The sequence below is a fragment of the Cornus florida genome, unplaced genomic scaffold (genome assembly GCF_030987335.1).
Source record: "Cornus florida cultivar Cherokee Brave unplaced genomic scaffold, ASM3098733v1 CherokeeBrave_3.0.0_Hap2_Chr11, whole genome shotgun sequence".
In the NCBI taxonomy this organism is placed as follows: Eukaryota; Viridiplantae; Streptophyta; class Magnoliopsida; order Cornales; family Cornaceae; genus Cornus; species Cornus florida.
Genome location: NW_026775581.1, coordinates 42426838 through 42498926, shown reverse-complemented (window position 1 = coordinate 42498926; position 72089 = coordinate 42426838). Strand labels below are relative to the sequence as shown.

The 72089-nt window shown below is 36.3% G+C and overlaps 2 protein-coding genes across 3 annotated transcripts; one reads left to right on the top strand and one right to left on the bottom strand.

Annotated features, from left to right (window-relative positions):
- The first annotated feature begins 26867 nt into the window (after window positions 1-26867).
- LOC132284958 (probable UDP-arabinopyranose mutase 2) lies at window positions 26868-33447 on the top strand. The gene is made up of 4 exons (XM_059787103.1): window positions 26868-27454; window positions 32288-32538; window positions 32625-32793; window positions 32909-33447. The coding sequence occupies exons 1-4, from the start codon at window positions 27131-27133 to the stop codon at window positions 33239-33241; spliced, it is 1077 nt and encodes a 358-aa protein (XP_059643086.1). The 5' UTR covers window positions 26868-27130; the 3' UTR covers window positions 33242-33447.
- A 4097-nt stretch (window positions 33448-37544) lies between these two features.
- Window positions 37545-45839, bottom strand: LOC132283497 (putative disease resistance RPP13-like protein 1). 2 transcript variants are annotated; one of them, XM_059785443.1, is made up of 3 exons: window positions 39329-43471; window positions 38978-39088; window positions 37545-37913 (listed from the first exon to the last, which is right to left on the bottom strand). In XM_059785443.1, the coding sequence occupies exon 1, from the start codon at window positions 43424-43426 to the stop codon at window positions 39365-39367; it is 4062 nt and encodes a 1353-aa protein (XP_059641426.1). In that variant the 5' UTR covers window positions 43427-43471; the 3' UTR covers window positions 37545-37913; window positions 38978-39088; window positions 39329-39364. The 2 variants fall into 2 exon arrangements, 1 of the variants encoding a protein (XP_059641426.1); XR_009472050.1 differs by lacking the exon at window positions 39329-43471 and adding an exon at window positions 45584-45839 and having other exon boundaries at window positions 37596-37913.
- Between the last annotated feature and the right edge of the window lie 26250 nt (window positions 45840-72089).

Genomic DNA, 72089 nt, shown 5'->3' with positions numbered 1-72089 from the left:
GATTTGAAGGTTTTAAATGTTATTAATTTATTATTTTAAGTTGAGGATTTGTATTTTAGAATTTTTCCAGCGTTTTGTTATTTTAATCTTAATTCAATTTTTATTCCTGCTTGTTTACATATTAATTGTCTGATATCCATCGGATCTGTGCTCGGACTTGATCACCCATGGCTCTATAATCGAGGGGTATCACTGTTGGGATCAGGGCACTCCAGGTTCTAGTGTCCTTAGGAGTGTCTTTCGTTAGAAGTCTTCCGCGTTGCGTCTCTTAAAAACTTAGAGCCATATTAGGATTTGTTGTATTCTTTTACGGTTCGTTAAGAGGAGCTAATGTCAATTATATTCCATAATTATGGAATGGTTGACACTAGAAGAAGGATGGGGTCCAAGACGACAGTGAATCAGACCCGAAGGAGTAGAGGAGTACGTTATCAAGTTTTCTATCAGAAGCAGAACTTGGGATTGAAGGTTTAGTTTCGGTTGGCTTTACTTTTAAAAGTATAAGCCAAAGAGGGATATAGGAGTGCGTTTTTGGTCACCATATAAAGGGACCAACACGATTTCAGTTGTTCTCATAAATGAGACAACCGAAGAAAAGGAGTCCAAAGAGGATTCTAGTGGAGGAGATTTCAACATACCCAAGAAAGAGGGTATTGAATCTTGGAAATTAAGGATCACGCGAGAGTGATCTTATTCGCTAATAGTATAGTGAACGATACTTATAGAGTTGGTGTGGATTGACCTACATATAGTTAGACTTTCGTTTTACCTTTAAAAGAGGTAGATAAAAAAGAATTCTTCAGGAGCTTAGGATAGGATGGAGTTCTTCTCAGAACGAAGCAATGATTTGATGTCACGTTCCGGGAAGTATAGGAATTAGGTTGTGACGTTCTAAGTTGCCTTATAAAGCTACATTAGACGGTTTATATTCCACGTATAAGGAGGATGAAGGTTAAGCCTTTGGAATTTGCTGAGGCAAATGGATTTAGTTTGGAGCTATGGTTGGAGCTTATGTTTTGAGGTTGGTTGATTACCTCCGAAACTGGAAAATGAGATTGTGAACCAATCAGGCACAGTTGATTTCTAAAAGAGATTTTCTTTGCAAGGAGGAATGATGTTTTACGTAGATTTTATTGTGTTTTATTGTGTATGCATTATGTGTTTCCTTTTTGTTAAATGTTCAGGATGGGGAATGTGGTTAAGTTGGGGACACGAGTATGTGATCAACCAACTATCATTTTGGAGGAATAGCGATAACTATACTAGGATTTTGGGCATGGGGTCCAAGGATTTGGTAGTATACCTACCCTTAGCCAAGTTAGTGAACTTAGATATAGGTAGTTATAGTACGTTTTCAGGATGGAATAGGTAAACCAGCAGTTCGAGTCAAATGATATGAATTCATTTGATAAAATGTAACGCCATGATGTTTTACCGGAGGAACTGACTTAGCTGGATATCTTCTTGGAGATTTTAGAAGAGGTAGTCCCAAGTCAGCAGGAGGATTTTGGTACTGCTTTAAGTACTTGTTGGAATGACACCGACTGAGGATAATAGACGGATTTACTAGTCATCAGTCAATTCTTAATCAAGAATTTTATTTTCATCAAGGAGTGTCATTAGGAAGAGGTGCTGGAGTTGCATATCAAAGAGGAGGCAGAGTCACTCATTTGCACAAATAATATGGAAATTTTTTTAGGTTACTGTTCGCAACAAGTAGTTGTTGCTCGGAAATTGTTGACTATTTGGAGGATGAAAAGATTTCCATATGCGGTTACAGTTAGACAGGATGTCTAATAGACACTTACTTATGTTAGAAAAGTAAGATGTCAAAGACTTGAAAATGAGACCGAACATCTAATATCTGTCTCAAAGTCTGATATCTGGTAAATAACCTAAATGAACCGTCAAAGATCATTAGATTCTTGCGGCCACTTCTCATGCTAGAGCGGGATTGACAGAGTAGTTTCCACAGATCTAGATGAGAGATTACAGATTCTACACAAGAGTCAGGATTCTGGTTGGGATATCATTGAACTGATAAAATTAAATCAGTTTCACTTTGTCTATTTTGGAACTGGTAAGATATCAGTTCCTACAAATAGCACGGATCACGAGACGGCTTAGATGGATAGATGTGGTGATTCACACTTTGCATTAAGCTTCGTCTGGTGAAAATAACAAGGAGGAGGATGATCTTATTAATCGATATGGTAATTGAACCTTCGGTGGTTATTGCGCAATCCGTTGTGGTTTAGCATGTGGAAATAATACCACTTGCTATTACCAGGGAAATAGAAGTGGTCAGCTTAGAATATTTGAGCTGATTCCACATGAGGTAGTACCTTACTCAGATGAGTTTAGGGTACTGAAGGAGGATTGGTAGTTGTCTTACTAATTCCAGGAAGGTCGAAGTGACTGAGATGTAAATTAGTAAAATTTTACCGTGAGTCAAATAGTTATGAGTTGCATCACGACATACAATGTTAGTTTTGGTGCGGTACGGATAGGGACATGTACATAACTGTCTCCAAGAATATCATCTGTTGGTAGGGTGAAAAATTGATACTTGGATATCACTGGAGGTTTTAGCCCTTTCCTATATCGAAATGGGAGTAGGACTAATCAGGAGGGGATGGTTGGTAGAAATTACTGACATTGGTTGGAAGTTTACATCTCTCTGGATTAAGAGTCGTGGTTATGGAAGTTCGAGGGTGGACATCACTATTAGTGGTGTTTGTTTTGGCGTGTTGTGTCAGTTTTACATAGCACTGATAACGAAGTTATAGTATGTGGTTATCTCTTATAGGAGGTAAACACTGCTATTTCAACGGAGTTTTCGAAGATGTGGGAACAACAACTGTGCTTCACATCTCTAGACGGGACATTTGGTCGAAATATAATATTTGATCATGGCAAATATGCTTAGGATATACCTCCTAGGTGGGCATGGGTAATTAAAAGCATTATTTAGCTTTTCCGATATTATCTGTGCTATTGTTGGCACAAGGAGGTTCGTGCAACAATGTTTGGGATTTTGGATAGTAGGTTGTGCCGATCTCTCACTAGTTGGTCTGGCATGGAAGCAAGGTTATCTAATAAAATCTTGACTTTATGTAAGGATACATCGGAGAAACATACTCTCTTTTGGTAATGAGTGCGCATAGTTTGGAGACGACAGTTGGATTTTGTGGATAATTGAACTCGTACATAGGAGTTCTCTATCAGGAAACTGTTGTTTTGGAGGAAGGTCAGTTTTCTGTATTACACTGCCTTTTCACGGATTTTGTTAATCAAGTTAGGCAGTTGTTTATATTATAGCTTTACCAACTTGTTAAGCGCTGGATGCATCGGAATTTTATGCGTGTGTTCAATGGAACTAGAAGGAATAGGGATTGTTACCCTTCGCTAAATATGGGTATGATTGGATCGTTGATAGATACTACCTAGGAGATGTATATTTATGCTATTTTTTTCTTTTCCATAGAAACTTAGTGTGTTGTTGGTTATGTTGGGAATTTGGTGAAGCTCATATAAACGGTTGTGCCACACGAAACGGAAATGAATTTTGCAAAGTCATTGATTCAGAGTTTTCGAGAATTCCGAGGACGGAATTCCTTTTGTTAGGGGGGAAGAATGTAATACCCCTAGTTTTCAAAAGGATAAAATAGGAATTTAAATTTTAGATTTTGATTTTGATTTCATTTGTATTTAATTATATGACTTAGTTGTTTAAAATAATTCTTTTAATTGGTGAAATTATTTTATGTGTATTTGCTTAATTGCTTAATTATAATTTAATTGTTGAATTGAAATTGTTTTAATTTAAATTATCTGATTAGTTTGTGGTTTTAACTGTAATTGTTTTATTTGTGAGTTAATTTAATTATTTGATTAATTTATGGTTTAAATGGATTATTTGTTTTATTTGGATTTATATATAGTGTAAATTTAGGGTTTTCTTTTGTGAGTTTTAGCCGTCACATGTTAGGATTGGAATTAGGGTTAGGGTTTTATAGACGGCTATATATATTTATGTTCTTTTACGTCTGTTAGGAAAAAAACCCTATTCACGAAATAGTATTTTTAGAGGAAAATAGAGAGAGTCTCGGAATAAAATCTGTGAGGCTAAAGGAGGAAGATTAGAGGAAGAATAGAGGGGTTGCTTCTGGATGGAACCAAGAAGCAATAGAGGAAGGGAACTGTGAGCAGAGCAGAGGAGAAACAGACTTAGAGAATTCTGAAACTTAAATTTAGAGACGACGCTTAAGGTTTCACACCGAAATCTAAAGGCAAGTTTCTTTCTCTCCATCCAGTAAACTTGTGTTCTGTGCATTCTATATAGTCTCCAGGGTTAATTCAACTTTAAAACTGATGGTTGATGCATGTGTAACAGACTGTAACTTGTTGTGTTTAAAGAACTGGAATCGGTTTCCTGCATACTGTGTTTGTTTATGAATTGAGATTTTTTGTAAATTAATTCATAGTGGAAGGTGAAGAGTTTCTAGGACTCTAGGAACTTAGACGGAACCCTAGGAATGTAATTAAACTTTAAAACGAATATTTATGCATAATGAACCAAGCTGAAATCTGTTTTTACGTTTTGTGTTTCTGAAATTTTTCTTTGTTTCAACTGTTTCGACTAAGATTTAAGCTTCTGTAAATCAAATCCTAAGAGGATGTGAGGAGGTTCTAGGACTGTGTGGATGTAAATTGAACTCTAGGAAGTTTAAAAATCTGTATCAAAGGTGGGACAGATGGCTGGAATGGCGTCGGAAGCAAAGACGAAGGTCAGAGATGAAGGAGCAGGCTCTCAGGGAGAGAGAGCCGGCTCCCTAAGTGAGGGAGCCGGCTCTGGAAGATAAAGAGCTGGCTCCCATGGGGGGGAGCCAGCTCCCTTGAACAGATACCCCTTCGGGGGTATTTTCGGCATTTTTCTGCCTTTGGGGCCTTAAACGAAGTTTCTGGAAAATAAAGGGGGTTCTAAATAATTAAAAATTTACCTATTAGAACCTTTAAACAGTGGGTTTATGTTAGGGTTTGATTCTAAGAGACATCATGAACATAAACAATAGTAATGTGTATGCTGTCCGGAAGAAAGGAAGGGAGATTGACAGGCGAGTTGTTTTAGCAAAATTCAATAAACTGTTATAACGGATATTTCTGGGACTTTATATCAACAATGTCTAAGATATATTTAAGTTCCAAGAGGGTTGGTTAGGTTGTGGTTGTGGACATCGTGTAATTTAAATACATGGCTGTGTGCTGACAGGAGTGAAAGAGATTTTATTTGCTGGTTTGTTTTAACCAGTTTACATGAGTAGGTATAAAGTACCATTAGGGTTTTACACAATGTGTAGTGAGACTTCTCAGTGTCATATGATATCAGGCACAGGTTTTAGGATGCAGGATTAAAAAGGGACGTCATGTGTTATAAATGTTAACTTTCATGCCGTCAGGGATTAAGGAGGATTTCATTACTAGTCTCGGTTGTAATAATTTGAATGAACTAGTATGAGAGGATGGTTTGGGATTTCTAGCATAATGTACTCAGTTTATAATTCTGATAATCATTACACCATGCTATGGATGTTAGTTGATGAACCGTTGAATTTCTGTTTTATCAATTGTATAGATGTGAATAATGTAAATTGTTTGTCATTACTTTAACAATTTATTTGGAGGATTTATGATTATAATCATATACTTGATGCATGATAGGATCTTAAAAATATCTGATTTCTATTATGCTGGTTTCTGGATATATTTGATGTTCTAATGAATGTGCATCGTTTGTGGATCATTTGCATTATATGTACCGGTATGGGACGGTGACATATCAGGGATGGATTAGATCAAAAAGCTAAGTCCTACCCCTTCATACATACGGAATGGACTAACTAAAATAGTTAACTCCTACATGGATACATGTCCTGTCAACTAAAACGATTGAATGACATAACGGATGTTTGTTTTATCTTTCTGCATTAGGAATGAATTTATATATATATACTTATGGTACCGTGATACGAGCTTGAGTCTCCTGATCACGGTTAGGGTGCGTATATCGCAAAGGTTGGGTAGCTGGATATAGCCGATGTTCCCTGGTAGGTCTAGGTACTTGGCCGCTGGAAAGCGTGTTGTTATGTCACCTTCTACCCCGGTTGAACTATGTTATAGGCTAGTGAGCATCCTATAGTGTGTATACATATATATGGACTATTTTAGTTATTGCCGAGCTATCTAGGATGTATCTGCGTATCGGGTTTATGTACGGATTGTAGTAGGATGGAACTTGCATGTGGGCCTGACCTACCTTTATTTTTCAGGTGTTCGTGAGTACCAGGCTTAGGGTTTGATCGTGGTGATGCAGATACAGTCACCCACTCTTCCGACTACATAGGATTTTCTTTCTTATTTTGGTTTTAGATTTTAATTCTGTAAACGTTTTACCAGTTAGAATTATTAGGGGTCCACTAGATGGATTCCCGAGTTATACAAATTTGAAGGTTTTAAATGTTATTAATTTATTATTTTAAGTTGAGGATTTGTATTTTAGAATTTTTCCAGCGTTTTGTTATTTTAATCTTAATTCAATTTTTATTCCTGCTTGTTTACATATTAATTGTCTGATATCCCTCGGATCTGTGCTCGGACTTGATCACCCGTGGCTCTAGAATCGAGAGGTATCACATGTACTGAGCTCAATTTGGACATTTGCTACTGCCTAGATACCGGTCGACATGTGTGAGCTTCAACTTGGAATTTTGTCACTACCTAGATACCGGTCGACATGTTGTACCAAACCGGTCGACATGTGCTGCTTGACTTTTGAGCTTTAGGCTCTTTTCTTTTGAAGATGATCAAGAGCAAATATTGACTCTTTGAATTTCATTTGACATACTTTGACTGTACATTTATAGTGAGATGATCATATAGAAGAGCATATGCAACCTCTTGATGCTTTGGGAGACCACATGATGACTTGAAGCCCCTTCCACTCTTCCTAAAACAGGATCTCCATTTCCTTGCATTAAAACTCATTTAAACCATTAGAAAAACACATCATTATTGATTTGTTATCATCAAAATCAAAGGATTAGGGATGTTGATCAACAATCTCCCCCTTTTTGATGATGACAAATCAATTATGTGATCTAAAGAAAATAGGGTTGTATAAAGATACTCCCTCTGTCATTTTGCCCATAGAATATATTAATTGACATGCTTTAAAGAGTTGAAATTTTAAGTATTTGTGACAAAATATTTTTGTAGGGACATGTTCAATTTTGGAGATGTTATCTCCCCCTGTTTACATGTTTCAAGAATTTTTATGACATTGATACTTATTGAAGTAAAAAGATAGTTAATGCTTTTCATGAAGATCATAAATGACTAATTATAACTAGCATGCAATATTTCAAGCATTCATCTAAACCAACTATCCATGACTCACTGAGATCAACTGCATAAATCATCAAGAAACCATTTTACAAATATTATAACAAACAACCATAACGATCACAGCAAAATGTCATGGATAAGCTTTTAACAAAAAATCACAGCATTATTAAGTCAAAATATTCCCAAAAAAAAATCCAAATGTTTTCCCAAGTCCTAGAAAATCACCCTAGATCACATCTAAATCACCCTAGATCACATATTCTCCCCCTTTGTTACATCAAAAAGATGGGAGGGTCAAACAACTAGTGAGGAGGCTGAGCAAGATTAGTGCACAAATCTTGAAGATTATCCTTCATGCTCCGTAATTCTTCTCATAGCATTATGACTTCCTCTTGAGTTTGACGAGAGACAGCCAATTTGCTGAAGAATTAGGTCACGAATAGATTGGTCTGCGGAGGAGCCAGCCTGCACAGTGTCAAGAGAAATCTCAGTGTCGGTATTAGCTGGAGAGATATCATGGACTGGAGGTTGTTCATTGTCACTTTGGTTGCCCCCGTGTTCTTCCGCTTCCGAGTCTTCAGATTCGCTTTTGGTTTGTGCACCACCCACAAGTTTGGGATCAAACCAATTTCCATCATCATCTCTTCTTAATCTCATTTGTAGAAATGCCGACTTGTCAAAACGATGTTGAGATAGCAACTTCATTTTAGGTTGTCCAACAAATGATACCCCTTTGGCTTGAAAAATCTTAGTGAGAGGCATAGCGTAGTAAAGATGGCATTTTTCGCGATTGATACAATCCATCATATGATGGTATATTAAATGAGGCACATCAATGCTGCGACCCTTAAGCATACACCAAGTCAAAAGAGCTTCCATGTAAGAAACGTTGGAATAACCGCCGGATTTGGGAATGATGGAATGGACAATGACTCGATAGATAAGGCGAGCTTCAATGGTAAGATCATCGGATTTGATGTCATCAATTTCCTTGGTAGTTTTGTCATGACAAATATCACGAACAGCGGTGAGAGGATCAAAATCATCACTCTCATACCAAGAATGGGTTTCATTGTGACGGAGACCACCCTCGGGAAGGTTTAAGAGCACTCTTAGATCACTTTTGCGAAAGGAGATTTCAACACCCTGGACATATTACTGAAGGGAGTTGGTCGCATTAATTTTCTTGAGATGGGTGTAAAAGAGGCGAACTAACTTAGGATAGAATGGAATTTCCATGGAAACGAAATCAACTAAGCCTACGGCTTCAAAAAGATCATAGGTATTTAGATTGTTGTTAATACAATCAGTGCTTTTGAGAGTTTTTCCATAAGCAACTTTCTTTTGAAGGAAAATGGTTTCAAATCTTACCTTGTATTCAGGAGATTGAAATATCATTAGGTTGTGAGGAGGAGGAGGAACAGAGGCACTAGCTTCATGATCATGTAGGGTTTTGCTTTTTTTCTCTTTGTTATGAGTCAAACGGGGTGGGTTTCTCTTAGGACTCATTGATGATGATAGTTTGAGTCAGGGAAGGCAAAGATAACAGGTTAATATATGGAGCCAATAATGATGAAGAGGAATAAAATAGCAAAACCCTAAACTGACTAAGAAGAATCGATGCTAGGAGAACACAACAATTTTTAATGAATCATATTTATCATTAATCAAGGAGGAATTTAGGATTTATGATTCGAAATATTAGGGAGAATGTATCTTTGAACCTTAATTTAAGTTCTACCAACAAGGATTATTAGAGAACCGTTAAAAAAAATATGAACACATAATGTATGAGACAGGTTGAAACAAGATGAAGATGACTTGGTAGATCTTACCTTGAATGATGTGAGAAGGAATGAAGCTTGATAAACCCTAAATCGCGTTGAGGAGAGAAGAGAATGAGACTGAGAGAAGAAAGTACGAAGTGAGAAGTGAAACCCACAAAAAATATAACACGGATGTGGTTCAAAAATAACCCGAAAAAAAAAAATTGGATTGACCCATCTCAGGAACCGGTCGACTGGTTTGCAACAGATGTCGACCAGTTTGATCAAGTGAGCTGAATCAAGCCCGTTGTCAAGATTAAACCACTTCATTTTCACAGGCCATACCTAAGTTCCTTCTAAGTGAACAAAAATGATCTTCTTGAATAGGTTTAGTGAAGATGTCCGCTAGTTGATTTTCAGTGCTTATATATGTGAGTACGATATCGCCTTTTGACACATGATCCCTTAGAAAATGATATCTAATTTCGATATGCTTTGTTCTTGAATGCTGAATAGGATTTTTGGAAATACATATGGCATTTGTATTATCGCACATAATAGGGATATGATCAAAGAAAAGTCTAAAGTCTTCAAGTTGTTGCTTAATATAAAGAGTTTGAGCACAACAATTTCCGGCTGCAATATATTCGGATTCGGCCGTTGATAGAGCCACGGAATTTTGTTTCTTACAAGACCAAGACACTAGGGATTGTCCAAGAAAGTGACATGTCCCACTAGTGCTTTTTCTATCAATTTTACATCCGCCAAAATCAACATCCGAGTAACCAACAAGATCAAATGAGGTGTGTCGAGGATACCAAAGACCTAAATTTATGGTATTGCTCAAGTAACGAAAAATTCGTTTAACGGCACTTAGGTGAGATTCTTTAGGACAAGATTGGAAGCGGGCACATAAGCAAACACTAAACATGATGTCCGGTCTACTTGCAGTTAAATACAAGAGACTACCAATCATGCCTCGATACTTTTTAATATCTACATTAACTCCTTTTTCATCTTTATCAAGTTTCAAGGATGAGCTCATGGGAGTGTGAGCATGTTTGACTTCCTCCGAGCCAAATTTCTTTAGCAAATTTTTAACATACTTTGATTGGCAAATAAAAATGCCATCAAATGTTTGTTTAATTTACAATCCTAGAAAGAAAGTTAGTTCACCCATCATGCTCATTTCAAACTCACTTTGCATGCAAGAAGCAAATTTTTCACATAATACATCATTTGATGATCCAAAGATAATATCATCGACATAAATTTGAACAATTAATAGGCTGCAATCAATAGTTTTGGTGAAAAGGGTATTGTCAATTTTTCTTCTAGAAAAATCATTTTCAAGTAAGAAACCACTTAGTCTTTCATACCAAGCTCTTGGAGCTTGTTTCAAACCGTATAAGGCTTTTGATAATTTAAAAACGTGATTTGGACAATCATAACTTTCAAAACCCGGTGGTTGTTCAACAAACACTTCTTCATCAATGAAGCCATTTAAGAAGGCACTTTTTACATCCATTTGATACAATTTAAAATTCTTATGGGATGCAAAAGTAAGGAGCATTCGTATAGCTTCACGTCGAGCGATGGGAGCAAATGTTTCCTCATAATTAATTCCTTCTTCTTGATTATAACCTTGAGCGATAAGTCTTGCCTTGTTTCTTATAATCGATCCCGACTCATCCCTTTTGTTTCTAAATACCCACTTTGTGCCAATGATGGTCTTGTTTCTAGGTCTTGGAACTAATTGCCAAACCTTATTTCTTTCAAATTGGATGAGTTCTTCTTGCATTGCCAATAACCAAGACTCATCATTTTCAGCTTCATGAATATTTTTAGGTTCAAGTTGTGAGACAAAGGCAACAAAATTGCATATATTGCTCATTTGAGATCTAGTCCTTACTCCTTTGGATGGGTCGCCAATAATTTGATTAATTGGATGATGAGGCACATACTTCCAAGTCTTAAGAAGAGTGTCCTCATGAGATTGACTTTCTTTTGGATCATCTTTGGTGAGATCTTTTAGAGATGAATCATTTAACTCAAGATTCTCAAGATCCTTTTCGATCTCAATTACATCCTCATTTTCATCCGAAGAACATTTAAGAGGAGGTAGAGGAGCTTCATCAAAAACAACATGTATAGATTCAACAACAACAAGTGTTCTTTTGTTAAAAACTCTAAATGCTTTGCTACGAGATGAATACCCTAAGAATATCCCTTCATCCGATTTAGGTTCAAATTTCCCTAAGTTATCTTTATCATTTAACACAAAGCATTTGCACCCAAACACCTTAAAATAACCAATGTTTGGCTTTCTTTTGTTCCAAAGTTCATAAGGAGTTTTGTTGAGAAGTTTTCTAATAATGACTCTATTTATGACATAGCATGCGGTACTAACGGCTTCGGCCCATAGAGTTCTAGGAGATTTATGTTCATTTAACATAGTCCTAGCCATTTCTTGGAGAGACCTATTTTTCCTTTCAACAATTCCGTTTTGTTAAGGAGATCTAGGAGCCGAAAGATTATGATAATACCCATTATTATCACAAAAACTTTCAATATCTTGGTTTTCAAACTCTCTTCCTCTATCACTTCTAATGGTCTTAATCTTACACTCTTGTTCGTTCTCAAATCTTTTGCAAAATTTAGCAAAAAATGAATGAGTTTCATTTTTGTGTACAAGGAAAAACACCCAAGTGAATCTAGAGTAATTATCAACAATGACAAATGCATAGAGTTTTCCACCAAGACTTGCAATTCTCTCTGGACCAAATAGATCCATATGAATCAACTCAAGTGGTTTTGAAGTAGTTAAGTCCTTTTTCCTTTTAAATGATGATTTAATTTGCTTCCCTATTTGGCACGCACTACAAATTTTATCCTTCAAAAAATTAGTCTTTGGGAGGCCTTTGACTAATTCATTTTTAGATAATTTTGAGATCAAATCCATGCTAGCATAACCGAACCTTTTATTCCATAACCAACTGTTTTCATTTGAAGAAACAAAGCACTTAACATCTTGATCATGTAATTCACACAAAAGCAAAGTATACACATTACCATTTCTAAGAGCATGAAATACTTCATCATAATTCCTTTTAACAATGCATTTATCCGATTGAAACAACACATCATATCCTTTATCATATAGTTGGCTAATACTAAACAAATTATGTTTTAAGCCTTTAAAAAGTAAGACATCATCAATAGATAAGGAAGAGGATATACCAATAGATCCGATCCCTATAACCTTGCCTTTTGAATTATCTCCAAATGTAACGCTTCCTCCTTTGTGAGACTTGATAGAGAAAAATTTTGATCGATCTCCCGTCATGTGTCTTGAGCAACCATTATCAAGGAACCATTTGTCCTTGGATGAGTATGGAGACTTCAAGCAAACCTACAAAAGGAATTTGAGTAATCTTCTTTTGGTACCCATAATTTCTTGGGTCCATGAGAGTTAGGAAAAAACTTATATGAACCTTTAATAACCCAAGTTTCTTTTGTCATACATGGCCTAATAGGACAATGGTTGGTCTTATGTCCTAACTTCTTACAATAGTTACATTTTGGACTAAAAGGGGAATTTTTAACAAAGTAATTGTTCAAATGTTTTCTCTTTTTCAATAAACAAGAATCTTTGTTGTGAGGATCAAAGCCAAGCTCATCTTTAGCATAAGCATTTCTTTGCTTTCCAAGTAAGAGGTTCAAATTTTCTCTACCTTTTGTGAATTTAGCTAAGGTTTCAACTTGATCCTCAATAATGACTTTCAATGATTCATTTTCAGCAATTAACTCAATGGAGGCCTTTTCTTTAGCAAGTTCTTTTTCCTTTTTCAAAGTTTCATTTTCAAGTTGAGATTTTTCAAAGTTTTGAGAAATGATGAGTTTTTCTCTTCTAAGGCTAGCACATTTTTGAACCATTTTATCTAATTCATCATGTAATTCTTTAAAAGTATCTAGCAAATAGTTATGTGCATCAACCAATTCATCATAAGTAGTTTCTAAGTCAAATGAGTCATGATTAGAGTTTACCTCATCTTCATCGGCCATGAGACAAAGATTGACCAATTCGTTGAATTCATCGTCACTTTCGGATCCATTTGAATCATCATCCTCCAATGTAGCTCTCATGGCTTTGCCTTTCTTTTTTCTTTCCTTCTCATTTTTGTAGGCATATCAATCGGATTTGAAATGCCCCGATTTTCCACAATGAAAGCATGTAGGTGCTTCTCTTTTTCCTTGTTCATTAGATGAACCACTTCTTTTAAAATTGTTGCTCTTTTGAAACTTCTTCATTTGAAGGACTTTTCTCACGGTTTTGGTAATGAGGGCAATTTCTTCTTCTTCTTCATCATTAGGAGCCTTATCAATTGTGACTTCTTTGGTAGAAGCTTGAAGAGCAATGTCCTTCTCTTGAGTCTCCTTTTCTTCATCTCTATCGTTCATTTCAAGTTCATATGTCATCAATGAACCAATGAGTTCATCTATAGGAAGTGTGTTGAGATTCTTAGCTTCTTGAATAGCGGTCTTCTTTGCTTCCCAATTCTTAGGCAATGACCTAAGAATTTTTCTCACATTCTCGGATGATGTGTATGACTTTCCAAGAGCCTTCAAAGGATTCACAATGTTAGTAAAACGAGAATACATTTCACTAATAGTTTCTTTGCCATTCATGGTAAAAAGTTCATATTTATGTACAAGCATATTGATTTTGGATTCCTTAACATGACTAGTACCTACATAGGTAACTTCAAGTTTATCCTAAATTTCTTTAGCCATTTCGCAATCCGAAATTCTATTGAATTCGTCTTTGCTTAAGGCACAATAAAGATTTGTAATGGCTTTGACATTGTATTGTACAAGTCTACGGTCATTAAGGATCCATTCAATATCGGGTGTTGGAACATTTTCAACATTTACTACTTTGGTTGGAACATGGTCTCCTTGTTCGGTGGCTTTCCAAACATCTATGTCTATGCCTCTTAGGAATGCTCTCATTTTGATTTTCCAATAATTGTAGTCACTTCCATCAAACCATGGAGGTCTTTTGTTAGATTGACCTTCTTGGTGAAACATTGTATTTGCCATGATCTTTCTCTAAGATAGTTAAATCTTTTTCTAGAGATTAGGCTCTAATACCAATTGTTAGTCACTAATTGACTCTAGAGGGGGGGGGGGTGAATAGAGTCAATGGCCAATGTTTATAATAAATAAAAAAATTTATCTTCAACAACTTAGAATGCAATACACAATAAAAATATTCGAACAAAATAGATGCAATTAAAGAGGATAGAGATAGAGAAATACAAACAGTGACTCGGCGATTAAGCGAGGTTTGGAAGCTCCTACTCCTCGGCTCAAGGTCTTCCCTTGAGACTTTCCAAAATCACTCAAGCTCCTCCTTAATGGTGGAGAGCAAACCGTCAATTAAAGCACAACTATGCTTCACTTCCTTGCTTGGAGAACACCTTTTTCCTAAGCTTTGGTTTTGGGTCACACCAACCCTTACAAGATAGTAGAGATATGAAAATGAAGATTACAATAATGTTTCTTTCTTTCTCTCTCTCTTTCTGGAAGATATTACAAGGATAATTCTCACACTAAGGTGAGTATATGAAATAAATGAAGCTCTAGTCTCTGAACTGATATGAGAGAGAAAATGAGAAGTAAAAGCTCAGATCTGAATTTCAGGCTCTTTGAATGCTCTTGAATGATCACCTTGAGTATTCTCACTTGTGTGTTCTATTTCTTTGAGCTCCAACCTTTTCTATTTGTAGATATCTCGAGTTCAATAGAGCTGTTGTAGGTAGATGGGAGCATTAAATGAAGATATAGCCATTACAAATTTGAATCTGCAGACCTGCGACCAAACCGGTCGACATGTAGAATAAACCGGTCGACATGTGCTGCAAATCGGTCGACATGTGCTGCAAACCGGTCGACGTGTTCTTCATGATTCGGTTGATGTGTACGCTGAACCAGTCGATGTGTACTGATCTCAATTTGGACATTTACTACTGCCTAGATACCGGTCGATATGTGTGTCAAACCGGTCGACAGGTGTGAGTTTTAACTTGGAATTTTGTCACTGCCTAGATACCGGTCGACATGTTGTACCAAACCGGTCGACATGTGCCGCTTGACTTTTGAGTTTTAGGCTCTTTTCTTTTGAAGATGATTAAGAGCAAATATTGACTCTTTGAATTTCATTTGACATACTTTGACTGTACATTTATAATGAGATGATCATATAGAAGAGCATATGCAACCTCTTGATGCTTTGGGAGACCACATGATGACTTGAAGTCCCTTCCACTCTTTCTAAAACATGATCTCCATTTCCTTGCATTAAAACTCATTTAAACCATTAGAAAAACACGTCATTATTGATTTGTTATCATCAAAATCAAAGGATTAGGGATTTTGATCCCTGAAACGCAATTCCGGCCACTTTTCGGCCGACCTCATTGTAGATTTACAAAACTACCCATCGTAATTAAGAAAGAAAAAAAACGAAAATAAATAATAAGCATGAAATACCCTCAATGCCCCTCATGTGATATACACTCAGTTTTCAAGTAACAGTGGCAGACTCTCATACGTCAACACAGTAATCCAATCACTGCCGCCATCGACGACTCCTTTACCGGTAACAGTGGTCACCACGGACGTCCTAAATCACCTCATAGTGCTTTAGATCGTCGTCACTACCAGCGTAGGGACAACCTCTGCCACATCGATTTACTTCTTCCCTCATCAGTCACCGTCGCCGCTAACTTCACCGGTATCAAGGTAACTTTTCGACATTACCTTCAACCGTAGCCACATGTTCTGCCACGTGCCTCCAACATCTACTTCCACATAGTCACCGCAGGCGATGCCTCTCACGCAAGCACAACCTCACCGATGAGATGGTAGATCTGCAACCATACCCAACTAAATTATACATAGCACCAACGAGAAAAAGCAGCCCATAAAAGCAAAAACCCAACACAAACTACCAGCCCAACATGTCTCTATGGTCCTTAGCCACACCCAACCTCGCAATTTGCCTCTGATTGTAGCTGAGAGAGCTTTTTATTGTCGACAATATACTCCCAAAGAGATACCCAATCCCTGTACACGATTATATTCACATTGCGGCCACGATTTTTATCAACTATGCTCCGGTACAGTTTTGGAGTATTATCCATAATTGCCGCTGTCTCTCTCTCTCTCTACAAGCTTAAATAGATATTCCTCTCTCCTTCTCTAGTACACACGTATATATATATGATAATATATATATATATATATATATATATATATATATATATATATAATACAGAAAAACACACACACACACATATATATATGTATATCTTACCTTAAACTTTGTTTTTTAAATTTGTCTTAGTGTTTGGTGCAAAGGTGGAGCAGATTAGAGGCCAGATGGAAGAAGAAAAATGAACAAATGGGTTCATTTACAGGCAAAGGGTTACAACTGTAATTTTTCAGGGTAATTTCGAAATTAAAAGAAAATGACAATCACGTGTTGATCTTGTGGGCCGAAAAGTAACCAGAATTGAATTGAGTTTCAAGAGTTAATTTGCACGATTTGTAATAGTTATGGTACTAACTTGTTCAATTTTATAATACAAAAGGTAAAATACTGATTTGTGATAGTTCAGGAATCATTTACACTTTTGCCTAAATGAATCAAACATAACAGTGATAAACAAAGTCACCAATAAAGATGTAGATGACACACTTAAGAAAAGTAAAAAGGTGGGCCCAGACGACATATCCAAAGAAGCTTGGCGAATGTTGGGAATCGAAAGTACGAGTTGATTGGCGCACAAAATTATTTAACAATAGTCTTAAAGAAGTTATAATGCCAAATGAGGGGAGGAAAATTATAATAATATCAATTTACAAAAATAAAAAAGATATACAAAATTGTGGAGATTATAAAAGAATTAAATTAATGAACCATGTAATGAAACTATGGGAATAGAAATGAGTCTATGGTATCTGAAAATCAATCCGTATTCATGCTGGGAGATAAAAAATGGAAATTATATGCTTACTTAGACAATTAATTAATGATGACTGCAGGAATAAGCTAAAAGATCTACATATGGTTTTTAGAATACCACGAATTATAATTTGGTAGGCTCTACAAAAGAAAACAAGCTCCAATGCAAATAGTTAAGATTATCTATATAAACACCAAAATTAAAGTTTGCACTATGTGTGGTGAAATTAGTGAGTTGTTTTATAGATGTATGATTGTATCAAGGATCAGATGAAAAAACAAAAGAACTCCAAGAAGACATTTTATGATGCATCATGTTTGTCCATGACAATGTGTTATTTGATACTTCCAAATAAAACTAAGATTTAGAGAAATGCTTTAGAATAAAAATGAATGAAAATTAGTTGAAATAAAATTGAATAAATACTTTTCGAAAAGAAAAAAACGTAATATATGGAATGGGAATATAATAAAAAAAACCTATTCTTGATAATATAATGCTAACAATTGATAACCAGAAGATTACTTAAAATAACCAATTTTGATATTGGTTAAAATCATAAAATCCCATTCTACTTTAAAAAATATGCACAAGACCCGGTAGAATTTATAAAAATAAGAATAATAATAATAATCCTAAATTATAAAAAGTTATCATGATACTCTCATATTCGTGTCCGATCCATTAACTAAATTGTAAAATGTTAAAATTAATCTTATTATTTTATATTAAATTAAAAGCTGAAAATTCATCCATTCTCCTGCTCTATAAAACTCCCACCTTTTTTTTCTAAAACCAAACCCATCAATGGATATTTTTATAATTTTAAAATAACAATTTTTAGTTTCTAATTCAACATTTAATAATAAGATCAGTTTTCTCATTTCATAACCCACTTAAATGGCTGACACAAATATGGGGTGATTTGATAACTTTTTGTTTAGTTAAGAGTTGGTTTTTTTTTTTTCTACAGGGAGTTTTGTGCATATTTTTAAAATTATAAGAGGGCTTGATGATTTTAAATAGAAAAAGAAATAAAATATAAAAAATAAAAATAAAAACCTGGAATAACGAGTTATACTGTAGCTGTCTTAGCAGATCAAACCTGTTTTGTAGTGACCACCCATTCCTAGACTGATACTCCGTATCATCGTCCCACAAGCCAAATATTTTTGTTCAGTGTTTTGGGTTTGGTTATCAACACGCACGTACCACACGCGCCAATCACACAGTGATGAAATATACTCATATACGCACACCACACGCCCTCAAAAGAACAGCGCGTGCTGTATACTACTACAAAGGAGATCCTGAGGTGAGGTTTGTTTATATCGTATCAATTTGACCATAAAGACAAACACAGTACACAGAAATCTCCTACAAAAGTTTTCGAATCAAAAGCCTACACAGTTCTGACCTATCAGGGCATATCACTATTATAAGTAGTCCCTGTGTCCCATTCTTACCCCATTTTAAATCCCATTTTAAATGTCATAAATCACAGATCCAAAATCGACATTTAAAATGGAACGGAGGTGTATATTTAAAAGCACCGGAACGAACAGAGAGGAGTGGCTTGGCCGTCACGCTCTCATGCGAGTAGATTTAACTCTTCTTCTTAGGGCGCTTGTTTGGGTGGTCGTCGATCGAGAAGCAAGGCTAAACCCACGGGACGGCGACAATTGTTCTCAACGACGGCGACAATTGATCAGGTTTTGATGAAATCTATAGGTAGTGAAACGAAATGGGTTGTGGCTTCTCAGTCTGATTTCCGAGAAGAACAGATAAAACACTGCTCTCTTTCTGATTCTCTCCACCAAAAAGCATGGCCAACCCTTGTTACTCAAGTTTCTAGTGCAGTCTTGGTGGGCATACTCCGGCCACCGTGATATTGGTTGGCGAGGAGTTGAGGGAACTGAGAAATCGGGAATGGTGAGACGAGAGAACGAGGCTGTCGCAAGTCATGAAGATATAGGCCTCAGCTTGTCTAAGTCAACAAGACCATCCGGTTCCAAAAACAGAGGCAGAAGGAAGCAAGCGCCCCACTCCGCCGGAGGAGTGATGAAGGCACCAGGTAGTCCCCAATCCATTACTGCTCTCCTCGCCATTGTAGATCTTGAATTCAATAATAAAAAAAGATGGGCATTGCTATATTCTCATTATTATACCATACAATGCTCTTGGTTGGTGATGAAAAAATGGAGGTAAAAAATGTACCACCTCTGTCCAAGATAATTGGGTATTTTAAAACTCACAAAATTGTAAATCACAATTTTCAAATCCCCAACTATTTCTAAAATATCCAACCATTTTGAAATGTTAAAAATTATAAAAAAATTTCCAAATATAAATCAAACATTAATTGGGCTACAGTTTTTTTCTTTTCAAAACAAATAAATAAAAGAAAAAAGAAGAAAATCCGAAGGGGGAATATGTGCACTTGAATCGGCCTATTTTGCATAGTTGAGGTTTACTTTTCATTTTGAAGAAAATAATAAATTGTAGGTTTAAACTTATAGTTTCCATTCTTTTCTTCTCAAAATTTTCTGATGCCTAATGTAGATCTAAGATTTGTTTCAAAAGAAAGATCTGCAGAAAGTAGAACATGACAAGAGGCGTAGAGGCTGGGTTAAAAAACTCACACACACACACGCACACACACAAACACACATATATATAGAGTTGTTTTCAACAACACGTTAAACTGTCCAATATCAATCCCCCAACAATGTTTTCTAATACATGAAAAATATGAAAAATATAGTTCATACTTCATTTTTTTATTTTAAAGGATTTTGGCCAACAGATCTACTAAAAAAATAAAATGTGTATGTATGTATGTGTGTTTGAGTGTGTGTAAAAGAGATGTTGAAGCTGAATGAGAAAAGAGGGAGAACACCGAAAACCATGAGAATAAGTGGAGTAGGGGAGCAAACAGTTACAACATATATGTATATATGTGTATATAATGCTTCCCTGCCCACCAATTCTCATAGATTTTCGAAAAATCTCATCCCCCATTTCAGATCTGCTCTTAGTTACGCTGCCTAAGAATGAGAGAGAGAGAGAGAGAGATGATGAGTTACTCCAAAGAAACCGTAATGCCCTTTTTATAGACTTTACGTACGCCAGCATGTTGAAAGACCATGCTACCCTTGTTCAAAGGGACACGGTTTCAAACTTCATATGTATTCGAACAAATCGAGGGTTTTTCATGTTACCCTTGTTCAAAACTTTTTGTTCCATTCGGATTCTGGCAGACTTTCGGTCAAACTGTGTCATTTTGAAAAGGATAAGATGGTCTTTCAATTTTTCTTTCTGCTACCAAAATCTGTTTTGGTAGGGTAAAATGCAACAAACACATAATTTTGAAGTTTTTCTCCAGGAAAAAAGTAATAAGGACTCGGGTTGGCATTTACTTGGCCAATATTCAATTCTTACTAAACATTTTAATTTCTTTGATTTCTTTGACTTAACTGGTGCTGTAGTTGAGAGATCAGTTACAGTACCCTAGGTTTGTTACCTAGGGTGGGTCACTCAGGACCTGTCCAGGGGAGTTTCGGTTTCAAAAAAAAAAAAAAAAAGTAATAAGAATTTTCTCTTTCTAAGCAAATTAGTCTCTTCCTTTCTAACTAACTGCAAAATTGTCAGCAACACAAACCCAAACCCACCATCTCAGACTGATAAACACAGACCCAACATCTCAAATGCTAACCGACCATCTCAAATATGTGTATATATGTGTATATATATATACATACAAGCCACCCACCATCTGAAATGCAACCCACAAACCTACCATCTCAAATATATATATATATATATATACACACACACACACAAACCCACTATCTCAATGTACGATCAGGTGAAGAATTAGGTCCATGTATAGGCCCATTATCTCAAATTCGTTTGAATTTTCAACTACAAAAGTCTGGATCTCAAGTCGGGAACCAATATAGTTTGGAATTGACAACTACACAAATCCATCATCTGAAATCAGTTTACGCCCATTTGGTCGCTGGAAGATATGAAAAGCATAAGCCCACAAACCAAATGCACAGTGCTCCCCAATTTCTCTACTTTCTATCTCTCTGCACTCCACAAACACCCTATCTCTCTGTTTCTATCTCCACTGCCCCTAATTCATATCCCAGAATCCCAACCCTAATTGTAGTTTACATGCGCGGTTTCCCAGATTTTGATGCGATTCCAGTGGCTGTGGTGGGGGATTGTGGTGATTTTTGGTGGGAAAAATTGTGGGTTTACCGAATCTCTCTTCTACTACATCATCTTCAGAATTAGTGAATAGGTGTTTGGGCAATAATGGTCACAATAAGGGCATTAAAGGCTTTTCATGCATATAAAGGCATTTGGTCACGTGACAACCCGTTAAGTTTTGTCCGGAAGTAAGCCAGAGTGATCTACAACCAAAAAAAAAAAAAAAAAAAATTAGTTTTTTTATTTTATTTTTATTTTTGTAGTTAAGGTTTCTTGCTAATTGGTCAATAGTTCAAGAATTTTTATTTTTATTATTATTTTTTACCCTATATATATATGTGTGTGTATATATATATATATATATATAGAGTGAACTACATCAAACACACATTTTGTATTTGCATTTTGCACTAAATTCCCCTTTCAAATTTTTTTGCCAAAAAACTCCCTTAATTATCTAAGGGAGTGACTTAACAAAATAACCTTAGCCGGAAGGAACTGAAATAGAAATGGACTTCAATAGCCATTAAGCCTATTTAAAAATTTACTTTGTGGTTACAGTCTTTATTTATTTATTAAATAACCTAAACGTTCATAGAATTAACACTTCAATTTTTTATTTATTTCTTTAATACGTTAACATTTTACTAGACTGTCGAGGTGATAAGGTTTTGAAAACACTCTTTTATTTAATTAAAAAAATTCTATTTTATTTGTAAAAGTATGAATTAAATAATTCCATAATAATGTCATGATGATCATCAAGTTCACACTAGTCACGTGGAAGGAATATATTTTTTATAGAAAAAATTATTTATAAAAAAAAAAACAAAGAAAAAAAAAACATGTAGGCATGAATAATAATAATAAAAATAGACATTATTTCTCATAGTGGTAGAAGATGAATCCTTTTAACAAATCTGTATAAAATAAAAATTAATAAAAACCAAAGAATTTAATGCACAATATGATTCTAAAATAAAAAATAAAAAAAAATTAACGATAAAAATAACCAAAAGGCATATCCTTTTGTGAAGCTACGCAGAGGGCAGTAACATGTAACGGTTTGAAATATATAGGGAAAAAATCTGCAAAGAAAAATAAATAAATAAAAAAGAGAGAGAAAAGAATCCATATACAAGATGGATTCTGAGATTTAAATTACAAATTAGTTATATATATATACAGATACACACACACACACATATATATATATATATATATATATTTCTTTTTACAACTATCCGTGGTGAATGAATTCTTTTTTTTTTTTTTAAAAAAAAATCCATTTATACAAGGATAGTTGTAAAAATAAATAATAAAAACAAAAATAAACATATATATGTGTGTGTGTGTATGAAAAAACAAAAATGAAAAAAAAAAAGGGGGAAATAATTCATTCACTCAATGATAGGTATAAGAAGAAAGATATATATATATATATATATATATATATATATATATATAATTATTAAAAGTGTGAAGAGTTTTAGTGTTTTAATATTTATTTATTAATATAAAAAATATTTGTTTATTGATATAAAATAAATTAAAATAAACTAAAAATACTTTAATTGTTATATATATATATATAATTTACATAATGTATCTTCGAAAAATTAACATTCTTTTTACATTTTAAATTTATGACAACTCTATTGATAACGTTAGAAACAAGGGAACGGAAAAGTCATATTGTATTTGCATAAACACGTCCAATAGTACAGCTTATAAGTGAGTGGTGAGTAGCTTATAGACTTGTAACCATAAATGATAATGGCTAGTGTGCAAGAAATCTAAAAGTGAGTGGTGAGTAGCTTATAGACTTGTAACCATAAATGATAATGCCTAGTGTGCAAGAAATCTAAGTGACATGCAAAGGATTAAACTTATAACCTAACATAAAAACACTTTTTTTCATTATCATGCATGTTCGGAAAAAAAAAGTGAATTTATTTTAATAATTTTTATATTAATTTTATGACAATTCTATTGATAATGTTAGAAACAAGGGAACGAAAAAGTATTATATTTTATTGCATAAACACGTACAGTAGCATAGGTTATAAGTAGGTGAGTGGTGAGTAGCTTATAGATTATAATTTGGTACCTGTAACCATAAATGATAATTTGTAGTGTGCAAGAAATCTAAGTGATATACAAACGATTAAATTTGTAATCTAACGGATAAAAATACTTTTTTTTTCACTATTATGTCCAAAAAGAAAGAAAGAAAAAAATTACTAATCTATTATTAAAAAAAAAAGTGAATTTATTTTGATAATTTTTATATTAATTTTTTAATCAATATTATAAAAATAACTTTTCATCACGTGTTAAAAGTGTAAAGAGTTTCAGTATTTATTTATAAAAAGAGAAAAAAATTAATTATTTATTTTTTGTAAAAGAGTTATTACAAAACTCTACTTGTGTTTCAGTATTTATTTATAAATCTCTATCTATACTATTATCAAAAGTGTAAATTTTTTTAGTATTTTAGTATTTATTTATAAACAGAAATAAAATTTAATTATTTATTTTTTATAAAAGAATTATTGCGAAACTCTACTAGTATTTATTTATATCTATATCTATATTATTATAAAAAGTGTAAAAAGTTTCCGTATTTATTTATAAAAAGAGATAAAATGTAATTATTTATTTTCTAATTATTTATTTTTTGTAAACGAGTTATTACAAAACTCTATCAGTATTTATTTATAAAAAGAGAAAAAAAAATTATTTATTTATTTCCCTTCTTACATATATATATATTTTAATTCTCAACTGCGTGATATAATTAACATGTTGTAGCAGGATGTAAAAGAGAGAGGCGCAGGCAATGATGACATGACATCCATTACAATTTAAAGTTATTTTTGACTAAGTTACACAATTTTTCGTGTTGCTTAAGCACGTTTTTATTTTTATACTTTCCCGTGTGCTTTTTGACAAATTTTTATTATTTATAATTTAATTCTGTTGCTCTTATACTTTCACTCTGAAATTTAATTCTTTTGCTCTTATATTTTCACTCTGAAATTCACTTTCATTCATGTGACTTAAAATTTTCACCTATACCAATTTCTTACCTACCTTTTCAAATTTTTTTTTTTTTTTTTTTCTTTTCTTTTCTTGACTATCCGAAATGCAATTTCATGGGAAAGGCATAAACTTCAATGATTCTGAGTGAAGGCTGCAAGCATGTATGAGACTGTTATCTAGTACTCCTACTAAATGACATACACGGGCGGTTGAACAACTTCACCTTTTTATTACTCCGTATTCACCAGCTTACTAACACTGTGAAGAAACGGCGTTTGTTTGCTTTCTCTCTCTCCAACTTTAACGGCTTTTTCTCTATCTTTGGGTCTGAGCAGTTGCTTATTCATCATATTCTCGAATTACTCAAAATAATTTTAAGACATCAAATAATTTTAGTATTATTTTATTATTTTATCTATAAAATTATTTTATTATTTTATCTATAAAATTATTTTATTATTTTATCTATAAATTTTATTACTGAAATACTTATTTCAGTTTTTAGTATTTCATATTTATTTATTAATATAAAAAAAATATTTATTAACTAATATAAAAAAAATTAAAAAAAATATCTATAAAATTCTAACACAAATTACCTATTTATCTATTTATTATGATTTTTTAATAAAAAAAATCTATTTAGCAAGAATTATTAATATATAAAAAATATATTAATTGATAGAAAAAGAGTTTTCAAAAGAGTTCTTATAAAAGTGTAACACAAATTATCTATTTATCTATTTATTATGAATTTTTTAGTAAAAAAAAATCTAATTAGACAAGAATTATTAATATAAAAAATAAAATAATTTTCCTAAAACTCTACCACAAATAGCTATTTTATTTGTTGAAAAAAAAATAACTATTTTATTTTCTATAAAACCCAATGACATATAACATGTATTTATCTATTTATTCTGAATATATTTAAAGAATATAAAATAATTTTTATAAAACTCTACCACAAATTACCTATTTTATTTTATTTAAAATTCTATCACATATAACATGTATTTATCTATTTATTATGAATTTTTTAATAAAAGAAAATCTAATTAGACAATGGTATATTATTTTAAAAAAATTATTTACAAAAAAAACGTAGAAAAAAAAAACATATAGGCGTGAATAATAATAATAAAAAATAGACATTATTTCTCATAGTGGTAGAAGATGAATCCTTTTAACAAATCTGTATAAAATAAAAATTAATAAAAACCAAAGAATTTAATGCACAATATGATTCTAAAAAAAAAAAAAATTAACGATAAAAATAACCAAAAGGCATATCCTATTGCGAAGCTATGCAGAGGGCAGTAACATGTAACGGTTTGAAGTATATAGGGAAAAAATCTGCAAAGAAAAATAAATAAATAAAAAAGAGAGAGAAAAGAATCCATATACAAGATGGATTCTGAGATTTAAATTACAAAATTAGTTTTATATATATACAGATACACACACATATATATATTTCTTTTTACAACTATTTGTGGTGAATGAATTCTTTTCTTTTTTTAAAAAAAAAAAAATCCATTTATACAAGGATAGTTGTAAAAATAAATAATAAAAACAAAAATAAACATATATGTGTGTGTGTGTGTGAAAAAACAAAAATGAAAAAAAAAGGAGGAAATAATTCATTCACTCAATGATAGGTGTAAGAAGAAACACACACACACACATATATATATATATATATAAAATTATTAAAAGTGTAAAGAGTTTTAGTGTTTCAGTATTTATTTATTAATATAAAAAATATTTGTTAATTGATATAAAATAAATTAAAATAAAAGAGTTTTTATAAATAAACTAAAAATACTTTAATTGTAATATATATATATATATATATATATATATATATATATATATATATAATGTATCTTCGAACAATTAACATTCTTTTTACATTTTAAATTTATGACAACTCTATTGATAACGTTAGAAACAAGGGAACGGAAAAGTCTTATACTGTATTTGCATAAACACGTCCAATAGTACAGCTTATAAGTGATATATATATAAATAATGTATCTTTGAACAATTAAAATTCTTTTTACATTTTAAATTTATGACAACTCTATTGATAACGTTAGAAACAAGGGAACGGAAAAGTCTTATATTGTATTTGCATAAACACGTCGAATAGTACAGCTGGTGAGTAGCTTATAGACTTGTAACCATAAATGATAATGCCTAGTGTGCAAGAAATCCAAGTGATATGCAAAGGATTAAACTTATAACCTGTGGATATTTGATCAAAAACTTATTCGTGAAATTTGATCTTATTATTATACCCTTTTATAATTAAGATGAGATTCAAGTGTTATAACTTATTTATTTATAAGGTAATTTTAGAATTATGGAAGTATTACTTCATTACTTCTCACTAATTTTTTATTATTATTTTTGGATAGAAAGGATTTTCAGGAATAATTATCCCACTAATAAGAGGCAACCCAAACGTACTTCACACTAATAACAATTCCAATTCCAATTTTCAAATCCAAATCTTTTTGATTTGGTTCCAAACGGAGCGTAATTGCTTCACATACAAACGCCTGCTCTAGTGCGCTCTCACAATTCATTCCTCTCCTTCTCTGTCTCTCTCTACCCTGCAATCAATCTACGATCTGATCTCTCTCACTCGATTCAATGGCTGAAGCATCGGTTGCTCCGACGCCGCTTCTGAAAGATGAGCTTGACATAGTGATACCCACTATCCGAAACCTGGATTTCTTGGAGATGTGGAGGCCATTCTTTCAGCCGTACCATCTGATCATCGTCCAAGACGGTGACCCTTCGAGGATCATCAAGGTGCCGGATGGATTCGACTACGAACTCTACAATCGCAATGACATCGACCGAATTCTGGGTTCTAAGGCTTCCTGCATCTCATTCAAGGACTCTGCTTGCCGATGCTTCGGCTACATGATCTCTAAGAAGAAGTACATTTTCACAATTGACGACGATTGCTTTGTATGCAACTCTTCTTTTTCTCCTTCCTTAATTTCGTTTTTGCAAATTGTTTTGTGTGTGATCTGAATGTGTTATTTGATTTATTTATTTATTTATTTTGAAAGTTGATGTGGGCGTTGCTTGAAAGTTTGATTATTGATGTGTTTTGTTGCTGTGAAGTAGTGGGATCTGGTGAATTTCTCCAATATATATATATATATATATATATATATATATATATCTTGAGGGAATTTGAATTTTTGTGCGATGGAGTTGTGGGTTTTGATTTTTTGTAAGATTGGTTTATATTTGCTTCAAAAATTAAAGATTTTGCTTTTGATTTGGTTCAAACAATTGATTTGCTGATCTAGGACTGCCTTTTTTGTGGGGTTCATGAATTTAGATCTGGATTTGTTACTTGTATTTCGCTTCTCTTTAATTTTGTTTTTATAATCTCATATGATGTTTTTGAATTTTGCTTATTTAATGTGTTTGATCTGCATTGGCCTTTCTTTCTTTGAATTTCATATTGAGATTCGATCATCTTGGTAGCTTGGAGAAGTTCTGATTATGTTGGAAGGGAAGGGGAGGGGGGAGAGCTTTTGAATTTTGCATCAATGTATTTTTCAAGAAGCCATCATTTTAGAATTTCATTGTCATCATAGCATGTATGCTAGATTTGTCTACAACAAACTGAATTTTGATGAACTGGAGATGTTTTTTAGTTGATGTCTTGGATCTTGCCCATATTATATATGTTTAATTATTATCTGATACCCAATTCATATATATAAATTGGTTTTTCCTTGATATCTTTAAGTGTGTAGCATATGGATCTGATATGCACTCCTCCGGTACATACACTTGTGGATACGTGTCCAATACTTCCTAAATGTATTCATTATGAAAATATATTGTCTCTTATTTCAAACACGTTTCAGATACTTCAGGGTAGATGTTTGACATAATATAATTGATAGAAAAACCTTACAATTTCTTCAGAAGGAAATATTGAAAACATATCATGGCTAATTTAGTTTAGCATTTATAATAATGCAATATTAGTCTCAGCTTGTTTGTAATAATTAAAGTAACTAGTTCTAACATGACAAGCTCTTTGGAGGCACGATAGAAGAATAGGAAGACGTACGTTGGATTCAATCAAACGGGGACTAATCGTCGTGGCGTGGTCTCCATAGCTCCAAAGACTGACAAACGGATCAAACAATTTTTGTTTAAAATTTTTACGTAGGTATGTAGTATTTTTTTTTTTTTTTTTTTGTAGTGTATAATATTAGCATAGATTTTTTTTTTTTTTTTTTCCTTAGTTGGTACTCACACACACATGCCTCCACTAAGGTTCGAACCCCTGACCTCCCTTTGGGAAGTAGGAACCTGGTACCGCTAGGCTACTGCTGGTTATATTAGCGTAGTTTATAACTATATATAAATATCTATTTATATGCCCTTGCCGTATCTGTTTTCTATTAGAATAAAATGCAAAAAACATCTTTACAGTATTGATATAGTGCATACTCCCATCTGATGGTTGAAAAACAACCCTACAGTTTTCAAATCGTTTAAATAAGTGCATGATGTCAGATTGCTGTTAAAGGAGTAATAAAAAGATTAAAATACCTCTATTTGAATAGATAAGATAATAAATAAAAAATCAAAGGTTATGAAAAGACAAAAAAGAAAGAAATAAATGGCTTCATTTTGGTATAAGATATAACCCTAAGCAGCTAAACCTCAACCCTCAGCTTGCACGCATTACTTTCAAACTTAAGTTCATGATTAGTTCTCTCTCAACCTTACTCTCTCTTTCTCTCTCTCAACCCAACCTAAGTTCACGATCGGTTTTCTCTCAACCTTACTTTCTCTTTCTCAACCCACTCTCTTTGCTTGCACTCATTTCTCTCGACCCTAAGTTCACGATCAGTTTTTTCTCAACCTTTCTCTCTCTCTCTCAACCCACCCTCTTTGCTTGCACTCATTTCTCTCAACCCTAAGTTCACAGTTAGTTTTCTCTCAACCCACTCTCTTCGATCACCCTTATCTGCATGTCATATAATATCACTGCTATATTACAAGTAGTTATTTTATCCATCTTATCACTATAGTGGGCCACTGAGACAAGCAACTGTGAATTGTGTGACTCGTGCCTTTGGTCATTTTCCTTCCACCATTATTTGTAAGTGAAAGTGACCATAGCTTGTTATGGCTATGGGCCTATGGTGCTCTCCAGAAGAAGTGTGGAGCTCTCACGTTCCTTTTTTCTCGATTTGAGGCAATTGAATGAAGGATGAGTCTTTTGGATTCTTCTCTTTGTTTTTGACTGCACACATTTGGGCTGAAGTAGCATAGGCAATCTATATTGACAATAGTCTAACATTACCCCTCTGCATTTATTGAAAATTCTCCACACTCCTAGCCATCGACCCCTCCAAATGGCCATAATATCATAAAGCAACAGAAAGAAGTTGTAGCACCCTGCCAAAGGACAAAGCAAAAAGTTCCTTAATGCTTTAAAAGACGTGTTTAAAAGATGAGTCGTTCATAAATATAATATGGCAGTGCAAAAGAATACATGCATGTGTGTGTGTGAGAGAGAGAGAGAGATGCAAAAGGGTGCATTTACTGGGCCGATCTTAGTTTCTTTTTTGATATATATATATATATATATATAGAGAGAGAGAGAGAGAGAGAGAGAGAGAGATAAAAAAAGAGTGCAAGCTGTAGTTGAGAGAGTTGTAGAGGTAAAGAGAGTTGACAGAGTTGGAGAGAGTTGTGAAAACGACCTTGTTATGTGCTAATAGTGAATTTGTCCTAAAGTTTGGAAAGCACCCCTTACTGTCACAGCTGGTGCAAATGAGGGCCTAACGTTAGTTTGCCATTAACAGAGAATTTAAGACTTAAATGCTGTTATTAAAGAGAAAAATATATAGAGATATAAAAAAAGACAAAAATGGACAAACCAAAACCTTGTCATTTTGGTTTGCCTAAAATACCCCATCTCATGACTACGCACTCGATCACATATTTAACCATTCTCTCTCTCTCTTTCTCACATATGGCTTGCTTCACAATTTTTCTGCAACAGACCATTTAAACCCAACTCATCTCAATAGCCTTCATCATTGCAGCCACCGACACCGGAACTGCCCGACGGCCTCCATCTCCACCATTGTCGGAACCATTTTTGTATCAGCATCTCCTCCATCAGGTTTTGGCTCCCTCCTGATGGGTTCTTGTAGGGCATAACCACTCAGAGTTGTTGCGGGGAACGTGCTGCTATAAAAAATTATTTTTCTGAACCAGGTTTGATTGCACCAACTGGCTAATACCTTGGTGGCACGAAGTATACGGTGATCCAAGGGGAACTGAGGGCCATCATATGAGGAAATAAGGGCCCCAGTGGTGTTACTATTAAGAAGATGAATCAAACTTTGATCATTGGAATAGATGATGAGCCTATAACTCCTGGTCAATGCAACGTGATTGTTAAAAGGCCATTTGATAGTATATTTATGTAACTGGAAGTGATGTTGGATAACTGTGAGCAAATTGTTACCAACGAAAGATATAGTCTCTTGTATGAACTATTTGGCATCTTACTCTCTTGTGTTGGGATGGATTATGTTAATGCACTAGAATATTATCAAACATGGATATTTGGGCTTTTCTATTTTTGGTAAAAAAATTCTATATATATTTATATGAAAAATATATAAAGGGAATTTTTGAAAGAGGGAGAGGGTATTTTAGGGATTTTGTTTCTCATATATCACATCATGCTACTCACCTAGACTTCACTAATCGTGAATTCCTAACTGCTTCCTAACGGTAGGTTTTTTTTTCGCAAACAATTTATGCAACAATTTTATTTACTCAAAACGTAGTACATGGGTGTTATATGATATGAATACAATGAGGGCTTTTTTTTTTTTTTTTTAACATTTTTTGTGTGTGTGTGTGTGTGTAAGGGCAAGCCCAGTGCACGAGGCTCCTGCCATTGCGGGGTCTAGGGAGGGTTATATGTACACTAACCTTACCTCCTCATGCAGAGAGGTTCTTTCATTATTTTAAACCCGTGACCTCTAGGTCACAATGGAGTAACCTTACCATTGCGCCAAGGCTCACCTTAAATGTGTGTGTGTGTGTGATGTGTAAAGGGTCCTTTTTGTCATCTTAAAAGGGTAGCTTTGGGATTTCACGTTTACTTTATGTCACACATGGCTAACATTCATTTTTGACGGATATTGGACAAAAGGGGTGACTTTGCAACATTTTTAAAACAATAGGGGATTAGTAACACAAATTGAATTTTAGGGGGTCATTTTGCACATAAACTGCAGGGTTGATTTTTGCACTTTACCTTTTTTATTATTTAAGAATTTATCGTAGGTGTCATAACCGTTGTATTCAGTATCCATGTTATGGTTCATAGATTGGACATCATTAAATTATCTCGTCTCTTTCATCCTAGTTTGAGTTTAATTGAAGTTTTTATGGATCTTATGTGCCATGTGTTTTGATTTGAGATGGTTGGCTTAGGTTTCAATTTCATTACTGGAGTTTGTAAGAGCCATCTGTCTATTGCATCTAGATAGTACTTTGGGCTTTATTTCATGCACAAACATTGTCTTTTGAAGATGTTATATAAATTTACATCTAGAAATGTGTGTTTTTTATGTTCCTGAAAATTTTCCTTGTTAGTTGATTTGATCAAAATTATCAAATAGTCAAGGCACTCTATTTGCTTTACCATTTTTATTTATAATGTTGTCAACGGCTTTGAATAGTGGGCCATTCTTTGTTGTTCTAATGTTGAGGTTCCTTTTTTCAATAAAGGTTGCTAAAGATCCGTCCGGCAAAGAAATTAATGCACTTCAACAGCATATAAAGAATCTTCTATGCCCATCAACTCCCTTTTTCTATAACACCCTGTATGATCCGTATCGAGATGGTGCTGACTTCGTTCGTGGATACCCATTTAGTCTACGTGAGGGTGTCCCTACCGCAGTTTCTCATGGCCTCTGGCTTAACATCCCAGATTATGATGCCCCTACCCAGCTTGTCAAGCCACTTGAGAGAAACACTAGGTACAAATATCATTCTTGCACAAGAATTTACTACATACAATCTAAAGTGTATTTTCTTACTCATATGACCCTTTTTTTTTTTTCAGGTATGTAGATTTAGTCATGACAATTCCAAAGGGAACCCTCTTCCCCATGTGTGGGATGAATCTGGCATTTAACCGAGAACTGATCGGCCCTGCAATGTACTTTGGACTCATGGGTGATGGCCAACCTATTGGACGCTATGATGACATGTGGGCTGGCTGGTGTACCAAGGTACGTTTCATTTCATTAATTATTGCCTCATTGCTTCTTATTTCTGCAAATCTGCATTAAGTCTTGTGAAAAGATGTAGAATTGCTTACAGCTTTCGATTTATTGGTTCGTGTAGGTGATATGTGACCACTTGGGATTAGGAATCAAGACGGGTCTGCCCTACATCTGGCACAGCAAGGCAAGCAACCCATTTGTAAACCTGAAGAAGGAATACAAAGGAATCTACTGGCAAGAGGAGCTGATCCCATTTTTCCAGGCCGCTACCCTTCCGAAGGACTGCACCACTGTTCAGAAATGCTACATCGAACTCTCCAAGCAAGTCAAGGAAAAGCTTGGAAAGGTCGATGAATACTTCCTCAAGCTAGCCGATGCCATGGTCACGTGGATTGAAGCATGGGACGAACTCAACTCTTCGTCGTCTGAAGTACCCAACGGCACTGGAAAATAGGAAATTTCATCCATAGTTATTCTCTTCTTTTGATAGACATAGTCATTTATCCTGATCGGTTCAAAAGGACCTTAAATTAAGAACTTGAGTATTTATTTTGCAGGTTGGAGGTTATTATTATTAGTTCGTTTGTTCTTCTGTTAGTGTAGAACAATAAAATATTTAGCATTCTATTGAATTTAGATCTGAGCATTGTTTCCGGAAAATGAGTGACAAATTTCGATGGGTGTGTTTGTTGGACTTCTTTTGTTGTCTCTTTCAGTATTTTAAATTGAAACTGAGAAGGCCCAAGATCTAACTTTTTGACCAACAACAGGTCAATGTAAAATGAGAAATACTTGAAGCAGAATTCAAATTTAAGCTCTTTATACTCTTGAATGGTTTCTGAAGTGCCCAAGAGGCCAAACATGGTCAAGAGGAGCTGTAATACTTCTTGTTCTTTTTAAGACGATTTTGGCATACATGTTAAAAAAAAAATTTCCGGAAAAAACTTTTCTTTTTAAGGTAAAATATTATATTTATTTTTGCTTTTTCAGTGTTTGGCAAAGGCTAAGTCAGTGAAAGTGGAGGTATGCTATTCACAAAAAAAATGTATTTGAGTTACAAGTAACCTTATTTCTTCTATGTTAATAGATACATAATATTATTTGTTCGTTTGTTCTTCTATTAGAGGAGAATAATAAAATATTTTGCATTCTATTGAATTTAGATCTGAGCATTGTTTCCGGAAAATGAGTGACAAATTTTGATGGGTGTGTTTGTTGGACTTCTTTTGTTGTCTCTTTCAGCATTTTCAATTGAAACTGAGAAGGCCCGAGATCTAACTTTTTGACCAACAACAGGTCAATGTAAAATGAGAAATACTTGAAGCAGAGTTCAAATTTAAGCTCTCTATACTCTTGAATGGTTTCTGAAGTGCCCAAGAGGCCAAACATGGTCTAGTGGAGCTGTAATACTCCTTGTTCTTTTTAAGGCGATTTTGGCATACATGTTAAAAAAAAATTTTCCGGAAAAAACTTTCCTTTTTCAGGTAAAATATTATATTTATTTTTACTTTTTCAGTATTTGGCTAAGGCTAAGTCAGTGAAAGTGGATACGAAAGAGGGAGCGCCTCCCTCCACTTGTACATTGGTATGCTATTCACAAAAAAATGTATTTGAGTTACAAGTAACCTTATTTCTTCTAGCTTAATAGATACATAATATTAATAACAACTAAGATGTACAAAAATTATAGCATATTTTTTAATTTGTAACGAAACCTCGGAAATCTATATATTTATTTTAGATTGTTTAAGACATACGGTTTAAATATATATGTGTACACTCACTGTACACACACTTGATCTTTCTATCCTTAAACAACGGAACAAAAGTGATGAATGTACAGCCAACAACAATACGACAAGGATTGTTATTCTTTTTTCATATTGTAGGTTTTTCTTAGTTGTACACATTCCTAATTATTTTTATTCAGTATTTGGAATATTTTGAAAAATTGCCTTCAATAATAAATGTCATATAATAACCAATGAGAAATCATTATAAATTTGAGAATTTACAAATTGAATTCGTGAATTGACATTTTGGAAGAATTTGCTCTCAGAGTATCAATTTGCGCGGCGGAGTATGAGAGCGACATTTCCTTAGAAGAATTGTGTGAACTTAGGACAAATGTGTAGGTCGAGGTCGGGTGCGTAAAATAACTGGTCGAAAATTAATTGGTAAATTATTTTTGCTAAGTTTTAATATATTTTTTTTTTCGTAAATATTTTATACACAACCACACCAAAAACTAAAAATAATTTTGAAAAATATTTTACATGCAAACAAACGGAGCCAAGTGTCATCCAATTGAACCACTATTTTTCCATAGAGTTCTCTTAATAAATACAGTTTCAAGACCGGTTAGTTGTTCATAGAAACTCTTAAGAACTCGAGTCAGCAGAAGTACCAAATTTCCATAAGCACAACAATTTGTGTTTTCTTTTTTGTTCCATGTTGTAAAATAGACATTATTGTAAACAAGGGCGGAGCCAGTGTGTGCCCGGGAGAACATGCCCCCTTGCCTGGCCCCCTATATATATATGGTTTTTATTTTATTTTTTACATGTATATATATAGAAATTTGTATATTACATCCAAACAAACAGAGCCAAATGTCATCCAATTGAACCACTATTTTTTTCCACAGAGTTCTCTTGATAAATACAGATTCAAGACTGGTTAGTTGTTCATAGAAGCTCTCAAGAACTTGAGTTAGTAGAAGTACTAAATTTCCATAAGCACAACAACGGTGTTTTTTTTTGTTCCATGTTGTAAAATAGGCATTACTATCAACGCTCCCAAAGGAAGGTCAAATAGGGTTCAAGTCTCAGAAGAAACATGTATGTGTAAGTACCAACTAGGAAAAAAAAAAAATTAGACATTACTGTAAACAAGAGCGGAGCTGGCTGCCCCCTTATATATATATATATATATGGTTTTTATTTTATTTTATTTTATTTTTTACATGTATATATAAAATTTGTATATCATGCCCCCTAAAATTATTAGTTTTCAATTTTTTTAAAACTTTTTATATTTTTCCTCTTTTAATCTTTAAATTTCTTTAATTAACTTTTTTAAAAGGTTAAATTTTCCTTATTTAATCACGCTTTAATTGTTTTCTTCCAAATTCATTTTTCTTTCTCTTTTCTTTAGCTTATTCTTATTTTTTTTTTTAATAAAAAAATTCCCACTATGCCCCCCTGGAATTCAATCATTGGCTCCGCCCCTAGTGTAAATCCATGTTTTAAAAAGCTTTTACCGTGCATGGCAAAAGGGCTTTTTCCATTCCAGTCTTGTTTCAAGGGGGTATGCCTTCATTCTGATTTTGTATCTTATTTTTTAGGGTAAAGTACAGCAACACTTTCTGAGGTTTGTTAAAAGGACATTCAGATACAATTTAAGTCTATTTTGAGACAATGACACCCCCTCATGAGATTTGCAAGTCAAACATAGCCTTAAAACATGTAAAAAGTCAATTTTGCCCTTCACTATTTTATTAATTTTAATTATAAAATATCAAAATAATTAAAAGACCAAATTACCCTTGCCTCTTTCTCTCAATTACCCTCTACCCCCTCTTTCTGTTGCCTTAATTTCATCGACTTCAATTGCCTCAAGAATCAGGAATTCGAGGAAGTGACCAGCCCCCTAGCATTTCATAGGGTTCATCTTTCATCGCTGGTCTTATCTCATCCTTTCTAAGGTTTTTCTGAGGTTGAAGCCTCAATTCCTAGGATTCAAATGCTTCAATTGTTGAATCTTTCGCGATTGAAACAAGGGGTGTATATATATACATCTTCCATTGCGCAGCCGCCACTGCCCGTCCTCTGCATTGCCGCCACTGCCAAGCTGGTTAGTACCGTCACCATTCCTCTCCGATGCCAGTTAGTACCGTCACCGCCACGCCAGATCTCCTTGTCGTCTGTCCAAGTCCCTCTGGTTTAAGCTCAGATCTCGCTGGATCTCTTCCACTGCGCAGCTGCTGGCACCCGTCCACTATGGCAGTGGTTATGGTGGTGGGTGTTGTTGCGGCGGTGGTTGCAGTGGGTGTTGTTGCTGTGGCGCGCGGTTGTGGCAGTGGCGTTGGTGGTATGGATTTCTTAGTGGTGTGTTGGCGGTGGTTGTGGTGTGGTGGTTGTGGTGGGCTGTGAGGTCGGAGTTCTTAATTGGTGGTTTGGCGATGCGTGTGGCTGTGTTCTAGAAAGGGGTATTTAAGTCAATAAAAAGTGTTATATTTGTCAATTTTATATCAAAGGGTAATATAGTCAATTCATCATTGTAAGGATGTCTTTGTCCATTTTATCAAGTGTGAAGGGGTGTTTTTGTTCCAAAATGGGCTAAGTTTCTTTCGTGTTCTTTTATCAAACCTCAGTTACCTTATTTTTTAATGTATATAAAATCATCCGATTCATGGAAAAAGAAAAAAAAGAATGACACACTAGTTTTTCAAAAACATTATGCTACCATATACCATTTTGCTTACGCTGCGTTTGATTATATAAAATTTGAATTAATTTTTTTTTAATTCCGATTTCTTTCAAAAATCTAATCTATTTTTAGCTCATTTATTTTGCAAGTCAATATTTAACCAGTTTCAATCCAAAGCAGATTTTGTTTGAGCTTGAGTAGTTCAATTTATTTTATTTCATTTTCTTTACTGTACATACTTTTTTTAATATTATAAATGAAAGGGCATAGTGGTAAAGTGGATCCTTACAGTCATGCTCATCCCTTATTAGTCAACATGATCCAACTTCAGAAATGCAAAGGAGGTTTTAACACTAAGATGCAAATTACACCACATATGATCAATCAAGTCAATATCAACTCTTATAAAGCATACAGCTCCTAAGTTCACAAGCAACACATACAACTCCCAAATTCACAAGAAACAAATACAACTCCATAATTCCTCCTTCAAACATCCATAAAGTGTACACAGTCAGCCTTCCTGGACACGACTAAATCACAGAATTCCACCACCTCCATGACATGGACACCATTTTTACAACGTTACAGATTTGCAGGAAGTTATTCACCACGGAAATGGAAACGCGAAGGTTGATGAAGAGAAGGTTACTCTTGGATTTTGCAGTCTGAGAAATGCAAGCCCCAATGCCAATCTATAAACAAGTAGAGAATTCTCTTAGTCAATATAACTACTTTTTACAAGCCAATAAACGTGACTCAATAACAATAATAAACTACTAATGATAACAGATAGCAAAAACAACTATAATCTCACCTAGCAAATACAATTTTACCTGCTTGATGAGATTATAACTGACAATAATCTCACCTTTTTTGAATTGACTTAATAAGAAAAATATTATAACTGGTAAAATTTATATATGCTTCCTGGGAAGATAAAGCATCACAAAATTTCATACGATATCTAGACATCACAAAAGAGTCAACAAGACTATCTCATTGCAAAATTGTGTTAACAATGCTGTATTCTACCTTCAATTTGGTTCAGGTTTGATGGACAATGGAGATTTATTATAATGTATATGTGTGATTTAGTCATTGTGATTTAGTGGTTTTCAAGGAAAAAAAAGAACAGGGTTATTCATGTCAATTATAGAAGCAACATATAAGAGGGATATTAGGAAGCATTAAAAAAAAAAAAGAATTGCATCTATGCTTGGTACAATATATCTACATATAATTAGGTTAAATTTTATTTATTATTTATCATTTAAAGAAGAACTCCTACTCTTCCAAGATGGGTCAATGCTCAGTGTGATACTTGATAAACAGGAATGTTGAAGTTAATATAGCTAAATAGGGAGGGAAGAATAATTCAACACTTCCAATTAAGGACAACTTTGATGGTTTGATTGAGCAGATTTTTAATGTCTACAGCAACCAATATTAAAAAATTGTCTTGTGAAATAGATAGAATTGTTTTTCTCAATCCTTTTCACATCAAAGTCATTGTAATGATCATGTTTTAACCATGCTGTAATCCTGTCCAACAAGGAAAAACTGCATATATTTAGGAGCCAATAGCAGTTTCAAGAAGTACAATTTTATGGGAACAACGTGAGAAATAAATTTCACCTCTCGAATTCAATTAAACAACCATTTAAGTAATTGTGAAAAAGAAAACAAGACAAAAACAATTGTCACCCTGAATAACAAGAACAGAAAACATCAATTTGCCTGATGCTGAAGAAAATACCTCAAGATGAACAGCTAAACCATCCTAGATTGGCACACATTTTGACATTTCATCATGTATAAGAACTGTTCTCGGGTTTGGCCATTCTGTAGGACTTTAACATCTTGAATCCTGTAATACAACAATTTAATTCGTCAGACAAAAAGGTAAGTGCAAAGGAGCATAATCATGTTGGTATGAACAGTGAATTGTGACACCCCCAGCCCATGCTTTCATGTTGTTTCTGTTCGTACGTATGGAAAATACTAAAATGGGACAGGAGAAAATACATTTTGGTTGAGTCAAAATTTTGAACACTTGAAAATTAATTAAAATGAGATGCATGAGAGAGATTGTAGAACTTGAGCTTACTTGACAGAAGAATATAGTAGGGGTTCAATATCAGCTTTAAGAGAGGTAGAGGTAATTGGCATGCATTCTGACGTAGGGAATGTGGGCAATGTTGGGCCAGTAATCGCCTTTATTTTCCTCGCACTGTTTTTCAAGAACTGGACATTCCTTGATTTCTAAACATTGAAGTGTGGAAGGCAGACCCTCCTTTGGCAAGGATCGAAGCTTAGGGCACTTACGGATCAATAGACGTTTAAGAGAGGTGAGATTTTGGAGGCCACTGCCACTGCCACTGCCACTGCCACTGCCACTGCCACTGCCCTCGGATGATGATGATATGGATTTCAGATTCGGGCAGTCATGGATGCCTAGATTTTGAAAAGAGGTATGATTTTGGAGGCCCTTCAATGATATGGATTTCAGATTCGGCAGGTCTTGGATGTGTAATTTGGTTAGAGATGTAGGAAATAGAGAGTACTCATCATTGTCATCAACATCAGGAGGAAAAGAGACCAGGTCTGGATATCCACCTTTAATTTGAAATACTCGAAGAGAGGTGAGTCTGTGTAGACCCCATTCTAACAAGGGCTTCAGTACTTTCCCGCAACCAATAATAGTAAGCTTAGTTAGGTTGGGGGGCAAATTCCCATTCCCATTGCCTTGAGTAAAGGACTCAAGACATGGACAATCACATATTTCAATGGTTTCAAGTGATGCGAGGCTTTGAATCTGATCAATTGGCAACCATCTCAGATCATGGCAGCCGCTGATCTGAATCGATCTCAAGTTGGGGGTGGACAAGCAGCAGCCTGTTTCCGGAAAGGCCTCCAGACTTGGACATCTCCATATACGTAGGGATTCGAGGTTTTGAAGAATCTGGTTGGTGGTAACTAAGGATTTCAGATTCAAGCAATTCCAGACTGCAAGTGATCTGAGGTTGGGTAAGCCTCTTTCTGGAAATGACAAGGACTCCAGACCATCGCAATACCATATATTCAGATCACGGAGATGAGCAAAACTATTAGTATTCTTTATGCAACCCCCAAGTAACATTCCAACTTTTGGCCAATTCGAGATGAATATCTCAAGTGATGACATAATATCTATGTTAAAGTCCTCCTGTTGCTGCTGCTGCATGGTCGTCCCCGAAACCCAGTACTCCAAATTCACGCAGTCAGCAATATGAAGATACTTAAGAGGGGTGGGTAACATATTTTCGGTTGGCCAACTCCTCAATGATGGACAATCACGGATTTCCAAGTGTTCAACACCAGAGATGCCTTCAGGGAGGGACTCCAAGGCATCACAATTGCCTATCTCAAGTCTTCTAAGCGAGGGCGGGACACCCGTCCTCGGAAACCACAAAAGTTTTGAACACCAACTAATCTCTAAACATGTGAGAGAGGTGAGCTTATTCAGGTCATTTGGCAACTTCTCAAGTTTCACACAAGCTGTTATCTTCAGTTCCTGAAGATTAATGCAAGGCAACCCTTCATCATCTAATTGATCTTCTCCAAAGGAAACAAGTTGGGGGCACGACTCGACTCTCAGTCTCTGTAAACGGACAAGATTATTTTTCTGTGCAACCCCTCCACCATTTTGCCACAAAGCCACCAGTTGGTTGCATTTTTTGAACACAAGACTTTCGAGTGCTACCAAAGACAGCACCAATGCTTCCTCAAGCTGAGATAGCCCTCTAATATTCACAACTTCCAAGCTAGTTAGCGAGGTCACACCAACAATACTTTTTAGCACCACCTCCTCACACTCTTCCAAGTATAATGTTTGAAGAGAGGGAAGCCTTAAATGGGAAATCCTAATCAAATTCGGACAACCAAGTATACTGAGCTCACGAAGGCAAGGGAATTGTCTTCGAGCTTCTTCAACAACAATCCAATCTTTCCATGCAGGCATGTCTACAAATTTTAGAGTCTCCAGTGATGGAAAAGGAAGAACATCCCCCAAAATTTCTACTTCAAGCATGCCTTCAATGTATAACTCTTTGAGGTTGGGTAGTTTCTCGAGTGGTGCTAAAGATCTGCATTTTCTACAGCCTATAAGACTCAGGTTCACCATTTCAGAAAAGGATGGATTGCCTATCCAACTTGGAAATTCCGTGCCCCCATAGAACTTAACTTTGAGCCTTTTCAAGTTTATGTGAGGTTGCAGCTTGTCAAGCACATCCAATTCAAGTTCTTCATTTCGAGAATCGTTAAACTCACTGCACCATGCCAAATCTACTTCATTAAGGCACTCCTTATTCCTTAAATTTGCCTCATTTGCATCCCGAACATCTGTTATGTTTTGCAACTCTTCAATAGAAATATTCCCACGTAAAAGGCTCAGATTCCCCAACTCTTTCACTCTTGCCCCATTATTTTTGCAGCCCACAACAAACTTTGACAGTGTTTGCAAATTCTCTAGCTTACCAATACCTGAGGACATCTCTCGTAATTCCACAGTATCAACAATGTCAAGATGACGCAGATTAGTTAAATTCTCAGTGTTTGGAGGAAACATACAAAGATTTTTGCAACTGCGCAATAACAATGTTTGTAAATTGTAGAGAGTACTCACTGATTCAGGTAATGATCTGATTGAAGTCCTAGATAAATTAAGATACCTGAGATGTTTCAAAAGGCCAATTGAGTCCGGTAGCTCAGTTATAGAATAACCAGAAAAAGATAGCACCCTTAAGCATTGCAATTTCGGCAATAAATCAAACAAAACCTTTTTTGCTAAGTAACGTTCTTCTGAAGCATATGTCTGAATTGGTAATGCTAACAGAGTTCGCAACTGCTGAACTTTACAAAGAGGCTTGAACTTTTGAAAGACTTCAAATTTTTGACGAATAAATGACAAATGCCGAGTTCGTTTAGGAATTTCAAATTGCTCATTACCTTCCAACTTATTCAGCATAAAACATATATCCCCAGTGACGTGTAGAGCTAGATCATTTAGAAGGTCATGCATCACAAACCGTGATTTACTACCACTAGATTGTTGGAAAAATGATCTTGATAGAAGATCATCAAAACACTTGTAGCCAAAATCTTTCATTAGATCCTTTTCTTTTGATAGCTGCAACAGACCCACCCCCATCCACAACAGAACTAGTTCATCTTTGTCAAATTCATAGTCTTTTGGAAATGTTGCACAATAGGCAAAACATTGCTTCAAATGAGATGGAAGATAATGATAGCTCAATTTAAGAGCTGGAAGTATATCACTTTCTTCGGGTAGAATCCATATCCTGCTATTCAATATATCTACCCACTCATTTTGGTGCCGTTTAGTGCGCAAGAGGCCTGCAAGTGTTTTTACTGCCAAAGGCAAGCCTTTACATTTATTCACTATTTCCTCACCAATTCCTTTTAGATAGGGATCTGCATCAAAGTTTTCTTTCTCGAGTGCATGATGAGCAAATAAAGACAGACATTCATCGTTCGACAGCCCTTTTAGAAGGTAAGCCGGCTGAGACAGAGTCATGGTTGATGCAACGATTTCACTGCGAGTTGTGACAATAATTTTGCTCCCAGGTGCCCCAACATTAAAAGGACGTTTTAGGACCTCCCAGTCTCCATACTTCTCATTCCAAACATCGTCCAAAACAAAAAGAAATTTCTTTCTTGACAAGTTCTCCTTCAAATTCTGTTGAAGCATATCCAAAGACTCGGAGTCATGAGTTCTTAAAGTGACACCCTCGAGAATTGCCTTGGTCACTCTATGAACATAGGCCTGAAAATCATCAGAAACACAAACCCATGCCTTGACACCAAAATGACCCTTCACACGTTCATCATTATAGACGAGCTGAGCGAGAGTTGTCTTACCAATACCACCCATGCCCACAATGGGAATGACAGAGACATTGTCAACACTAGCTCCATCCCTCAACAACTCCTCAACTATAGCCTCTTGATCTCGTTCTCTGCCATAAACTTCAGATTTGTAGACCAAAGAAGTCGTTTCCCGCCCTCCTCTTCTCGTCTTGGACCCTGACCCAATATTCCCTTCACCATTCTCTTTCAAATTCAGGACATTCTTTCGGTTCTCAATGTCTTCTAATCTTTTAGTGATGTCCTCTATCTTCGACCTCGTATCGTTTTTGGAAGTCATCTTGGACCTTATACTACGATAAAGCTTAACAGCCGGGTTGAGTTTTTGTACCTTACTAGTAGAACCACTGGTGCTGGCATGAGATTGTTCCAAGACCAGCTGGCGTCTCAGAGCTTTAGTAGCGAGGTCGTCCAGCAAATCGTCCAAATCGTAGGCTAAGTCCGTAAGATCCTCCATCCATAATTTGACTGCAGCATCATTTTCCATTTGCTTGTCCTCCGCGTTGGCGAGAACAGCACGAATGGCTGGCAACATTTTCTCCAACTTCTTCAACTGACCATGGATTCCCTCACCGTGGGCATAGTTTGACACCGCCGGAGAGACCAACTTGTCGAGCAGCACCTGAATGATCGGCCCGAGAAAGATCCCCGCAGCCTCCATCGATCCTTTTGTGAAACCAAAGGAAGAAAGATTGAGGAGTGAGTTTTGCTTGCACGGATTAGATTCAAACCAAGAGCAAGAGGGGGTGGACGGGAAACTTCTAAAGTCCCTAGACATACTTTACCAAAGCAGTTTGATCGAAAATCAGACAAGCAAAGCATCAATTATTCACTGACAACCAATATTGTGGCATCTTTTATCTCAATCACTCATTTTCTTAGGATGCCATTTGAGTCTCTTATCTTGGATGTATTATAACATGGTATGGTGGTAATTCCTATATATGCTACGATTTCTTCTTCTATTAACCACAGCAATATCTAATGCATTATTTTAGACATATCTTTTTACATGTATTATTTTGGAAAAAAATTCATAAAACTCCTCTGGACTTGTAACAAGAATTGGCTTTGATGATTTTTTTTTTTGGCACAAAACCTCCCCCAACTATTACTATTTTAAACAAAAAAATAAAAATAAAAAAACCTTTCAAGAGCATGGATTTAACAGATGATGCTGATTATTACTATTATTTTTTTTTGACACTTTTAGCAGATGAGACATGCATAGAGATGTACAGTGCATTTTGTTTGTGTGTATGTGATCTTTTTGATACTAGGATTTGTCATTGCTATTTAATATTAAATTAAAAGTTATAATTATTACGGGAAAAATTACATAACTCCCTTCTATTATCATTTTGTCCAAAAAAACCCCACTAAAATTAAACACTCCCCTAAACTAAAAAAATGCTATCAAGTTATCACATACACGTAATCGACCCGTTTATTAGGTTGTGAAATGATAAAACTAATCTTATGATTTAATATTAAATTAAAAATTAATATTTATTATTGTGAAATTACGAAAATACCCATTATCTTCTTCTTCCTCTTCACTCTCTCTAGAACTTTTGCCCCTCTCTAAAATTAGACTCATCTCCACTCCTTCACCTGCATCAACAGCCTCAAGAAGCTCACCGGAGTTTGACTCGGCCAGATGCAGAAGCTCACTGATTTAACAACTAATCATCAATTCAGTTTGAACATATAACTCTGTGTAATTCAATTCAGTACAACAACTAATCATCAAAGAAAAAAAAAGTCCTCCACCATTCTCACATAGTGAAGGGCATAATCAGTGTAATTGATTGTTTGACCAATGTTTAAGAGCTGTAAATAGTTTTGTCACATTAATTTAATAATTTGGCTTCCTAAAGAGAAATTATATCAACAGGGCCCAAAAATCGTAGTACCCAGTATGAGGAAGCTTTGGATATTTAATATGCCTGCTCAAGTTGACCCTCCTCCTAATCTACGATGGCGTTCTCCTCCTGTGGGAGTTTTGAAACTCAATGAAAGTTTGGCCCATCTACAATTGGAGCTGCAGTCTGTACACTAGGTTAGCATGATGATCTAGTGGTTAAAGTTATTCTGCATTCAGCATATATATATATACACACACACACACACACTACAGTTACTACTACTCTTTTCATATAATTCTATGTTTATTAAAAATTTGTACTAGTTGCAAGAATAAACTAAAATAAAGAGCAGTGATAACCTACCACTCCAGAAGCACCCAACAACTGATTTTGATTTGTTTCCCCAACATTCACACTCATATATCTCGAATATATACACACGTATATGTATGTATATATATATACATACACATAAAGATAAAGCTAAAATGTGCAATACAATATATGAACGTCTAAACGAATTCAAAAATACAGATCAATACAACTGTCTTAGAGAAGAGAGAGCTCACAGAGACTTTCGAAGGAGAGAGAGAGTCGTATTGGGCCTTCCAAGTTTCTTGATCTTCGCTGGATCGCTTGGATTAGGAACTTGTGGAATGATGAAGCTTGGTTGGTCGATTCGCGCCGTGTTTGGATGAAAGAGAGAAGCTTGGTGAGTTGGTCGGTTCGCTCCTTCACCTGCATCAATAGCCTCAAGAAGCTCACCGGAGTCTGGCTCGGAGATGGATCTAATTTTAGAGAGAGAGAGAGAGAGAGAGAGAGAGGTGGGGGGGGGGGGGTAAAAAGTTCCATAGACTGAGTGAGGATGAAGAAGAATATGATGGGTATTTTCGTAATTTCACAATAAATATTAGTTTAAATTTAATATTAAATCATAAGGTTAATTTTGTCATTTCACAATTTAATCAAGAGGTCGGTTACGGGTATGTGGTAACTTGATAGCATTTCTTTAGTTCGGGGTGTTTAATTTTAGTGGGGATTTTTTTGGAGGAAAATGATACTAGAAAGGAGTTATGTGATTTTTTCCCTAATTATTATTTGAAAATTACAAAAATAATATTGGAGCAACTTATAGGCCATCGATTGCTAGTAAATAACAGCACATCTTTTATTTATTTATTTATTATTATTATTATTATTATTATTATTTTATAATTGATACTCTCACACACATGTCTTTATGGAGGCTTAAATCCTTTATCTCCCTTTTGGAAGTAAAGGTCTGATACCGCGAAGTCATTGGCTCGTTGATATAACAGCACATCTAACATTAAATAATATTATTATAAAGGGGTATTTTTTAATTTTAAAATAATAATTATAGTTTTCAATTTAATATTAAATAACAAGGTCAAATTTGACATTTCACAACTCATTTAACAAGTCGATCACAACTTTTGGGGTAACTTGATAAGTTTTGTTAGTTCATGGAGTTTTTTTTAATTCTACGAGGGGTGTTATGCACGATTTTGAAACTGTAGGAGGGTTTTATAATTTTAACCCTAAAGAAAACACAATCCAAATTTTAAATAATCATAACTTTCAATCTAGGGAGAGTTACAAGACAGTTAATAACGAGGGTACGCAATTCCCAAACTCTCCAGAAGGTAAATGCCTTAATAGCTATATACAGTGGACAATTGTTTAAAGTTTGTAAAATGACAAGTATTATTTGGTAGACTCTGGGTATGCCAATCAACCAAAATTATTGGCTTTCTATTGTGGCTAATGCTACCACTTACAAGAGTATCGTAGGTCGGCTTTTAGGCCAACACGAGGTAGAAACGAAGTATACAAACATAGGCACTAATTTTTGTGAAATGTCATTGAGCGTTGTTTTGGGATGTTTAAGATGAGATTCCTTATCTTGAAGCAAATGCCTACATATAATTTTGAAGCTCAGGTTGCTATTGTGATAACTTATTGTACACTTCACATCTTCGTAATAATGGAGGCACAAGTGGATGAAATATTTGATGATTAAACCCCCGAATCATCTTCATTATTAGAACTTGAAAAGATGAAGAGGATGATGTTCATGTTATTGTGACGCAGACTAAGTTGCGACAAATGAATCAATTACATGAACGTATTGCTAATAGTGTATGGAATAGACTGTAACACCATTGATATGCAATTTAGGTGTTTCAAACAATGGATAACTGTAATAAGTAGTTGTACTACTTAATTTTAACTATGTTTTAGGATTTGGATAACTGAAATAACTCGTGGCAATGATAGATTAAACGTTTTTACACTTATATATGCAATAATGTATGAAATTCATGGTGAGGGGCCACCTTGTGTATGTAGAAGGGATCCAATGTAACTTTATATGGTTGGAACTACAAAGAATTATGGATGTGTAACGACCCAAATCCGGACATCAACAGAATGACATACAACACTATGTTAAACATGTATGTCTTAATGTAATACAACGCGCTTTCCCGATTTCCCTCCCACCCACACAAACCTAACTCACACCAACATCGTTAACATAAGCCGACCTAAGGCAACTCTTTGGCGTTACGAAGGAAATTGGCTAGCTAAACCTGACCTAGGGCAACTCTGTAACGTCATTTGGCACCTAGATAACTTAATTGTACACGTTCAAATCTGACACATACTCCTTCTAGGTTGGGTTAACCTCACGGACTCATGGCAACTCAATGACACATGATTTTCGCAAACATTGTGTATATATAAAAATCAAGGACCCATGACAACTCCATGGCGCTCGGTTTTGTACTTAAGAATATCATCTTTACCCAATTCTTTGAAAAATCATCCTCCACTGTCAAACTCATCCTTTTCACCCACCCAATGATAAATGCTATGAATGTAACCATGCATTTGATCAATCTAATTTTCATGAAAGAGTCATCATATCAATATAATCATACCACCTTATAATACACTTAGCATGATTTATCAAGGAAACATTTCATTAAGTGTCTAACATGCAATTTAACTAGTAGGATTCTCTTAACATCCATATCACGATTTTAACAACTTTAACAACCCAACCATTCACAATTTCATATGCAAGATCATGGAAAGTTACTTTGTAATACTACTTCCACATATGAACACTTTACTAACCATTATATCACATAGCACAAGAATCCACCTTTTCATCATCTCCAAGCATGGTAATTTTATACATCTAGTAACTAATTAAACAAGTAATCAATTATAAAATAGCATGTTATATACATAACACCATACAAAAATTCACAAAAATCAAAAGAATTGCAGTTTAGACACCCCTACCCCAATGAAGATAAAGCCAAATAAGCAATTAGCCAAACCCAAAATTCAAAATCCCCAAAATGCTAGCAATTTTGGTGTCAAAATATAGCTCTTGATGAGTACTTCAACTTTGTCTTCCCACTCTAAGCCCAAATCACACCCCTAGTGGCTCAAGTCATGGCTTGAAGCATGTAGATTTATAAATGTAGCGAGAGAAAGAACTTTTGTAGAGAGAGGAAGTGTTTGGCTAAAAATGGGGGAGGAAGAGAATGGTGGTGCAAAGCTAAAAATCTAAAAATTATTCTCCTCCACTCCTTTTGGTCAAGGTGGGGTGTAACGACCCAAATCCACTTGATCCGGATCATTAATCGGGTCCTTACCCAACCCAAAATCATCCAAGGGTAACACAGTCATTTCATGTTAAATTAATATTTTTAAAGTCCAATAAGGACAACATGGTCATTTGCCACAATTCAAATGATTTGTGACTCAAAGGGCACAATAGTCATTTGCTCGTATTACATAATAAATAAGACAAAGTCTAGGGTAATATAGTCATTTCTATGGTTAAAATATAATTATTGTATTTTACTGAACCTAAAAATGTGTAACAATACACTTGAGTGAGTGGTCAAGGACAAAATGGGAAAATAAGTCAAAAATGTTTACCACACAGGAACCGGTCAACGTGTATACATCACACGTCAACTGGTTTGGGATGTGTACAGTGATATTGCTCACTGTCAAGATACCGGTCGACGTGTGGGGTTATTCACGTCGACTGGTTGGAGACGTGTACAGTGAAAAAGTTCACTGCCAAGATACCAGTCGACGTGTGGGAAGCTACACGTCGACTGGTTCAGGTCATTCGGTCGATGTATGGGGCTTCGCGTCAACTGGTTCTGGGTTATCCATACTTAATTGTTCACTGTCCAAAGAATACCAAGATACACCAACATTTGATAATCAGCCACCCGCACCACTACACTCACGTATAAATTTAAATACATTTCAACACCTAATACAATAACAACAACCACGTTGTTAACATAATTTACCACACGTTACACTAAAGGATTTAGTGTGATTAAAGCTTAATTACATTTCCCTAATGGCCATATACAATATGAACCTAAATACATCACTCGTTGCAAAATAATACATTTTTAGTCAACAATTTACAAAATTAGGCCCAAATACAAAAGATAGCAAAAGATAGATTTTCCTACTCCAAGCTAACGCTGGGGTGGATTATCATCCGCTATTTCTTTTCTGTACCCTGAAAAATGTAAAATAATGGGGTGAGCTAAACGCTCAGCAGGAAATGTCTAAGATACACCTCTTATGACCCTGTAAATCCATATAGAGAATAAAAAGCAAGAGAACGGGATCATATTTAGGGAATCAAGTAAAACCACTATCTCATCACTAACATATATATCTCAATCAACTACCAAATGCACCATGTGCCAATGATATGCTATGCCAAGCAATGTCACTCCCCGTTTCTGAAACATACCGTTTCAACTTCCAAATCGTTAGTGTAATCCGACCCAAGGCACCTCCAAGGCGTCACGAAAGGGGGATTGATTAACTATCCACGACCACAAGGCACCTCCAAGGTGTCGCATCCGACCTAGTTAACTCAATCTCATGTCATCTCTAGACTACACTAACACCACGGACCACTAAGCGCCTCCTAGGCCTCCGGTTTTCGTAAACACTTTTCAAAATCATTTCCCAAAACACATTTCATTTTGTTTTTTAAAAAAAAAACATTTTTTTTTTCCTTTTCTTTCCCAATGGATGCATGAATACTCCATGCCACAATTCATTATTTCAACCACAAAATTTTCACACATGTTATCTATCATAAATTTCTAAAACACACAACTCATACTTTCAATTCAACATCAATTTAGCATAGAAAGCATATAAGACATGAATTCAACTTCATATAGGCATATTTGATCATCACACAACAATTAACAAATAGTTACATGTTCCATAATTAACATTAAGACAATTTTTGCTAGAGTTATACAAATTGAGCATGTTAGACGTGAATTTAAGCAAGAAAGCTCACAAAAGCACAAGAAATTATACATTAAAGCACCCTTACCTCAAGAAATGAAGAAAACCCCAATTTGAGCCCTCAAACCCGAAATCCCTAGTATGCACAAATGCTGAAATTGCTTACACCCACTTGCAGATCTCGCCGAGCTCTCCAATTCGCCGCAAACGGCACCCAAAAATTCCACAAGATGAGAGAGTAATTTAAGCTTGAATTTGGTAAAGAAAAGAAAAGAAAAAGAGAAGAAAAATGAGGGAGAGAAGGCCTTACAGGGAGAGAGAGAAGATTGAGACCAATGTGGTCTCTTGACCACTTAATACAAATTAGTGGTGGGTCCTACCACTAAAGAATTTTCTTTTAACTTTTCTTTTCATTTCTTTTCCACCACACATATATAATACCCACATAAAAACTATACAAATGCTACACAAAACACATGAAATAATAAAAATGGCATGCAAGTGAGTTCCCCAAAACTCCCGTACACAACAAATCCGGCAGCGGTCCCACCCGGGACCGTCAGGCCCGAAAAAACGGAAAAATGCTGAAATGGCAACCGGTGCATTTTCAAGATTCCTGAACTCAATGGAATACCCCAACCAACTCTTTGACACACCCGGCACATCCCACGGTGCTCGGCACATAATTCGTGAAAAAACGAAAATGCCCTCACAGAACCAGCAAATTCCAGAAAATGGAAAATGGCAAAAAATGGAAACATTACATGGGGTCCATGTGTCATGCCAAAAGTTCAAAAATGCACTTCTAAGCCTCCACTAATTGCTTACATGCCATGAAATATCTGTACACATATATTGTGAGCTGTACGCAGCGGAATGTAGTTAGAAAGTTTTGTTTATTTTTAAAACAGATCTTGTGTTTTTCTAACTTACTTTATTTTAGTAATTAATAAATTAATATCATGCAATCTAAAATAAAACAAAGTAAAGTTTGAGATGACACTGGGATTTTAGCGAGGAAACCCCAGTTGATAAAATACGTCAACTGTCTGCGTGGGAAAAACCTCGTGGACTGTGCAGTCCAAAGTAAACCGATCCACTATGCTTGAAACAAAGTACACTGAACTTTGACTCTGGCTCACACCTTATCATTCTACTAAACACCAACTGCTGACAATTCTCTGGCTTTGCGACTCCCCGTCCAACAACAACTTGACCTCAGGCTTATGCTTGATATTTGTAGAAGATTAGCAGGTAGATCAGACAACACTCCTCGAATGTTCCAACCCTTTCAAAGTATGATCGCTTTTACTTCTATTCAACTTCTGGATTTGATGTAAAAATAAATCTGCTTTTGTTTGATCGATGTAGATACAACTGTATGATCACGATTATTCGAACAATACAACTCTAAACTCACTAAGTGTTATGTGTATATGTTCTAGAAAGACAAACAGAAAATTCTCTAAGATTCTAAGACAAAAATCTTCCTAAGGCTTTTTGAGAATAACAAACTGATAATGCAAAAGCCGTGAATAAACCAATGTATATGACATGGTTTATATGGAGTATAGAATGACCTAATCCCTCTGAAAATAAGGAAAAAATTATGCATAGGATTTGGTACAATTCTAGACCAACTGGGAAACTATTCAAAAAAGAAAACTAAAAGTTGTTTAGCAAGCAAGACTTCTTGAACCTGTTCGATAAATCTTAAACCGGTTCAAGATGGACAGAATGTAAAATCTCCACTCTGTTGAAGTTGAACCTATTCGATTATTCTTGAACCAGTTCAAGATGGACAAAATGTAAAAACTTGTTCTGAACCTTCCAAAACCCTTCCTAAATGTTCTCATTACTCCTCAAAACTTCTTAAAGCATTGTTCTCATCATCTCAGAGTGTAGTATCTTATGAACACTTGAACTTCGTATCCGATCTTCAATCTTTAAAATTTTGAACGAAAACTTGTAACTCGATCGGACTTATTTTGACAATGGAATTAGCCAATTACAAAATATATATCTCACAATCTCCTCCTTTGGCAATTTCGTGACAAAACCTTAAAAACAATTTTCGCAATCTACCCAAAGCAGAAAAGTAAATTACATTATTTGTTTAAAGGCAAAAACACGAAATAGGATCACCGTTCTTCTTGGATACAAGGCTTGACCCGTTTCCTGCACACTATCAAGCAACAACTACCAATGAAGTTTAGTAAATTAAAATTTATAAAAACTCCCCCTTAAGTAAATATCCAAAATTTTATCTCCCTCTTAACATCACATTTATTCTCCCCCTTTTTGTAACAAATTGATAAAACATAGAGACAAATAATAGAACAAATAATTCCAATCCAAAAAAGTCAATTAAAGCAAATTCCTAGAATATCCAAAAATAATGACAATGTGATCAATAACCAAACAAAGCATGATGTTATGATGCATGAAAAAATAACATTAAAAATAGCATCAGTGTCTCCTCAACCACTCAGAGAAAGTAAACATCATCTTTAGTATCCACCACTCTCCTCCTCATCCTCATCTTCCTCATCCTCATCTGTATACTTATCCCCTTCGTTATCTTCAGTTCTTAGAGATGGATCTGGAGATACAGGCCTGTAGACATCCTCATCCGGAACTCCTGACGGCTGTCCTTTCAGCTGAGTCATCTGTAGTTTGAGATCTCGGATCTCAACCATCATCCTGTCAAACATTGCTGTCTGTTGCTGAAGTAGATGAGAATACATGACATTAGCATCTGCTCTTGTGAAAGTTTCTCTTAGAGGAAATAGCTAAGTAATCTCTGAAGCTTGTGATGACCCCTCATCAACAGTTCTCCTGGCTTTCCTAGCATTCTCTCGAGCAGTCTTTTACTTGTTCAAAGCACGAGAATCCAATTCTATCACGATAGGCTTATGGTAAACCCTTGGAGGAATCTGCACATTATTCTTCTTAAGGATTTCTATGATGATCATGGGAAACGGAAAAGAATACTTGCGCGAGTTTTTCTTGTAATAAGCTATTATAAGCTGCACAATAGAATATGCAAGCAGGATAGTCTTATTATTAGCAAGAAAATAAAGCACTTTTGCTCGCTCAAGAGTTAGTTCATCCTTCTTTCCGAAGTAGCCCAAATTAGCCATAGCAAACAAGTTGAAGAAGGCCGCTTCATCTGTCAGAATTCGAGCTGGAATACTATTTTGATTCAAAGAGGAGTTCGGCACACATATCTTTGGAACAATCCGGGAAAAATCAGGACTCGTGACTGTCAAAGGCAGAGTATTTCCAGTCAACTGACAACTGTCCTGAAGACCAAGGATAGTTTCAATATCCTTCTCATCAACAGTATAATCAACTCTAAACAAAGATACGATGAAGTAGGAGTCATGAACCTCACGGATATAAATAGCTAACCATATCCAGACAATAAAAGCTTTTGCCAAGCTTAATGAAGAAAAGCCAATCATGCGACTTGATGTAGTTCATGAGCTCGCGTCCTGCTATGTCTTGAAGTTTCTGAAGATTGACATTCCTCTCTGTCTTGATTAGACCATCCCTGTAAATAGAGAGATTCACTTTCCAAGCATCTTCATTGTGGAAGTGGGACTCAGCAAATTCAATCATTCTGATGCTAGAAACTGATGGATATCTCATTGGAGCCGTGCTTGGTGCTTGTGAACCATTTTGAGGTTCTTGTATGATGATGCTTGTTCGGGACCTTTTTAGAGGTCGTGGATTTGCAATTCTTTTCCCTTTTGCTTCCTGAGTCAGTTTAGGAGCCATGGTACGGTCTTTAGGAATTTTCTCACTTTGAAGCTTGCAACTCTTTCAGGAATTTTATAAAACTCTTGGTGTGCAACCCCAAAAGTGTTTATAGAAAAGCTTGTTGATTACAACTCAACAATCACCTTAGAAGCTTTAATCTCCTCAATTAACTCAAATGATTAACCAATCCTCTAAGTTGTAATCCCAAACTCCACAAAACTCATTTAAACCCATTTTACAACTTCTAATCCTCATAATCTTCAATTCTTGTCTTCAATCTCATATGTAGCATGTAATGATCAATTATATATCATGGATAAATGACAAAAATATGATACAATGTATATAGATATATATGTGTGAGATGTGGGGAGAGAGAGAACAAGAGATCTGGAGAGACATTGCACAAATGAAGTAAAACATGAGGTTTAAAACTCAAAATCCCGAGCCCTTGAACCGGTTCAAAAAGGGCAGTGCTCTTTAGTGCATAAAGGCTTGAACTGGTTTAGCCCTATTGAACTGGTCCAAGATGGGCAGTCACTTTAGGCTTGGCCTATTGACTTGTTTGAATCGGTTCAAGACCCCCAGTCTTGAATCCATAGTGTATATTTAAAAAAAACTTTTCCAATTAATTTCCAGAAAATATTCTAACACATTGGTGATTAAAAACATCAACAAAAACAAACTAAAAACCTAAAAACAAATCAAAATCTTTTTGAATTTTTTTTTTTATATTTTATTTTAGAACTAAAATCTAAATCACCAATCATTAAAATCATCCAGTCAACACATGATTCAAAACCCTTTCAGAGAATTTTTAAAAATATCTTAGAGAACAAATATTTAACTTAACAGATTTTTCAAATAATTTCAAATCTCAGAAAGTAATCACAACATGAAATCAAACTTGCAAATTTTACTGAAAAATTTAGAAATTAATCTAGCAAGTTCATGTATGTGTGTGAAATCTAATCTAATCCATCTTCAGTTGAATTTCAACAAATTATTGTCTAAATCTTATTATCGAAAAGCATCAAGAAAAAATTATTTTGAGCAATTTTTTTTAAGCAAGACGGATTTCACTCTAAAGAGTAGTCAACGATTCCCCAACTCAACTTATCTTCACTTTGAGCTTTAATTCACAATTTAATGGGAGCTTTCGATCAAATCTCAATAGGTAGCATTTTCCTTAGCAAAGTATTCAACGACTTTCACATTTCTTTCTTTCTTTCTTTTCAAGCTGAATATTTTTCAATTTTTTTTTAAGCTCCTATTTTTTTTTTAGACAATAACCTTTATAACTTTTGTGAACAATAAACCCTAGTCAACAAATCAAAAGATTTTCAATCAAATTTGTCAGAAATGAACTAGTGTACAAAAGTTTATGAACTTAAGAGATTCAAATCTAAAAATCCCCTAAACAATGCAAATCATCTTTCAATGTATAGATTACAGACAAAAAATCTATTTTTATTCAAATTATCATGTGTCTCAATTTGCATTCAAAGATAGATCAGAAATTCTTCAAAAGAATTTTCACATGCATATCAAGAAGATTATGATCAGAAATTTAAAACCCTAACCAAACCCTAACAAGTGATCCAATGACAACAAAATTTTCTTTTAAACACAAGCCATGATCACTGAATTTTGTAAGACTCAGTTTGAAGGTGAATTCCTTTTGGAATCTAGTTCCAAGGACTCAACAGACACAAAATTGATCAAATTAGATTTTTTGATCCACACTGTCTTTATTCTTACTTCCTGAAATTCTCTCTCATTCTTTACCTCTTTCTTAGGCAAATTTACAGCTTTAGAAAACTTAGGTGGCATAAAATTCCTTTTCTTTTTAGAAAACACCTTTTTCTTAGCTTGAATATTATGAGAAAGAATTTTCGAAGACTTTTTCTTTTTCCTTTGAAAACATAAGTGATACATATGTCCAGTTTTACCACAGAAAGTGCAATGCAACAGTTTAGGCATGTAAGACATATCAGAATACAATGAATCAGACAAACAAGGTTTAAGCATATCAGCAGGTTTAACAAAAACTATTTTACCTTGACTACTAAAAGAGCCTTTAACAAATCCTAACCTAGTCTTATCTTTTACATCCTTACCCATGTTGATTATCTTATTTAAACTATTTTGACTTATCTGGAACCTTTTTAGTTTATCTTTTTTCAGATTTCAATTCAATTTCAAGATAATCATTTTTCAAAGCAAGACATTCCTTCAATGAGTTAGCAATACTTACCTTATCCTCAAGAACGATAATCTGCTTCTCAAGCTTAGTGATGACAGAATTGCCTTTAAAAACTTACCTTTGGCCTTCATCAATCTATTTCTTCAGATCTTCATTCTCTCCTTTTGCTTGGATAAGCTCCTTTACTAGTTTATTGATTGCCTGTTTTACCTCCATGGTTTCTTTGACCATATTTTTCAATTTTTCATCGTCTTTTTCAGCCTCTTCCACCTGTTCATCATGAACTTCACTGTCTTCATTATCTAAAATGTCAGAGTCAGATAAAGAAACGACATGAGGACCTCTTTCAAGAAAAACAACATAAGAAAAATCATTAGAATTATCCTGAAGAGAATCATTATCACTTAAAGTAGAATTTTCAGATATAGAAACTTTCATTACTTTTCCTTTATTCCTATCATTTTGTTCTTTCCTAGGACTAGGACAAACATTGGATGCGTGACCTTTGCCACCATAATTCCAACAAATAAATTCTGTTTCTTTTGATTCTTCTACTTTCTTTTCATTAAACCTAAATTTTGACGTTTTGTCAAAATTATGAGGATTAGCCATGTTGCTATTCCTTCTCCTTAGCTGTCTTTGCAAAATCTGACTAAATTGCCTTGACAAGAATGCAAGATCATCATCACAATTGTCATCCACAGAATTCTCAACCTGTGTAGATTTTAAAGCAAGATTTTTCTCTTTCTGATTTAAATCAAAGTTTTGCATCTCAAAAGTTTTTAATGAACCTACCATCTCATTAACTTTATAGGTAGTCAAATCCCAATGTTCAGTGATGGTTTCAACTCTAATCTGGAATTTTTTAGGTAAAAACCTTAAGATTTTCTCACAGATTCTCTTATCACTAACTTTTTTACCTAAGTGACGCAGTTTAGAAATTATTTAAAAAAGACTAGAATAAAAGTCAGAAAAGGATTCATCTTCTTTCAACACGATGTTCCCAAATTTATGAGATAGTAACTGAATTTTGGACAACTTCACTTTTGAAGTTCCTTCATGTGATACCACTCGATTCTAGAGCCACGGGTGATCAAATTGAATGCTGTGCTAAAGTGAAGCCCTGTATCAAGAGCCTCCTGAAAACTCTGCCAAAAGTGAGACGTGAATCGCGGATTCTTATCCGAAACAATGGATATAAGAACCCCGTGAAGTCTGACAATCTGCCTCACATACAGTCCACTCAATCTCTCTGCATTGTTTGTCACTGCCATGGGCAAGAAGTGAGCCGTCTTAGTTAACCTATCAACTATAACCCAAACAGCATCATTCCCTGCCTGAGACCTCGGAAGTCCCGTTACGAAATCCATAGTGATATGCTCTCATTTCCACTCAGCTACTGGTAATGGTTACAATAACCCTGCCGGTCTCTGATGCTCTGCCTTTACTTGCTGACAAGTAAGGCATCGAGCCACAAACTATAAAACATCTCATTTCATGCCCTGCCACCAAAACTGTCGCCGCAGATTGTGATTCATTTTTGTACCACCAGGGTGAACTGCGAGCCGAGAGTGGTGAAAATCCCAAAGAACGTTTTCTCAACAAGACAAAGGAACAAACATCATCCCCTTGTACCTGAGACCACCGTCTGAATGTAAGGCCCAACCCTCTACATTCTCGCCGCCTGAAATCCGAACATGGATGGCCTTTATCTCCCCATCCTCCAACTGTGCCTCAATAACTCCACTAACAAGTGCCGGTTGAGCCACAAGGCTAAACAAAATAGTCGGTGAAACATCCTCATAACACTGTAAACCAAGATTTGCAAGCTCTTCTAGCATCTTCCATCGGTGAATGGAAATGGTAGCAAGAGTTCCCCGTGACTTCTTACTCAATGCATCGGCCACACATTGGCCTTACCCGGATGATACTGTCATTCAAAGTCGTAATCCCCCATGAACTCAACCCATCTGCACTGTTTCAAGTTCAAATCCTTCTGAGAGAAGAGATACTTGAGACTTTTGTGGTCGGAGAAAACTTCAAACTTTTCCCCATACAAATAGTGTCTCCACCCCTTCAGGGCAAAAATAACTGCTGCCAACTCTAAATCTTGTGTCGGATAGTTCAACTCGTGAGTCTTCAACTGTTGAGACCCATAAACAACCACCTGTTCTGTCTACATCAAGACACAATCTAAACCTTCTTACGAAGCATCACAAAAGATCACATAACCAAACCACGTTCAGGAATGATCAAAACTGGAGTCGACGTCAACCTGACCTTCAACTCCTGAAAAGCAAACTCACATGCCTCGTTCCATATAAACTTAACCCCCTTGCGGGTAAGTCGAGTCATAGGTGCCGCTAGACGAGAGAAATCCTGAACAAATCTCCAGTAGTAGCCAACTAGGCCAAGAAAACTCTGAATCTCAAACACTGTCTTCGGACGCTCCCAATCCATCACTGACTCAATCTTCGTTGGATCCACTGCAACACCACCCCTTGACACAACATGTCCAAGGAACTTCACTTCCGGTAGCCAAAATTTGCATTTCTCGAACTTGGCGTACAACCGGTTATCCCTAAAGATCTGCAACACTGTCCTCAAATGATACTCATGCTCCTCCACTGAAGCTAAGTATACAAGAATGTCGTCCACGAAAACCACTACGAACTGATCAAGATGGTCACTGAATACGCGGTTCATTAAGTCCATAAAAGCTGCTGGAGCATTGGTCAAACCAAATGGCATCACCAGAAACTCATAATGGCCATACCGTGTGCGGAAAGCGGTCTTGGATACATCCTCATCCTTAACCCTCAACTGATAGTAACCCGACCTCAAATCAATCTTTGAAAAACATGTGGCTCATTTCAATTGATTAAACAGGTCATCAATCCTAGGCAAAAGATACCTGTTTTTTATTGTGACGTGATTCAGCTTTCGATAATCGATGCAAAGTCTCGAGACCCATCGTTCTTCTTCGCAAAAAGAACCGGTGCTCCCCAGGGTGAAGCACTAGGACGAATAAAGCCCTTAGCTTTCAAATCATCCAATTGAGCTTTAAGCTCATCAAGCTCTGCCGGTGCCATACGGGACGGTGCCATAGAGATGGGCGCTGTACCAAGAATGACGTCGATAGCAAAAACAACTTCCCGAAAAGGAGGAAGCTCGGCCAATTCCTCTGGAAAGACGTCCAAAAATTCCACAACAACTGTTGGATAAACGCGGCCCAAACTGCTGTCCTCTTCAACTAACAGGCTAGCCAAGTAGGACCTGTGGCGACTCCAGTCACCAATACTGAAAATCATCGTCGAGTGGGAATCGCTCCGATCTCCTATGAAGTGAAAATAATCTCCCGTGGGAGTGCAAATAGACACTTGCCCACGGAAGCAATTAATTGTGGCACGAAAGAAAGACAACCAGTCCACTTGAGAATGACGTCAAAGCCTGTCATGTCGAAAATGACAAAATCGAACTCTAAAGTCCGCCTAGCTATCTCAATAGCACAACCCCGATAAACACGGTCCAAAAACACTGGACCTATTACTGGCGTGTCAACACAAAGGAAACCATCCCGCTGCGTGACCTCCAGACCCAAAGAATGTGCAAATGATGCAGATATGAATGAATGTGATGCACCTGTGTCAACAAGGACTCTAGCCCAAGAACTGAAAACTACCTCAAACTGTAGAAGTTCCAGCGGAGGTATCGGTCGGTGGCAATGCAAAAGCTCGTCCCTAAGCCCTTGACTGCTGAGAACTGCCCTGGTAACCCAATTGATGTCCGGAAGCAGCAGGCATAGAGCCTCTGACCGGATATGAACTAACTGGAGGTGATGTAGACTGCGGTGCCTGAGGCACCCTAAAACCTGACCGCACAACTGCTGACTGTGCCGGTGCGAAATGTGAACCCATGCCACTCTGTGTCCCGTCTTGCAATTTCGGACACTCTCTCCTGAAGTGACCTGGTTGCTTGCAATAATAACAAGCTCCGCGAACCCCCTTCCTCGAAGCTGTAGGCTTACTAGCCTGAGACTGACTGGCCTGTGGCTAAAGCTGTGGGGAGCGAGGCTTGATATGCCCCGGCTGCTGACTGTGGTGACAAATCACTCTCCGGGCTGACCCCGAAGATACTGGAACTGTAGGTATAGACCGAGCCTGCTGTGACAGTCCCTGAGTACATGAACTGTCCCCGGCCTTAGCCTTCTTCCACTGACCCCTAATGGATATTGATGAAGCCTCTCCACGAGACTGCTTATATGAACCCTTGATCCTGAGCTGATCTCGGTCCTCTGCCTCAACTAACAAAGCTTTCTGTACTACCTCCCCGTATGTTCTCAATTCCAACACTGAAATCCGTGGCCTAATATCAAGGTGTAACCCATCCTGAAACTTCCTCGCCCTGAGCTCTTCGGTAGCTACCATCTCCGGTGCATAGTGGGAAAGAGAAGTGAAGCGTGTCTCATACTCAGTGACACTCATCCTGCCCTGATAGAGACCTATGAACTGCACTCTCATGTCCTGCCTCATAGCCCTCAGAAAGAAACGGCCGAAGAATAATGTCCTGAACTCCTCCTATGTCATCACCTCAACATCGTGGATATTGGTCATGGACCTCCACCAGATATCGACATCTCCCATAAACATAGAGGCTATCAAAGAGATCTTCAATCGGTCTGTAGGTACTGCCATGCTATCGAGCTTGCGTACCATGTGATCAAACCAAGCCTCTAAAGCAAGCGGATCCATACTCCCTGCAAACTAGTCGATCTTAACCCTCTACAACTTCATGAAATAATCTAATGCCTCATTAGCAACTGGGGCCGGTGTTGGTGCCGGTATCGGAATCTGCATCCTTGTAATATGCTGATAAAACATCTGCTGAATAGACTCTGACATCCCTAGAGCCACTCCCTGAGCAATCTGTTCCTCATAAGTTGGTGCTCGTGGTGGATTGGGATCCACACCACGAGGTCGGGCCTTAGGCCTCCTTGGACCCCGTGCGAGCCCGGTGTCTGCAACCTGTTCCTCAACCTACTCATCCACCCCAACGTGACGAGAAGACTCCCCGCGAGTCAAAACCATAGTGCTGCACACATAAAGGACAAGGTCAACAACAACATAAGTCATTAAGACCTAATGCGACTTATGTCATGAATGCACGAAGTAAGTAACACATAATACAAGCAAGAAATGTATGCAACATATAATCATGCGAAATATACAAGTATATACAACATGCTAACATCGAACAAGCATATACAAAATGCTAAGGTATAGAAGCATATACAACATACTAAAACAGTTAAGGAAAACTCCTAAACATACTACCACATAAGCACGTAGGCATGTTATTAAGTCAAAACATGTTATCAAGAAATTCATACACATATCAAAGCAAGTCAACAAAAATATGATATGCACCCAAAACCCGTCGTCCTAAGGTTTTCGAACCTAGGGGCTCTAATACCACTTGTCGTGACCCGAGTGTTATTCAACCCGGTACGTCAGTGATGACCCGTGGATTTACCCGTTAACGGATCCAGAATGCAGAAGTGAAAGACAAACTATAGTCCTTTGAGATATAAGTCATCTCTAAGACACCAATGTGACATACCATGAGGTCACGGAAGCTAAAGAGAGCAAAAGATGAAACTAGAGTTTAAACGGGCTAAATCCGTCAATTAAGGGCATAATGGTCAATTCATAATCAAAAGGAGAAAATTGACTCTAAACAAGTCAAAAAAGGTGAAAACAATCTAATCTAATCATTTCACAACATCCCAAGAGGTTCTAAGAACTTTGGATAAGAATTCCCACAAAACGCCATTTCCCGGTTTAAGTGAAAACAGACACCCTGTCACTAAAACATAAATAACTCTCACTGTGATTGGAATTTGTACCATTGGAAATCTGACTTCAAGCTCATGAATTTAGGCTCAAGAATCACCCCATGTGGGTCAAAAATGAATAAGTTATGACCCTTTAAAGTTGGAAGATTAATGCTGAAACCAAGTCTGGAAGCTGCGTATATAAAAGCTATTTCGGTCGACCGAAATGACCAAATTTTTTACTGAAATCTGTTTTTTGAGGTGTGGATGGTTCGGTAGATCGAAGTGAGCCATCGGTCGACCGAAATAGGCCCAAACAGTAAAAATGGCTACTGGAAATGGACTTTTACTGTACTATGAAGTTTCCAATTGCCATTGGTCGACCGAAATAGAGTTTCAGTCGACCGACACACCTCGAAAAGCTGCTACAACTCTAGGAAAAAGGTCCTTGGTCCAATTCTAAGGTTGTGCATGCATTCCATATGATCCAAACATGCTTAGAAACATTCTCTAGCCTGAAAAGAGCATTCCTAACATGCTAAAACAAAAGGGAACTTAAAACATACTCCAATGCATGAATTTTTATATAAAACTTCATAATTCATCCATAATTAATTCAAGAGTCAAAACTTAAGAGTTTTGTGAGATGTGAGCATGCACGCAAACGTAAAATGATGTAGTAGATGCGCTACAATGGCCTACGGCCTCATTACAACTCAATTACAATTTTTGACATGTCAAACCTCTAATTTTCACAATAGGCTATATTTACAATACTTGAAGTTTTAGAATATGCTTGTGAACATCAAGTTAATGGCCCTTAACCTCATGTTGTACATACAAAACAAGTATCAAAAAGTGTACTTAGGTACACATTACATATTTCAAGGCAAAAATAGCATTTTTCACCAAAATGATACTACATGCTAACACTTGCATGTTTTAAAAAGTACAACAAAGTACTTCAAGGCATCAAAACAACTTAAGGATGTGATGCATCCCAAAACAAAGTCTCTTTACCTGCAAAACAACCCAAACAACTAGGGTGAGTAATCAAGTTACTCGTAGGATGTGGTGCATGCACATACCCTATAGTTTCAAGTATAATGTGAACCAAACATAGACCATCGCAAGGGTGCATTCCACCTAATGTCTATGTTTCCATGGTACTCTAAGGAATCATCTCAAGCTATACACATGTTTGAAAGGATGAACACGTAGCGTCCAAGTATACATAAGCGAGTACACTAACCACATTAAAACTAAGATTACCAGTCACAAGCCACAAGAAATCCATGATTTACGACTTGGAAAGTAATACGAAATCAAATAATGGAAAGACTAGGATATGTGGCTATGAGATCATACAAATTATTTCGGGTAATTACGACCCACAAAGTACAACCTAGTGCGCACTATGACTTAGGAGAATTCTTACCCTCCGTACTAGAGCCAAACTTTAGCCATCAACATTTCATAGCCTTACAAGCTTCCAAAAAATCAACAAGTCCATGACATTTATATAATCTCAATGCATGAAACTACCTACCAAGCACAATTAGGGTGATACCACACAAACCATGCTCTAACGTTTCATGTCTAAAGTGGCAAGCTAATGATACTACACATTATGCTATATGAATTTAGTATTAATGTAGGCCACAATTTCTAATCATGCATTATAGTAATTTACCTACAACTAATAATAAGTGTTATATACAAGACTTTCATACTAGATTCACAATGAAATCTTCATTTACTTAACAATATAAGTGCAATTTCAAGATATTCATAATAAACCCTCAATGAAATCACAAGTATTAGGCAAATCATTAAACAATAACCTACCTATACAATTTAATAGTCATATACATGCTTTAATCCACAAATCCTAAGTCAAGCATATAAAATCTCTATTTACATGCTAGCACAAGAATTTAAAAGGCATGTAATCAATATAGAGGAGAGTAAGAGGAAGATAAAGTGTTCCAAGCTTATAAGTCTAAGGTGAGTGGAAGGAGGCCAAAATGAATTCTAAAGCTTTAAACCAAGCTTAGTCTTCAATGGTGGCTAGGTTAGGGTTCTTGAGAGGAAAGAGATGAATGAATTAAATGTGAAAATCCTAAGTTAAAATGGTGGGATTCTCCACTCACTAGGTGCTCTTGCACTACCTCTCACACACACACTAATGCAAGACCAATTGTGAAGCCTACCCTTGTCACCATCCTATGTAAACTTCCAAGACTTAATATTGAGCTTACACTTGTCAACCATCCATGCCAACAAGTGCCCCTATCTAGGCCAACAAATGGGTGAATCTCCACCCTCCATGTGTCAAGAGATTAAGTCTCCAAGTGGTTCCACTATAAAACCAACAAGTGGCACCTTAGGAATGTGATACTTGTCACATTTTTCAGAAATTGCAAATAGGTCATTTTTGAAAATATTTTCCAAATTAAATTGCAAAATAGTCCCTAAGACGAAAAATAATTACTTTATCTAATTACACAAAAACCCCTCAAGTTGAGGCTAATTACCAAAAAGTCATGCTTTTATGCACTTTACAAGAAAAGTAAACATTTAATATGCTTTTCTACAAAAGTAAAAATGTAGATATCATGGAAATGAAATATCATGGATGTATGCCAAGCCGGAATCAAATCCGAGCACAAAAAAGTGAGGTTATGCAAGGAAAAAAGGAAAAACGACTAAAGGACGAAATAGGGAAAAAGACGAAAAAAAAGAATTTCCGAAAAAAGGAAGGAAGGAAAATGACCGGGTCATTACAATCTACCCTCCTTAAAAAGGATTTCGTCCCTGAAATCGAATCGTACCTAGAAGAAAGAACAAATGGGGATACTCAGAGTGAACCTCCTGTTTGAGCTCCCAGGTAGCCTCCTCAACGCCGTGGTGTCTCTACAAGACCTTACCAATGGAATGGTCTTGGTCCGCAAGGCTTGTAATACCCCTAATTTTAAAAAGGATATTCCTGCTATTTAATGGTATTTAATTTATTATTTAAGTGCATTTTATTTGATTATATGTCATTATTTTTTATTAGGTGCTTAATTGTTTTCTTTTGTGGTGATTTAATTTATTTAAATGATATTTATTTTTAGTTATTTGATTGGAATTACTTATTAGTGTTTTAATTATTTAATTGGCATTAATGGTTTAAGTGTAATTGGTTTAGTTATTTGATTGAAATTACTTGTTAGTATTTTAATTATTTAATTGGCATTAATGGTTTAAGTGTAATTGGTTTAATTATTCTATGTGTGTCTTATTTTATATGTGTCTTATTTGGTTTAATTGGGTTTACTAATTATTATTTTATTCAATTAGATTATTTGTTAAGTATTTAATGGTGAATAGGGTAATTAGGTAAATACATCTAACTAGGGTTTTAATTACAGTATAAATTAGGGTTTTATATTATAGCCGTCGTAAGTTTCTACGTTAATTGGATGGGCCGGTTAGGATTGTGAGTTGGACTTAAATGAACCTAGGGTTTAGGAAAACTCTATAAGTATAAGGTAGACGTCTATGTAGTGTTTTTTAAACAAAGCACACGTTTTGTGGAAGTGGAGAAGGAAAAACGCAGTTTTTCACATTTTGCCAAGGTTTGATCAAATCTCCGATCCTGCTTCGTCCGTGGTCCGATCGAGTTGAATTTTGGAGGAGACGTTCATGACTCAGTGACGCACAATCTGAACGGTGAAGATCAGAGTTTGACCTCGGGAACAGTGATTCGTACTCGTGAACAATAACTGGGTCGCACAGGTTTTTTCCATTCTGCCCAGATTTCATCAAACAACCGATCCCGCTTCGTTCGTTATCCGATCGAGCTGAATTTTGGAGGAGAGGTTCATGACTCAGTGACGCACAATCTGAACGGTGGAGATCAGAGTTTGACCTCGGGAACAGTGATTCGTACTCATGAACAGTAACGGGGTCGCACAGGTTTTTTTTCCATTCTGCCCAGATTTCATCAAACATCCGATCCGGCTTCGTCCGTGGTCCGATCGAGCTGAAATTTGGAGGATAGGTTCATAACTCAGTGTCGCACAATCTGAACGATGGAGATCAGATTTTGAGTTCGGGAATAGTGTTTCTTACCAGTGAACAGTAATCGGGTTTTGAAACTCGCCGGGATTTTTTAAGAAGACGACGTTGAAACTTTGAACAAAAGTTTCTGAGGCAAGATTCTATCCTTACTCTTTCCCTTAGGCTTCATACTCTTTGCACTCTTAAATGATTTCAGGATTAATGAAGATTAAACCAAACTAAAATGATATCTGTTTTGCTATGAAACTAGTAGTTACAGTAGTGTTGTATACTTGTTCAACCTAGACTAAGCATGTTTGTGGATGCATTGTGGTTCTGTGGTTCACGTTTTTCCTTACCACTGCTAGTATAAATTATTGGAAGGATGGGTCTAGATGATAGCTATCTTAACTTCTGTAATAGCAACTGTTGGAACTTAAATACTTAGAGGATTTGAGTTTAACACTAGATCGGTTTTGTGGAACACTATAATTTGAGCATGTCTACATACATACTGTGAATATTATTTTGATGCTTACATTATCACAGTTAGTATCAACTGTGGAGGTTAGGATTTTGTGATACATACCCTACATATCTGTATGTCATTTGGAAGGTGTTAAATGGAAGTTTTAATTAATTCTGTCTTTATATCAGACTAAAGGGAACAACTTAAATTGGGCATGTATATGTTGTTGTTGTGACCCTGTTTATCAATACTTATTTTATCACTGCTAACATTAAATGTTGGATGTTGGAATTTAGTTGATATATACTTGATTTATTGGTATTATTGACTACTGGAGGATTGGAAAGTAGGCACCGGTATGGGACGGTGGCATACTAAGGATGGGTTTGGTTTTTAAAACAATACCATTACCCACCTACTTGAAATAAGGATGGGATTAACTAAAAGTTAAGTCCCGTGGATTTGTATTGTCATGGCAACTACTTGTTGAGCGACAATACCAGGGATTTTGGATGGATTTTATATATGTACTGTTATGGTGCCTCGGTATGAGCTTGAGCCTCAGGACCGATGGCTAGGGAGCGTATATGCATCGGGATGTGTAACTGGCTACGATGGTTGGAGGTGTACCCTGTTTAGGTATAGGTACATATGCCCACTTCGTGTGCGTTTTAGCATGTTACCTCTATTCAGGTTGAGACCGGCCTGTAGTCCAGTGAGAGTCCTTTACTGTGACTATATATATATTTACGGAACATTAGCTATTGTTGAATTGTTTAGGATGTACATGCGTATCGGGTCTCTGTTTGGATTGTAGTAGTATAGAACTTGCGCGTGGGCCTGACCCACTTCTATTTTTCAGGTACACGACAGTTCCAGGCTTAGACGTGTTCGTGCTAAGCAAAGGTCTCTATTCACTCTTCCGACGATGTAGGGCTCTCTATAGTTTTATTTCTGGACGTTTATTACATTTGTTCTATCTTCCGTTTGGATGTTTAATAGGGGTCCACTAGAGATGGATTCCCAAGTTGTAAACTGATGGAGTTTTGGAGTTTGGGTTTGATGGATTTTAATAATTATAATATTTTGCGGATTTCTATTTTTAGTTCCTTCCAGCTTTAATTTCATTTCTTAATTTATTTTGTATTCCGTGTTCATTATAAAATATTAATTGTTTGATATTCTCTCGGGTTTGGGCCTGGGCCTGATCAACCCGTGTCTCGGATCCGAGGGGTATTACAAGGCCTGTTCCCATGAATCAAGAATCTGGACTGGACCTTCCTCGTAGGTCACGTCCTCATCAACAACCACGTCTGTCCGTCGTAAAACATGTGATGGATCCGGCTCGTACTTCCTCAACATGGAGACATGAACCCTATCCAGGTCTGGCGGCAAAGTCAAACGATAAACAACTTCACTGACGCGCTCCAATATCTCAAATGGTCTAATGAACCTAGGAGACAACTTGCCAGTCTGGCGAAATCTCAAAAGTCCCTTGCGCGGAGAAATCTTAAGAAAGACATGGTCCCCTACCTCAAAAGACAATGATCGCCTCCGCCTGACAGCGTAACTTTTCTGTCTGCTCTTTGCGGTAGCCAACCGCTGCCGAACCAACTTGATTTTCTCTGTAGTCTCAATGACAATGTCAGGACCCAAAGCAACGGTATCACCGACTTCGGTCCAACAAACTGGAGATCTGTAAGGTCTGCCATACAACGCCTCAAAAGGTGCCATACCAATAATGGTCTGGTAATTGTTGTCACATGCAAACTCAACCAAAGGCAAGTAGTCCTCCCAACTACCCCCGAAATCCAAGATACAAGCCCGTAACATGTCCTCTAATATCTGAATGGTGCGTTCCGACTGACCATCAGTCTGAGGATGGAATGCTGTGCTGAAGTGAAGCCCTGTATTAAGAGCCTCCTGAAAACTCTGCCAAAAGTGAGACGTGAACCACAGATCCTTATCCGAAACAATGGATATAGGAACCCCGTGAAGTTTGACAATCTGCCTCACATACAGTCCACTCAATCTCTCTGCATTGTCTGTCACTACCATGGGCAAGAAGTGAGCCGTCTTAGTCAACCTGTCAACTATAACCCAAACAACATCATTCCCTGCTTGAGACCTCGGAAGTCCCGTTACGAAATCCATAGTGATATGCTCCCATTTCCACTCAGCTACTGGTAATGGTTACAATAACCCTGCCGGTCTTTGATGGTCTGCCTTCACTTGCTGACAAGTAAGGCATCGAGCCACAAACTGTGAAACATCTCGTTTCATGCCCTGCCACTAAAGCTGTCGCCGCAGATTGTGATACATTTTTGTACCACCAGGGTGAACTGCGAGCCGAGAGTGGTGAAAATCCCGAAGAACGTCTTCTCTACAAGACAAAGGAACAAACATCATCCCCTTGTACCTGAGACCACCGTCTGAATGTAAGGTCCAACCCTCTACATTCTCGCCGCCTGAAATCCGAACATAGATGGCCATCTTCTCCCCATCCTCCAATTGTGCCTCAATAACTCCACTAACAAGTGCCGGTTGAGCCACAAGGCAAAACAAAATAGTCGGTAAAACATCCTCATAACACTGTAAACCAAGATCTACAAGCTCTTCTAGCATCTTCCATCTGTGAATGGAAATCCTAGCAAGAGTTCCCCGCAACTTCCTACTCAATGCATCGGCCACCACATTGGCCTCACCCGGATGATACTGTAATTCAAAGTCGTAATCCCCTATGAACTCAACCCATTTGCACTGTCTCAAGTTCAAATCCTTTTGAGAGAAGAAACACTTGAGACTCTTGTGGTCAAAGAAAACTTCAAACTTTTCCCCATACAAATAGTGTCTCAACCCCTTTAGGGCAAAGATAACTGCTGCCAACTCTAAATCATGTGTCGGATAGTTTAACTCGTGAGTCTTCAACTGTCGAGACCCATAAGCAACCACTCGTTCTATCTGCATCAAGACATGACCCAAACCTTCTTGCGAAGCATCACAAAAGATCACATAACCTAAACCACGTTCAGGAATGATCAAAACTGGAGCCGACGTCAACCTGACCTTCAATTCCTGAAAAGTAAACTCACATGTCTCGTTCCATATAAACTTGACCCCCTTGCGGGTAAGTCGAGTCATAGGTGCTGCTAGACGAGAGAAATCCCGAACAAATCTCCGGTAGTAGCCAACTAGGCCAAGAAGATTCTGAATCTCAAACACTGTTTTCGGACACTCCCAATCCATCACTGACTCAATCTTCGTTGGATCCACTGTAACACCACCCCTTGACACAACATGTCCAAGGAACTTCACTTCCGGTAGCCAAAATTCGCATTTCTCGAACTTGGCGTATAACCTGTTATCCCTAAAGATCTGCAACACTATCCTCAAATGATACTCATGCTCCTCTACCGAAGCTGAGTATACAAGAATGTCGTCCATGAAAACCACTACGAACTGATCAAGATGGTCACTGAATACACGGTTCATTAAGTCCATAAAAGCTGCTGGAGCATTGGTCAAACCAAATGGCATCACCAGAAACTCATAATGGCCATACCGTGTGCGGAAAGCGGTCTTGGATACATCCTCATCCTTAACCCTCAACTGATAGTAACTTGACCTCAAATCAATCTTTGAAAAACATGTGGCTCCTTTCAATTGATCAAACAGGTCATCAATCCTAGGCAAAGGATACCTGTTTTTGATTGTGATATGATTCAGCTTGCGATAATCGATGCAAAGTCTCAAGGACCCATCGTTCTTCTTCGTAAAAAGAACCGGTGCTCCCCAGGGTGGAGCACTAGGACGAATAAAGCCCTTAGCTTTCAAATCATCCAATTTGAGCTTTAAGTTCATCAAGCTCTGCCGATGCCATACGGTACGGTGCCATAAAGATGGGCGCTGTACCGGGAATGACGTCGATGGCAAAGACAACTTCCCGAAGAGGAGGAAGCTCGGTCAATTCCTTTGGAAAGACGTCTAGAAATTTCACAACAACTGTTGGATAAACGCGGCCCAAACTGCTATCCTCGTCAGCTAACAGGCTAGCCAAGTAGGACCTGTGGCGACTCCAGTCACCAATACTGAAAATCATCGTCGAGTGGGAATCGCTCCGATCTCCCACGAAGTGAAAATAATCTCCCGTGGGAGTGCAAACAGACACTCGCCAGCGGAAGCAATCAATTATGGCACGAAAGAAAGACAACCAGTTCATCCCGAGAATGATGTCAAAGCCTATCATGTCGAAAACGACAAAATCGAACTCTAAAGTCCGCCCAGCTATCTCAATAGCACAACCCCCACAAACACGGTCCAAAAACATTGGACCCCCTACTGGCGTGTCAACACAAAGGAAACCATTCCTTTGCGTGACCTCCAGACCCAAAGAATGTGCAAATGATGCAGATATGAATGAATGTGATGCACCTGTGTTAATAAGGATTCTAGCCCAAGAGCTGAAAACTGGAAAGATACCTCGAACTGTAGAAGTCCCAGCGGAGGTATCGGCCAGTGGCAATGCATAAGCTCGTCCCTGAGCCCCTGACTACTAAGAACTGCCCTGGTAACCCAATTGATGTCCGGAAGCAGCAGACGTAGAGCCTCTGACCGGATATGAACTAACTAGTAGTGATGCTGACTGCGGTGCCTGAGGCACCCTAAAACCTGACTGCACAACTACTGACTGTGCCGGTGCGATCTGTGAACCTATGCCACTCTGTGTCCCGTCTTGCAATTTTAGACACTCTCTCCTGAAGTGACCTGGTTGCTTGCAATAATGACAAGCTCCGCGAACCCCCTTCGTCGAAGCTGTAGGCTTACTAGCCTAAGACTGACTGGCCTGTGGCTGAAGCCCCTTGGGAAATGCATAATATTTGATATATAATTTAAGATGCATAAAGTTATACTGGTACCATATTTTTTTTTATTTTTAAGGAAAAAAGATTGGTTTAATTTTTTTAGATGAAAGAATTAAGCATCTTAATTTAAAAATAAAAAATAAAAAGAAAAAGAAAAAGAAAAGAAGTAATAACAAAATATAATTTATTTGAAATATATGTATGAAGATACAAGAAATTCCTTCCCCCACTCTCTCTCTAGAATTCCTATCTCTCAACCAAAAAGATCCCCCTTTCTTTACCTTACTCCTCCTATTTATAGAGATTTACAAATGTCGATGGACTGCTGGATCTAGGCCCGTCCCTCCATGAGTTCCGGTCCTCTTTGATGGGCCTATGCGCGTTCGGCCCATATGGTAGTTCCTTTTTATGGGCCTGACCCACCTGTACGGACTAAATGCCGCGTTTACAAGTCATATCCGGCCCATGTCCTATCGGGCCTCCTCAACTGCCCCCATAATTACCCCTTGTTTAATAAGGGGGTAATTATTGAAGGCGCCTCATC

Bases quoted from the DNA above. Each gene is read 5' to 3' on its own strand.
- LOC132284958 (XM_059787103.1), top strand. From the start codon at position 27,131: ATGGCTGAAGCATCGGTTGCTCCGACGCCGCTTCTGAAAGATGAGCTT. The intron at 32,539-32,624 runs GTACAAATATCA...TTTTTTTTTCAG, and splicing joins CCACTTGAGAGAAACACTAG to GTATGTAGATTTAGTCATGA. The intron at 32,794-32,908 runs GTACGTTTCATT...TGGTTCGTGTAG, and splicing joins GGGCTGGCTGGTGTACCAAG to GTGATATGTGACCACTTGGG.
- LOC132283497 (XM_059785443.1), bottom strand. From the start codon at position 43,426: ATGACTTCCAAAAACGATACGAGGTCGAAGATAGAGGACATCACTAAA.